This window comes from Dendrobates tinctorius, unplaced genomic scaffold, assembly GCF_039654945.1.
Source record: "Dendrobates tinctorius isolate UK_male_01 unplaced genomic scaffold, ASM3965494v1 ptg000016l, whole genome shotgun sequence".
NCBI lineage: Eukaryota > Metazoa > Chordata > Amphibia > Anura > Dendrobatidae > Dendrobates > Dendrobates tinctorius.
Genome location: NW_027361684.1, coordinates 35,191,964 through 35,264,052, shown reverse-complemented (window position 1 = coordinate 35,264,052; position 72,089 = coordinate 35,191,964). Strand labels below are relative to the sequence as shown.

Below are 72,089 nucleotides of genomic sequence, written 5' to 3'. Positions count from 1 at the left end.
TACATCAGGAGGCAGGCTCAGACGGTGTCAGGCCCAGTATGGATTGCACGTGATTGCACAAAGGTAAGAAAGGGTACCGTATCCCCAGATAACATGTATGGATAGCGTACACATTCAAAATATATGTCTCAGGAGGCAGGCTCAGACGGTGTTAGGCCCAGTATGGATTGCACGTGATTGCACAAAGGTTAGAAAGGGTACCGTATCCCCGGATAACATGTATGGATAGCGTACACATTCAAAATATATGTCTATACATCAGGAGGCAGGCTCAGACGGTGTCAGGCACAGTATGGATTTGACGGCCCAGATTACACAGCGGAGGAGCAGGGAGAGGAAAAGATTGCAAATGCTGGGGCCCTGCCCAAGCAAGGGGGGCCCACTCGTGGGCGTCGGTACTGGCACTGGGCCCCTCATAGTACAGTGGTGTGTCTGACAGCGGGTGTGCACCACCACCGTCAGAGACACTTGATTGCACTATGAGGGACCCTGTGCCAGTGCCCGCACCCAAGAGTCGGCCTACCCACCTGTCCAGGGCAACGGCACTCGCACGGTGTTGTGCGCTAGGTGGTGACCCCGGCCATGGGGGGGAGGCAGCACAGTTAGGGAGTTTTAGAAAGTGGCATATGTTGATGTTGGACATTCAGCTGATGCAAAAGGCGAATGTCACGGGGGCTAAGTTCAACTAAGGCTGCAAGACCCGGGGCCCCTGTGGTGTCCCTTTACTAGGGGAAACCCTGTCTGACCCTCAACCCAGGGTTTTTGCTGAAGGTGCAAATGCCTGAGCCTCCGACCTTTCCTTATCTCCTGCTCAGCCCTGCACTTAACCCTCCACCCTCCACCCAGTGAGAAGTCACCACCAAAGCTCCCACACAAATAATGACAGACAGGGAGAACTTAAACTGCACTGCGCCGCACACACACAGGAATAAACAGTAATGTGAACAGGGCACAACTGAACACAAATATGGGAAGGAGAAAGGATAACGACGGATCATACGACACCAGATATGAATCTCTCTCTCTTGAACACCTCCACTCCAGACCGGAACCACTTGGTATGAAACACAAGCTATAATCGGCGACGCCCATAGGCCAGCATGACTATTTAAAGACCGTGGGCGTGACTAACCATCCAACCTGGTCTCCAGCAGGATTAACCCCCGAGAGCCTGAAGATCAGGCCGGCGCCACTGAGGCTATAGTGGCTGGAGGTGGAACTACCTCTGCCTGCCGGATGCTGTGGTGTGAACAGCGTCCGACATGACAGTACCCCGTCTTCTACGAGGGACCCCAGGGCCCTCAAGACTCATAGGACCCGGCTTGTCCGGATGACGACGGTGAAAAGAACTGACCAGCCGATCCGCATGTATGTCTGAGGCTGGAACCCAAGACCTCTCCTCTGGACCATACCCCCGCCAGTGCACCAAATACTGAAGAGTACGGCGTACTACTCGAGAGTCCACTACCTTGGCGACCTCGAACTCTAACTCGCCATCCACCATGACTGGAGGTGGCATCGGCGTTGTGTCCACAGAGCCTACCACCTTTTTCAATAAAGCCCTGTGAAACACGTTGTGTATCTTGTACACTGCGGGAAGTTCCAACCGATAAGCCACTGGGTTAATGATGGCAGAAATCCTAAAAGGCCCAATAAACCTTGGACCCAGTTTTAAAGAAGGGATTTTGAGTTTTATGTTCTTCGTAGCTAACCACACCCATTCACCCACACACAGGTCCGGACCTGGCACACGTCTACTGTCAGCCACCCGTTTGTACCTGGCACTCATGCTCAACAAACGCTGTTTCACCCGCCTCCAGACTGATGACAATTGGGCTCCTAGCTGATCCTCCTCCGGGACACCCCCGGAGTCACCCTGACGTAAGGTACAAAACTGAGGATGTTGACCGTACACACAAAAGAATGGAGACTCTCCTGATGACTCTTGGCGGTGATTATTTAATGCGAATTCGGCCAGAGGAAGGAAAGTAGACCACTCCTCCTGGTTGTCGGACACAAAGCATCGTAAATACTGTTCAAGATTTTGGTTCATGCGCTCAGTTTGTCCATTAGACTGTGGATGAAACGCCGATGAATGTGACAACTTGATCCCCAACCTTGAGCAAAAAGCTTTCCAAAACCTCGCCACAAATTGCGTACCCCTATCAGATACTATGTCAGACGGTATTCCGTGGAGTCTGACCACCTCCTTCACAAATACCTGAGCCAACGTCTTAGCATTGGGCAAAGAGGACAACGCCACAAAATGCGCCATCTTTGAAAAACGGTCAACCACCACCAGGATGACCGTGTTCCCTGCCGAGGCTGGCAAGTCAGTGATAAAATCCATGGAGATTTCTGTCCATGGCCTATTGGGTACCCCCAGAGGCTGTAGCGTGCCAGCAGGACGGGTTCGGGGTGACTTAGCCCTAGCGCACGTGATGCAAGCTGCCACGTACGAGACCACGTCCTGCCGGATTTTGGGCCACCAGAAACGACGCGATACCAGCTCTAAGGTGCCCTTCACCCCTGGGTGACCAGCCAGTACCGAATCGTGGTGTTCCTTCAACACCTTAGGCCGAAGATGCAGGGGTACAAATGATTTGTTGGCGGGAAGTCCTGGTGGTACCTCCTCTTGGGCCTCGGCAATCTCCGCCTCTACCTCAGTCGTGAGAGCCGAGACCACTACCCCTTTCTGGAGGATGGGTACCGGCTCTTCCCGAGGTTCTCCCCCCGGAAAACACCTAGACAAAGCATCCGCCTTGGTGTTTTTAGCCCCGGGACGGTACGTCACAAGAAAATTGAAACGAGTAAAAAACAATGCCCAGCGAGCCTGCCTAGGAGACAGACGCTTGGCCGACTCCAGGTAGAGCAGATTCTTATGGTCGGTGATAACTGTGACCTGGTGAGCCGCCCCCTCCAAGAAGTGTCGCCATTCCTCAAAAGCCAGTTTGATGGCCAACAACTCCCTGTTGCCGATATCATAATTCCGTTCGGCCGGCGACAACTTCTTGGAGAAGTAGGCGCATGGATGCATCTCGCTCAAGGACGAGCCTTGAGACAGTACTGCCCCCACTCCCACCTCCGACGCATCAACCTCTACCACAAAAGGTTTAGACACGTCTGGTTGCACCAGAATGGGGGCTGAAGCAAAACTATTCTTCAGACGCTCAAATGCACGTATAGCCACCTCAGGCCAGTTCGCCAGATCGGCACCCTTTTTTGTCATGTCCGTGAGCGGTTTGGCGACAGTCGAAAAGTGTTTTATAAATTTCCTATAATAATTCGCAAACCCCAGGAACCGCTGGAGTGCTTTCAGACTCTCCGGCCTCTCCCATTGCAACACCGCTTGCACCTTAGCGGTGTCCATTTTAAAACCAGCTGCGGACACAATATATCCCAAAAAGGGCAACTCCTGGACAAAAAATAAACATTTTTCCAGCTTAGCATAGAGCTGGTTCTCCCGGAGCAACTGTAACACCTGCCTAACATGCTGCAAATGAGTGTCCCGATCGCTAGAATAAATGAGGATATCATCCAGGTATACAATCACAAATCTCCCCAGGACATGAGCAAAGACATCATTAATAAAATGTTGGAAAACGGCAGGAGCGGTGGTCAACCCAAACGGCATAACCAGACTCTCAAAATGACCCTCAGGAGTGTTAAACGCCGTCTTCCACTCATCCCCCTGACGGACCCTTATGAGGTTATACGCCCCCCTGAGGTCCAGCTTGGAAAACCATTTTGCCCCCGCTACCTGGTTGAACAAATCCGGGATCAACGGCATTGGGTAGGGATCACGGATAGTAATCTGGTTTAACTCTCGGAAATCCAGACACGGGCGTAACCCCCCATCTTTCTTCTTAATGAAGAAAAACCCCGCGGCTACAGGCGAGGACGAAGGCCGGATGTGACCTTTGCTCAGACTCTCCGCGATGTAGTCTTTCAGAGCTTGTCTCTCAGGACCAGAAATATTAAACATCCTGGCCTTAGGTAATTTGGCCCCGGGTTTTAGCCTAATAGCACAGTCATAGGCTCTATGTGGAGGCAGTTCTGAGCAACCCTTCTCAGAGAAAACATCCGCGAAATCCTGCAAAGCCTCCGGCAGGCTGGGCGTCACGGCGGACACACATGTGGCCAAGCAATTGTCTTGGCAGAAACCACTCCATTGTACTATGTCCTGAGTTTTCCAATCAATTACCGGGTTGTGCCTGGACAGCCATGGAAAACCCAGGACCATTTGAGCTGGGAGATTACGGAGGACCCTACATGTAACCGACTCAGAATGTAGGACCCCAATGTGGAGTTTCACCTCTGCCACAAACTCAGTAATCTCCCCTTGAGGGAGGGGAACAGCATTAATGGTCACCACCTGTATGGGGTGAGGAAGTTTTTCAATCTTAAACCCGGCGGTGTGTGCAAACTCCTCATCTATGAGATTGGTGGCGGAACCGCTATCCACAAACACTGATATAGGTAGCTCTCTGCCGGCGACAATAACCTTGGCAGGGAGCATACATTGAGATACCATCATGGAGGATATGCATACGCTCAGTTGGGTCTCCTCCATACCCTCTGAGCTTAACAGTTTTCCGCCGGTGTGACCCTCTTAGGTAGTACCGGGCAAACGTTAACATAATGACCACCTTTACCACAGTAGAAACATGCTCCGGACTTCCGGACTCCCGGAGCGCGAGGCCGAACCTGTGCCACGCCAGCAATCTGCATAGGTTCAGGGGACTCATCTACTTCAACCACACCTGCACCTCTGTTTTCCCCCAGAGGTAGCGTCTCCTGTGCCCCCTGACGAAAACGGCGATCAATACGTATCACCAAACTCATGGCAGACTCCAATGATGCCGGAGTCTCATACATCAGGAGGGCTTGTTTCACCCTCCCTGATACCCCATGAATAAACTGGCTCCGCAGTGCTGGGTCATTCCACTGTGTGTCTACAGCCCAGCGGCGAAATTCCGAACAATAGTCTTCTGCCAAGCGCTCCCCCTGGCGGAGGGCGCGGATTTTAGATTCCGCTAGAGCCAGTCGGTCAGGGTCATCGTAAATGAGCCCGAGGGCAGAAAAAACATTATCGACCGAATGAAATGTAGCAGAGTCAGGTGGTAAGGAAAATGCCCATGCTTGGGGGTCACCACTCAGTAATGACAACACCAGCCCTACTCGCTGGGCCTCATTACCTGAGGATATTGGCCGCATGCGGAAGTATAATTTGCAGGCCTCCCGAAATACGACAAATTTGCTGCGATCGCCTGAAAATCGTTCTGGCAGCGGAAACTTCGGCTCTGCACCGATACCTGCAGATGCCGTTTGCACCTTTGCTACTACCAGGCCCTGCTGCTGAACTGCCCCATTCAACTCGGAGACCTGTATGGACAGCGCCGCCAACTGGCGGGTTATGGAATCTAATGGATCCATGGACTCCTGAAAAATGTGGGCCGATTATAATGTCACGGGGGCTAAGTTCAACTAAGGCTGCAAGACCCGGGGCCCCTGTGGTGTCCCTTTACTAGGGGAAACCCTGTCTGACCCTCAACCCAGGGTTTTTGCTGAAGGTGCAAATGCCTGAGCCTCCGACCTTTCCTTATCTCCTGCTCAGCCCTGCACTTAACCCTCCACCCTCCACCCAGTGAGAAGTCACCACCAAAGCTCCCACACAAATAATGACAGACAGGGAGAACTTAAACTGCACTGCGCCGCACACACACAGGAATAAACAGTAATGTGAACAGGGCACAACTGAACACAAATATGGGAAGGAGAAAGGATAACGACGGATCATACGACACCAGATATGAATCTCTCTCTCTTGAACACCTCCACTCCAGACCGGAACCACTTGGTATGAAACACAAGCTATAATCGGCGACGCCCATAGGCCAGCATGACTATTTAAAGACCGTGGGCGTGACTAACCATCCAACCTGGTCTCCAGCAGGATTAACCCCCGAGAGCCTGAAGATCAGGCCGGCGCCACTGAGGCTATAGTGGCTGGAGGTGGAACTACCTCTGCCTGCCGGATGCTGTGGTGTGAACAGCGTCCGACATGACAGCGAAATAGGTGAAGTCCCAGGAAGAGGTGGACCAAAGCAAGCCATTTTTCTGTCACCCTATGTGTCATCAGGGGAAGGTGGGACAAAATCCTTGGAAACCCATGCGTGGTTCATTTTAATGAAGGTTAGATCATCCACATTTTGGGTTGACAGACGGGTCCTTTTTTCTGTCAGGATTGATCCAGCTGCACTGAAGACTCTTTCCGATAGGACACTTGCAGCTGGGCAAGCGAGCTCCTGTAAGGCATATTGGGCCAATTCAGGCCAGGTGTCCAGTTTAGCGGCCCAATAGTCAAAGGGGAATGACCTGTGTGGGAGAACATCGATATGGGAGGAAAAGTAGTTTGTAACCATAGTTGACAACTGCTGTCTCCTGTCACTTTCCATCGATGCAGTATTACCAGTTGTGTGAGCGGTATTTGAAAAATCAGTCCACAACATTGTCATGAAACCCCTGTCTCCAACGCCACTTCTGCTGTGTGCACCACGAACACCTCTGCCAAGCTGCCCCCGGCCCGTACGGCTCGTGTGAGAACCATCACCGCTGCTGTGTGCTGGGAATGCCTCAAGCAACCGATTTACCAGAGTTGCTCGTTTATTAGCCAATATTAGGTCAAGGTTCTCCTGTGGCATGATGTTTTGTAATTTGCCTTTATAGCGTGGATCCAGGATGCTGGCCAACCAGTAGTCGTCATCGTTCATCATTTTGGCAATGCGGGAGTCCCTTTTTAGGATCCGCAAGGCATAATCTGACATGTGGGCCAATGTTCCCGGTGTCAATGATGCACTGCGAGTGCTGGGTGGAGGAGCACTTTCTGGCAAATCCACATCCCTCCAGTCACGCACAAACCCTGTACCAGACCTTGCCACGCCAACATTTTCACTTGCCCCACGAGATGCATCCTCCTCCCCTAAGTAATCATCCCCATCATCATCCTCCTCCTCCTCTTCTTCCTCCACCTCGTCCAGGAGAGGTCCCTGAGCAGACAATGGCTGAATGTCATCAAGGATTCCCTCCTCCTCTTCCTCCTCATCAACATTGGCTGCAGACGCCTGCTCCTTAAGGTGCGTCAAAGTTTGCATGAGCAGACGCATAAGTGGGATGCTCATGCTTAGGATGGCGTCGTCTGCGCTTACCAGCCGTGTGCATTCCTCAAAACACTGAAGGACTTTACAGAGGTCTTTCAGCTTCGACCACTGCACACCTGTCAACTCCATGTCTGCTCTCAAAGTGCCTGGCCGTGTATCCTCCCACAAATGCATTATGGCCTGCCTCTGCTCGCACAGCCGCTCCACCATGTGCAGGGTGGAGTTCCACCTTGTTGCAATGTCGATAATGAGGCGGTGGTTGGGAAGGTGGAGCAATCGCTGCAGCTTCTGCATACGAACGGAGTGTACAGGCGACCGGCGGATGTGCGCGCACAGTCTTCGCACCTTCTGGAGCAGGGCTGTTAACTCCGGATAATTTTTGAGGAAGCACTGCACCACCAGGTTCAAGGTGTGAGCCAAGCAAGGTATGTGGCTGAGTTTTGAAAGGGCTATGGCTGCCACAAAATTACGGCCGTTATCACTAACTACCTTGCCTGCCTCAAGATGTACACTGCCCAGCCATGACTCAGTTTGTCGCTTCAAGTACTCGGCCAGCACCTCGGCGGTGTGTCTGTCGCCCAAACACATCATCTGCAACACAGCCTGCTGACGCTTTCCACTAGCTGCTCGATAGGGGGACACATCGTGTGCAACAGTGGCAGCTGCAGATGGAGTGCTCGTACGACTGCGCTCTGTGGACGAGCTTTCGCTTCTGGAGGAGGAGGAGGAGGAGGGTCAAACGCCTACAGCCAACTGTTTCCTATACCGTGGGCTAGGCAGCACTGTCCCACCACCGCTGTCCCCTGTGGACCCTGCATCCACCACATTAACCCAGTGCGAAGTGATGGACACGTAACGGCCCTGGCCATGCCGACTGGACCATGCATCAGTTGTGAGGTGCACCTTTCCGCTCACTGACTGCTTGAGTGCATGGACAATGCGGTCTTTCACATGATGGTGGAGGGCTGGGATGGCTTTGCGAGAGAAGAAGTGGCGACTGGGTAGGTCATAGCGTGGTACTGCATAGGCCATGAGTTCGCGGAAAGCTGTGCTTTCCACCAACCGAAAGGGCCTCATCTCAAACGAGATTAGTTTGGCAATGTGGGCGTTCAAACCCAGTGTACGCGGATGAGAGACTGACTACTTTCTTGACCTACTCATAGTGTCTGGGAGGGTGAGCTGGACTTGAGAGCTGCATATGGTGGAAGTAGCGGTGGACAGGGCGGACTGAGAGAGGGTTGATGATGGTGATGGAGTTGGTGTTCTTTCTGATGGCCTAGAATCAGTCTTTCGTTGATATAACAGTGGGATTCCCTGACTGCTGTGGCCTTGCAACGACACCTCAACATTTGCTGCTGTGCTAACCGGTGGGCTTACAGTGGGGGAAACAATGTAGTGTTGCTGACTACCTTCGTTGTGATCAGTTGCACATGTGGCACTTGAGGTTTGGTGTTGTGTCCACGCTTGCAAGTGCATGCTGGTTAAATGTCTAAGCATGCAACTGGTATTCAAATTTTTCAGATTTTTCCCTCGGCTGAAGGTCTTTGCGCACTTCTTACAGATAACCTTGGCCTGATCATGAGGATTTTGGTCAAAAAAGTGCCACACTGCACTCCTCCTACTTTGGCAGACATTTTGCGGCCTAGCACGCTGTGATCTTTTGACCCTCTGGACAAGCTGTCCAGCAACTCTTTTGATGTTTGGAACCTGTCTTTGGAGTGCTCCGGGCCTGCCAGATAACAGCTGTTGCGATGTCGATGTCTGCTGTGGATGCTCCTCATCTGAGCTATTGGAAGCAGCACCCTCTTCCCCCAATGGATGCCACTCTGGGTCAACAACTGGGTCATCCATCACCTCCTCTTCTATGTCATGTGCACCTTCCTCTGTGTCACCGTGTATGGTGGTATAGTGTGCGGGAAGGGGCACCTGAGTCTCATCAGGGTCAGAATCTGGCTCTGTACACTGCGAGGACAATGTAGTGCTCTGAGTGAATGTACCAGCAGAATCATCCATCAGCGGCTGTGCATCAGTGCACTCCATGTCAGATTCATCTTGGCCTGGGTAATTCACCATTTCACTTGATAATCCAGGCATGGTATGTGAAAACAGCTCTATGGAGTAATCAGTAGTATGGCCTGCGTCATCCTTCAATCTTGGTTGGGGTGAAGGACACAAGGAAAGGTGTGGTTCATGAACATGAGCCTCCAATGACGACTCAGTGCTTTTACTTTTTACAACTGAAGAAGAGGAGGCGATAGAGCTGGAGGCTGAGTCAGCAATGTAAGACAAAACTTTTTCCAGATGCTCTGGCTTTAAAAGCGGTTTGCCAACTCCTAGAAAACTTAGCGTTCGAGGCCTTATGTAGCCAGACGATGACGCAGGGTCAGCACCTCCTGCATTCGGTCCTATTTTGCTCTTGCCACTACCATCAGATCCACCACCAACACCATCATTACCAGCTGCCAACCCCCGCCCAATTCCACGGCCTCTTCCACCAGCCTTCCTCATTTTTGGTAGAAATGTAGACAAAATCCAACAAACTATATAGTAGTGTAAAACAAGGTACAAGGTGTCTATAGGACAGGGGAGATTTTGAATTTCTGCAGACACTTGTGGACACTGGACACTTTTGGATTGTGTGAGGCCCACTGATATCTGAGCGCTATGTGACAGGCTCGATGGCACAGCTGTGACCAAAGTGACTAGAGGATAAGGGAGATTTTGAATCTCTGCACACACTTTTGGACACTGGACACTTTTGGATTGTGTGAGGCCCAATGAATATCTGAGCGCTATGTGACAGGCTCGATGGCACAGCTGTGACCAAAGTGACTAGAGGATAAGGGAGATTTTGAATCTCTGCACACACTTTTGGACACTGGACACTTTTGGATTGTGTGAGGCCCAATGAATATCTGAGCGCTATGTGACAGGCTCGATGGCACAGCTGTGACCAAAGTGACTAGAGGATAAGGGAGATTTTGAATCTCTGCACACACTTTTGGACACTGGACACTTTTGGTGTGTGAGGCCCACTGATATCTGAGCGCTATGTGACAGGCTCAATGGCACAGCTGTGACCAAAGTGACTAGAGGATAAGGGAGATTTTGAATCTCTGCACACACTTTTGGACACTGGACACTTTTGGATTGTGTGAGGCCCACTGATATCTGAGCGCTATGTGACAGGCTCGATGGCACAGCTGTGACCAAAGTGACTAGAGGATAAGGGAGATTTTGAATCTCTGCACACACTTTTGGACACTGGACACTTTTGGATTGTGTGAGGCTCAATGAATATCTGAGCGCTATGTGACAGGCTCGATGGCACAGCTGTGACCAAAGTGACTAGAGGATAAGGGAGATTTTGAATCTCTGCACACACTAGTGGACACTGGACACTTTTGGATTGTGTGAGGCCCAATGAATATCTGAGCGCTATGTGACAGGCTCGATGGCACAGCTGTGACCAAAGTGACTAGAGGATAAGGGAGATTTTGAATCTCTGCACACACTTTTGGACACTGGACACTTTTGGATTGTGTGAGGCCCAATGAATATCTGAGCGCTATGTGACAGGCTCGATGGCACAGCTGTGACCAAAGTGACTAGAGGATAAGGGAGATTTTGAATCTCTGCACACACTTTTGGACACTGGACACTTTTGGATTGTGTGAGGCCCACTGATATCTGAGCGCTATGTGACAGGCTCAATGGCACAGCTGTGACCAAAGTGACTAGAGGATAAGGGAGATTTTGAATCTCTGCACACACTTTTGGACACTGGACACTTTTGGATTGTGTGAGGCCCAATGAATATCTGAGCGCTATGTGACAGGCTCGATGGCACAGCTGTGACCAAAGTGACTAGAGGATAAGGGAGATTTTGAATCTCTGCACACACTTTTGGACACTGGACACTTTTGGATTGTGTGAGGCCCAATGAATATCTGAGCGCTATGTGACAGGCTCGATGGCACAGCTGTGACCAAAGTGACTAGAGGATAAGGGAGATTTTGAATCTCTGCACACACTTTTGGACACTGGACACTTTTGGATTGTGTGAGGCCCACTGATATCTGAGCGCTATGTGACAGGCTCGATGGCACAGCTGTGACAAAAGGGACTAGAGGATAAGGGAGATTGGATTGCTTTTAAAAAAGCAGTTTGCAGAGCAGTGGGTAAACAGCAATGCCAGCCTGTCAGGAAGCCTTAAAAGGCAGCCCAACAACCAACACCACTGATACACCACAATATAGCCTCCCCTTGCACTGCACACACAGTGACTGGTGTGTTGTGCAGGCCAAATTGCTAGCAGCAGAAGCAGTTTTTTTTTCTTCTCAGCAGGACAAAAAAAAAAAATTGGGATTGCTTTTAAAAAAGCAGTTTGCGGAGCAGTGGGTAAACAGCAATGCAGTTTTTTCGTCTTCTTCCCTGCCTAACGCTCTCCCTACAGAATCAGCAGCAACCTCTCCCTATACTGAGATCGGCAGAAGTAAGATGGCGGTCGGCGTGCACGCCCTTTAATACCCCCTGTGACGCCCACCAAAGCAAGCCAATCACCTGCATGCCCTTCTGAAAGATGGTGGTGACCCGTGCCTATGTCATCACGTTGCCCACAGTGTCCGTGGATCCTGATTGGCTGAAAAAGAGCGCAAAACAAACTTTTGAAACTCGACTTTGGCGCGTAAGTCGCCGACCTCGTGGCCGACCTCATTCTAGGGTCGGGTTTCGTTTCATGAAACCCGACTTTGCCAAAAGTCGGCGACTTTTGAAATTTTTCGACCCGTTTCGCTCAACTCTACTTAGGACCATGGGCACTCATTACGGGTGGAAGAAAGACAATTCCAACAGCTAAATAGGAAAGGGTTCTTTACAATTAGAGCAGTCCTCAGTACACATAACAATGCGGGTTATAGTTAAAATTAGTGACGAACTGTACAATTGGTGGAGAAAGGTTGAACTTGATGGATATAGGTCTTTTTTCAACCTATGTAACTACAATAATAATAATAATCTTTATTTACTAGATTATGGCCCGATGCTATCGCATCGGGAGGATGCGATAACATCACACCTCTTGCCATGTTAACCCTCAACACACACACTCCTCAACACACACTCCTCTCACCTTTCACCATCTCCACTCGCATCCACTCACTCTTTCACTCCACATACAACCCTTTCTCTCTCACTCCATCTCTCATACTCACACCGTCATCGTCGCTGCCCCGACATCTTCCTCCGCCGCCACGATCCTGGATCCAGACGTTCTCCAGGCCGCCGACATGTTCTTGCGGTGATGCCATCTTGGATTTCGTGAAATTCCGCGATATTCAAGATGGCGTCACCGCAAGAACATGTCGCTGGCGTGGACGACATCGGGATCCAAAATGGCGTCGCGTAATCTCGCGAGATTTCGCCGACGCCATCTTTTTGGATCCGAGTCGTCCACGCCAGCGACATGTTCTTGCGGCGACGCCATCTTGAATATCGCGGGATTTCACGAAATCCAAGATGGCGTCGCCGCAAGAACATGTCGGCGGCCTGGAGAACGTCTGGATCCAGGATCGCGGCGGCGGAGGAAGATGTCGGGCAGCGACGATGACGGTGTGAGTATGAGAAATGGAGTGAGAGAAAGGAACGTATGTGGAGTGAAAGAGTGAGTGGACGTGAGTGGAGGTGAAAGGTGAGAGGAGTGTGTGTTGAGGTGGTGTGGTGTGTTGAGGGTTAACATGTGCGTGTGTGTGGTGACGTCACCGGTTACAACTGGATGGAAGTTGTTACAACCGGAAGCTGCTTAGGGCATTTATTATTATAGATATAGCGCCAACATATTCCGCAGCGCTTTACAATTTAACAGTTTCACACATAACTATGTACTTATTCCAGCCCTAGTAATCCCGGAAAGCAACAATTGGCTGTGAAATTGACTAATTAAAGGGTTTCAAGATAGGCTACAACTTCAATTAAATCCTAAATCAAAATGTGGACCAACCTCCACTTTTTTCCCACATACAGGAAACATGCATCACTGAACTAAGAAAATTGATAGTCAAAAAAAAAAAAAAAAAATCACAACACAATGGGACCATACACTCGGATGGAAATTGTTTCGCTTTTCGTGTACGAAAAAAAAATTGAACGTCTGAATGAAGTCAAAGCCTCTTCCCTATTCAGTGAAGCCATAGCCCCTTAAAAACCTTTCTGTCATGTGACGTACTATCCCATCCATGTGCCCTGGGACTTAATTCCCAGGGACGGGATAGTACGTCACAGCGATCAGCAGTGCCCACTTGGTGAGCGCCGCTGATCGCGGCCGGGTTTCAGATGATTATCACAGCTGACACCCGGCACAATGTGTCAGGGGCGGTCACGGACCGCCCCGACACGTTAACCGTTTGCACACCGCGATTAAACACGATTGCGGTGTACCAGGGGTTAAAGGGACGCATCGGCAGGGAGGGGGCTCCCTCCGTGCTTCCCTGAGCCCCCCACGGCAGCACAATGTGCAGCGCTGCTGCGGGAGGCTCCATCCCTGCAGGTCCCTGAATCCAAGATGGTGACGGGGGCCTTCGGGGGCCTGCAGGGAGCTGGCTTCTTCATGCCTAAAAAGCGCAGGCTCGAGGAAGCCTGCTGCACTGCCTGTGACAGATCGCTGATCTGTCAAAGTGATCTGTGATGTGACAAATCAGCGATCTGTCACAGGACAGTGATGTCCCACCTGGGACAATGTAATAAAGTTAAAAAAAAAGTATAAAAATAATTTTTAAAAAAATTGCCAAATAAATTAAAAAAAATATATATATTCCCTAATAAATTCATTTTTTGGAAACAAAAAAACAAACAAAAAAAAAAGATAAAAGTACACATATTTGGTATCGCCGCGTCCATAACGACCCGCCCTATAAAACTGTCCCATTAGTTAACCCCTTTAGCGAACCCCTTAAAAAATAAAACTAAAGAACGAAGCAAAAAATAATGATTTATTATCATACCGCCGAACAAAAAGTGCAATAAAGCGATACAAAAATAATTATTTTTTATATAAAATTGTTTTCATTGCATAAAAGTGCCAAAACATAAAAAAACGACCTAAATGAGGTATCGCTGTAACCGTACAAGAATAAAACGGCTTTATCAATTTTATCGTACGCAGAACGGTGTAAACGCACCCCCCAAAAGAAATTCATGAAACGCTGGTTTTTGTTCATTCTGCGTCCCAAAAATCGGAATAAAAAGTGATCAAAAGATGTCACGTGCTCGAACATGATACCAATAAAAGCGTCAACTTGTACCGCAAAAAATAAGACCTCACATGACTCATTGGGTCAAAATATGGAAAAATTATAGCTCTCAATATGTGGTGATGCAAAAACTATTTTTACAATAAAAAGCGTCTTTTAGCGAGTGACAGCTGCCAAACATAAAAACCGCCATAAATAGTAAATCAAACCCCCCTTTATCACCCCCTTACTTAGGGAAAAATAATAAAATAAAAAAAATGTATTTATTTCCATTTTCCCATTAGGGTTAGGGTTAGGGCAAGGGCTAGGGTTAGGGCTAGGGTTAGGGCTGAGATTAGGGTTAGGGGTGTGTTGGGGTTAGGGTTGGAGTTAGAATTGGGGGGTTTCCACTGTTTGGGCACATCAGGTGCTCTCCAAATGCAACATGGCGTCTGATCTCAATTCCAGTCAATTCTGAGTAGAAAAAGTCAAATGGTGTTTCTTCCCTTCCAAGCTCTTCCATGCGCCCAAACAGTGTTTTACCCCCACATATAGGGTATCAGCGTACTCAGGACAAATGCAAAACAACTTTTGGGGTCCAATTTCTCCTGTTACCCTTAGGAAAATAAAAAATTGGGGGCAAAAATATCATTTTTGTGGAAAAAAATGATTTTTTTATTTTCACGCCCGGGCGTTATAAACTTCTGTGAAGCACTTGGGGGTTCAAAGTGCTCACCACACATCTAGGTAAGTTCCGTGGGGGGTCTAGTTTCCAAAATGGGGTCACTTGTGGGGAGTTTCAATAGTTTAGGTACATCAGAGGCTCTCCAAACGCACGACACCCGCAGAACATTCCATCAAAGTCTGCATTCCAAAACATCACTACTTCCCTTCCGAGCCCCGACGTGTGCCCATACAGTAGTTTTCTCCCACATATGGTCTAGTTTCCAAAATGGTGTAATTTGTGGGGGATTTTCACTGTTTTAGTACATCAGGGGCTTTCCAAATGCGACATGGTGTCCGATCTCAATTCCAGCCAAAAACGTCAAATGGCGCTGCTTCCCTTCCGAGCTCTGCCATGCGCCCAAATAGTGGTTTACCCCCACATGTGGGGTATCAGTGTACTCAGGACAAATTGCAGAATAACTTTTAGGGTCCTGTTACCCTTGAAAAAATAAGAATTGAGGGTGAAAAGATCATTTTTCTGGAAAAAATATTTTTTTTACAGTAGTTTTCTCCCACATTTGGGGTATCAGCGTACTCAGGACAAATTGGACAACAACTTTTGGGGTCCAATTTCTCCTGGTACCCTTGGAAAAATAAAAAAATGGGGACTAAAAGATCATGTTTGTTGAAAAAATACGATTTTTTTATTTTCACGCCCGGTTGTTATAAAATTCTGTGAAGCCCTTGGGGGTTCAAAGTTCTCACCACACATCTAGATAAGTTCCTTGGGGGGTCTAGCTTCCAAAATGGTGTCATTTGTGGGGGGTCCACTGTTTTGGTACATCAGGGGTTTTCCAATCGCGACATGGTGTCCGATCTTAATTCCAGCCAAAAAAGTCAAATGGCACTGCTTCCCTTCTGAGCTCTGCCATGCGCCCAAATAGTCGTTTACACCCACATATGGGGTATCAGCGTACTCAGGACAAATTGCACAATAACTTTTAGGGTCCTGTTACCCTTGGGAAAATAAAAATTGGGGGTGAAAAGATCATTTTTGTGGAAAAATATGATTTTTTAATTGTACCGCTGTACGTTATAAACTTCTGTGAAGCCCTTGTTGGTTCAAAGTTCTCACCACATATCTAGATAAGTTCGTTGGGGAGTCTAGTTTCCAAAATGGAGTCACTTGTGAGGGGGTGTCCACTGTTTAGGTACATCAGGGGCTCTCCAAACATGACATGGCGTCCGATCTGAATTCTAGCCAATTTTCCATTGAAAAAGTCAAACGGCACTCCTTCCCTTCTGAGCTCTGCCATGCGCCGAAACAGTGGTTCCCCCCACATATCAGGTATCAGGGTACTCAGGACAAATTGCACAATAACTTTTCCAGCACAACTTCTCCTGTTACCCTTGGTAAAATAAAAAAAAATTGGACTTGAAGTATTTTTTATTTGAAAAAAAGTTAAATGTTCATTTTTTTTAAATATTCAAAAAATTCATGTGAAGCACCTGAAGGGTTAATAAACTTCTTGAATGTGGTTTTGAGCACCTTAAGGGGTGCAGTTTTTAGAATGGTGTCACTTCTGGGTATTTTCTATCATATAGACCCCTCAAAGTGGCTTCAAATGTGATGTGGTCCGTAAAAATAAAATGGTGTTGCAAAAATGAGAAATCGCTGGTCAACTTTTAACCCTTATAACTTCCTAACAAAAAAAAATTTGAGTTCCAAAATTGTGCTGATGTAAAGTAAACATGTGGGAAATGTTACTTATTAAGTTTTTTATGTGCCATATCTCTGTGATTTAAGGGCATAAAAATTCAAAGTTGGAAAATTGCGAAATTTTCAAAATTTTCGCCAAATTTCCGTTTTTTTCACAAATAAACGCAAGTTATATGAATGAAATTTTACCACTAGCATGAAGTACAATATGTCACGAGAAAACAATGTCAGAATCACTGGGATCCATGGAAGCGTTCCAGAGTTATTACCTCATAAAGGGACAGTGGTCAGAATTGTAAAAATTGGCCCAGTCATGAACGTGCAAACCACCTTTGGGGGATAAGGGGTTAATGAACAAGTTGCAGAAAGTGTCTAAAATAGAAAGAGTGCAAGTTATGAAAAGCAGTTTTTGGTGCAAATATACTCATTTGTCTCAAGCCTGACTCTAAATATCAATTGAATCATTTTGCATTTGACGCTTGTGACCATGGTCATTTTTTGTATGTTATGCTTCCTGAAATCTAATATATAAAGCTCAAAGTGTGTATGTATGTGTGTATGCATGTATGTGTGTATGTATGTATGTGTGTGTGTATGTCCGGGATTGGCATCCGCACCGTCGCAACTACAGCCACAAAATTTGGCACAGTCACACGTCTGGACCCCGAGAGCATCCTAGACTATGTTGTGAGGCGAAATTTTAACCCCGCATGTTCCAATTCACCAAACAATTTTGCCCCTATCTACATAATGGGGAAAAAGCGAAAGGAAAAGTGTTGGAGGCAAATTGACAGCTGGGGAAAAAGTGTGTGTATCAAGCCCCGCCCCTCAATATGATGTCATAATGGTTGCCATGGCGACGCTGATGTCATCATAGGTTGCAAGCCCCGCCGCTCATTATGATGTCATAATGGTTGACTATGGGATGGAGGATGTGTGATGGGTATATGGGCACTGGACTATGGGATGGAGGATATGTATGACGGGTATATGGGCACTGGACTATGGGATGGCGGATATGTATGATGGGTATATGGGCACTGGGCTATGGGATGGAGGATATGTATGACGGGTATATGGGCACGGGACTATGGGATGGAGGATGTGTAATGGGTATATGGGCACTGGACTATGGGATGGAGGATATGTATGATGGGTATATGGGCACGGGACTATGGGATGGAGGATAATTATAATTTGCTATAACTAACCACAGTTAGTTACTATGCCCGGGCAGCGCCGGGCTCTTCAGCTAGTCTAATATATAAAGCTCAATGTGTGTGTGTGTGTGTGTGTGTGTGTGTGTGTGTGTGTGTGTGTGTGTGTGTGTGTGTGTATATATGTATGTATGTATGTGTGTATGTCCGAGATTGGCATCTGCACCGTCGCAGCTACAGCCACAAAATTTTGCACAGTTACACGTCTGGACCCCGAGAGCGTCATAGGCTATGTTGTGAGGCGAAATTTTAACCCCGCGCGTTACAATTCACCAAACAATTTTGCCCCCATCTACATAATGGGGAAAAAGTGAAAAAAAGTGTTGGAGGCAAATTGACAGCTGCCAGATGTGAACAAGGGGGACTTAAAGAATGAGAGCGATGGCGCCAAAGAGTATATACCGTACAGTTGCTAAGGTGGGGCCCTGACATGGGATACTCACCACACATGGGGATATGAACACACACACAAAATGTGCCACACACTACCACGTGCTTCAACACATGCTGTATACCACCCTCAGCACACATTTCACCACACATACACCAACCTCGCCACATAAAAGTCGAAACACAAATGTCACCACTCAAAACTCGCCTCGCTGTTCCAGAGGTGTTTAAAAGATGAAAAATGAGCTGTGATTGGTTGCTATCAGCAACAGTTTTCTTTGTAGACAGTTGTGGTACCTGAGGCCTATTATTCTTATCATTTCTATGGTGTTATCGTCCTTCTGTAAAGCTGGAAATAACACAATTTATTACCGTGCCAACACAGACCACCCTCTGACACAGACTGCAGGGGGAGCCCAGTATCACACAGGATAGGATTAGATATACGGCTCAGCAGTCAGTATCACACAGGATAGGATTAGATACACAGCTCAGCACACAGTATCACACAGAATATGATTAGATACACGGCTCAGCAGTCAGTATCACACAGAATAGTATTAGATACACGGCTCAGCAGACAGTATCACACAGAATATGATTAGATACACGGCTCAGCAGTCAGTATCACACAGGATAGGATTAGATACATGGCTCAGCAGTCAGTATCACACAGGATATGATTAATGAAAATTGAAAGAAAAAGAGCGCAATAGGGTCTTACCCGAGAAAATGAGAAAATAGAACAATAAGTTATACTCACCCTGTGTAGGAGAGTATTAGGCATAAAGGAATAAAGTCAGCTTGCTGCACATCCAAATGACCACGCCATGGCCATAAATCATCAGATTCAAAGAAGGAATTTTTATGGATTAACCGTGCGCTGCCAGACCATCACTCCTCACAAGTTGTGTGCTTTAAAACATTTAATTCCCAACGCGTTTCAAAGTTAAAAACTTCTTCCTCAGGGGATGACATGTACAATTTCAAATTGTTCATGAGCACATCTTTTGCTATCCATTTTGTATTGCTGCTATATATTTAATAAAAAATTGTATTTTTCTACATAAGTTGATAACTAGTATGGTAACCTCATATGGCAGAGGGAGGTTTAGTGCTCCCGGAGAGCTATATTCTGCGTCATGGGGGCTAAGCTGTCTGTCAGGCCGGGGTCAGACTTGCGAGAAACTTGCTCGAGTCTCACACCTGAATACCCGGCACTGCCACCAGCACTCGGGACAGTGACCCTCTTCCCCCTTTATAATTACGCACACACAAAGTTACCACAATATTATATATATATATATATATATACATATATATATATATATATACACACACACACACACAGTATATATAAATGCAACAATGGGGAATCCCAAATCTGCGCACCTCAGAAAGAATAATGTGCAAGAGTGATGATTTTCACAGTAGCCGTTTCTTTACATTATGCTGGTCAGGTACGGACTGGGGCGGAAATTCAGCCATGGCATTTGAAATCACAAATCCCCGTCCCCAAGAACCAACATTTCTAGTGATACCCATGCCCTGCTCGGGTAAGTGATGGAGTCAGCGACTTGGTGCTCCGTCACAACTCTTAACAGTATGGGTGTCTTGAGAACACAACGTAGCAGGCAAGGCATCCCACAACCAGACAGGCCCTTCTAGCATTTGCCAGAATTGCCAGATGGCCAGTCCGGCCCTGATGATGGTGGTGGTAGTTGTGCAGCTAATCCCCAATCATGAAGAAGCAGTGTTAACTTTTTAACTTGAAAAGAACAGTTTCTTTACTAATGAAACAGGGAAAATAACTATATACAAATAGTAAGTAATTGGTGGCGAGATTTACACTCACAGTTGAAGGTTGACCCATAAATGCAGACAGGCAGATCTCTGTGGGATACTTATCAGTTTAATTCACTGTTACTTAGGCTGAGTTGTGCTTCTCCTCCGAGGAGGTTTTTCCCTCCTGGAGTTACAAGAAGAATCCTTCCAATCTGCAGCTTTTCAGCTCCCCTCCTTTTCTATCGGTCCCTTCTAGACCCAGCAGTCAAGGTGAGAACAACATCTACCTGTTGCAATCTGCTGTCCTCTACTGACTTCTCTCTCCAGTGACACTTTTCAGCTGCAGTCATTGGCTGACTGCCAGAGGAGCTTGTTCCAGCTCTATCCAGAAACTTTTGTGTACCAAGCAAAGCTGAGGCATCAAGTCTCACACTATGTTACAACATACAGTTTACACAGAAATCACAGTACTTGCATGGAACACGCTATACATATGGAGATGGCCACTTTGTGGGATACCACTCTAGCATTAGCAGTTGGCAGTGTGTCTCTATAATCTCACATGGAACAATCAGGGCTGACAGGAGTAGACTGAGTAGGGACAGATCCCTTAGATAAGGGAATGGTAACGCCCAGTTGTAACCTCATTCATACAGTTACAGCCAGAATAAAACAGGAAAGGCACAACCAATTTGAGCCAGAATTGTTTTCTAATGGGGAATACAAAAATGTACTAAGATAGGAGAGATGTCAAGTTCACATTTGCATTAGATGATACATTTTTCTGTTCCGTTACAGGAAAACAAAAAATGAATGCAAACAACGGATCAAATGGCACCAGACGGACCTCATTGATTTTCATTCAGTTAGTTGCTATGGGTCGAAGGCTTCATACATACAACACTTATTTTATTACATATGCAAATAATGCCCCTCACTCAGTATGATGGCCCTCACAGTCACTGATGGCCCTCACATGCCCCACTGACACTGTGTGAGTACACACTTGCTGCGATCCAGTCTGCATGAGGAGCCCTCATTTGCATATGTCATAAAGCAGGGGGGCTTTGTTGTTCTTTTTATGCAAAAGTAGTGAAATGCATACAACAAGTATGAGATTTATAAGGCTAAATTACCTACATGAATGTATAGGTGGTATAATTTGTGGGTGACACACTTTTTAACACAGGGGATAGGTTGCAAGAAGTTACATGCAATAAGTGCATTTTTATGATATGCAATAATGTATGTAATTCTGCATGCTTTTTTTAAATCATTTTAGGGATAAATCGTATTGGTAATTAAAAAAAAAAAAAAAAACAATATTGCATGCTTTCAAAATTCGAATTCCATCCTAGTGTTTGTTGAACACATGCGATTTTATGCAACATTATGGTAATTCATTGGGCGTGAGAACTTGCAAAGTTTCTATTTATATTGCACCTTTTTGTGCCAGACCATGTAAGTGAAAAATCTATAGGACAAACTATACAAGATGCCTTATGACAAGTCTGGTTATTTGTGCCCTGGGCTGCAGGTGAGCTGGGTAACAACCCTAGAGCTTCTGCATAGCCTCTTGTCTGTTTAGTTTCTGAAGCACCGCACCCACAATGCCTGGCAGATCCTCACTGCCTCTTGCCACCTAGTCTACAGTATGTGAGAGATTTTCAGCCTAGCTCTGCCTGCAGTGGGGAGTGACCACAATAATAGGTTGTGTGAAGTCTGCTGCTCCCCTCCCTCTGCTTGTACACAGTGTCAGTGAAAGCATTGCCTCCCTGGCTGTGCTCTGAGGATGTTAGCTCAGCTCCTGCACTCCTAGCAGCTGGATAAGTACTGAGGCACCTTGCACCTCACACCTCTTCCAGGTGCAATGCTAGGATGGGCTGCCTCTGTAGGCACTCTCCTGCTCCTGCTCCTCTGGTCCTATAAGAAACTCCTCTGTACTTTCTTAGCAGTTGGGGATGTGAAGGTTGAGGAGGATTATAAACTGATCTGCAAACCTTCAGCTTTGGCCAACTACCTGGTGAAACAGTGCAGGAGCTTTGGGAGTTACTCTCATGTCAGGTGGCTCTGGAGGACCTTCCCCACTCTGCAGACTTTGGTTGGGGTGCTGGGACCTGTGGATATTGGGGTGCACTTTGTTAGGGAGTACCTACAGATGAGTGATGAGGGGCTGGTGGCTCTGGACTGGGCTGTGAAACCTGGACAACATCAAAGGAGGAGGAGGGCATCCAGTAACTCCACTGTGCCCATTCTGCTGGTCATCCCAAACTCTTTTGGCAAGATAACTAGGAACACCAGTAAGGTAACGATAACGGGAGTTATTTGCGGTGTACTTACAGGGAAGAGCTTAAGATTTGTTTCAATCTTTTGCACACTTTTCTTTGTATACAATGTTTCACTGGTTAATAAATAAGCTCCAGGTGGAGCGTCATTGTATTTGGGTGGAGGAATAAGGCTACGTGCACACACTGCGGATTGCAGTGCGGATTTGGCCTCGTGGATTTTGTAAAATCCGCAGGTAAATCTGCAGGTCAAAAGACCTGCGGATTGCTCTGCGGTTTTGCCCTGCGGTTTTTCATCTCAATGGAGGAGATGGCAAACCGCAGCGGAATCCGCTGAAAGAATTGACATGCGCGGAAAAATCTGCACCGCGGTTTTTTATTTCCCTTAGGAAAATAAAAGTACTGTACACCGCAGCAAAAACCGCTGCGGAACCACAGCAGAATCCGCAGAGTGTGCACACACCCTAAGAATGCACGGCAACTTTGACCGTAACACAGAACGCACTGGCGAAAATCTCTTAATGTCGTTACTACATCGCAGCATAGTGGAAGTGAACAGGGTCTCGTTGCAACCCACAATATACTGCAACGAGGAAGATGATAAAAAATCCAACCGGTTCTAACTTCTTGAGAATTGTTTGCTATGGTTGCGTTACCTTTCGGGTCACAATATGACCCTATTCACCAGGACTTTGCTGCGATGTAGTTGAGGCATACCATGATTTTTGCCAAAGTCTCTATATATACACAACCTTAAGGTATGTTCACACAATGTAGTCAAATGCTATGGTTTTGGCACAATTTTGCAAAAGTTGCAGCACTTTGCATCTTTTGGAAAACCGCAAAGATTTTGCCTTTTTTTTTTTTCTTCAGAAAAAAAAAAAACATGCAGCCACATGTTTTCTATAAGTCAGTAGGAACATAAATACGTTATAGGCGGTTGACTCACCCCCCCCCAGAAGTTTTTGTAAGGGCTCATATAGATGTCTGCACGGACTGGCTGCAGGTGTCCTGATCCGAGCGGGACATCTTTATATATATTTTCGGGAGGCTGTGACGCTCTGGTCGGGAGAGACGCAGCCAGTCCGTGCATTGTGTTCTTTGCTCAGACCGATTTGCATGAACGTATGCATAAGCCCTAACTTTTTATTTTTGCTTTAAGGTTCAAGAGTTTTTTCACTTGATCTTGCAGAGCAGTTTTATGTTACAAATCATGTGATCCGAAGAGGAATCTATAAATCGCATGATTTGCAAGTGAAAAATGCACCAAAAAATTGCAGATGCTAAAGATCTTGGGGCAGGGATTTTAGCTACCCATTTAGACGTTGCTGTGTTTCACGTTTGCATAAAAGGATGTTAAATGTGTCAGCAGTGTTTCATCGGTGATATTTACATATGAATAATAAATAACGTAAATTCCAAAGTTTTTATCCTTTGCAATGTTAAACACAGATTTCATCTTTGTGCTGTATGTCTTTTTCACAGAGACTTGTATTGACACTTTACATTTGTGCTGCTACAAAAGATCGGTCGTGGGAGCAGCCTCATAGCTTACAATGGGTACATGTTCTATCCGTGAAACACAAGGATAGATCCCGTACGTGCAGCACAGACGTCTGAATGAGACCTTGGACAGTGTAAACTGTCTTTAAATGTATCACAAAAGCTTAGGCTGGATGACAATTTTGACCAACACTACACCACCTATTGCTGGGCTTTCTGCGCACTCAGATTACTTACAGTATTCTGAAACAATGCCACCCGAACAGATATTCTAGTCAAAAAGTATGGGACATAGGTCCCTATGCCGTGTGTTCACAGGGCCTAAAATATTTAATGAAGGACACTCCTAGACTGGAATATCTATAAACGAGAAATGGACTTAGATGGTCCATTAAAAGTATCAAATTTTACAAAATCAGTATATAAGAATAGGCAATCAAATAGGTATACAATATTACAGTCAACATCAGTAGCTGGATACAGGTGTTAAAGCCATCCTGTCCACTAATAGGTAGGGGGGACATCAATGGTATGCTGAAAGATACATATAAAATGCTAGTGCTCAAATGCTCAGAAGCAACCTCACTTAATGTATCACACCTAACATATTTACTATCAATGCAAGTGGATACCCACATTAATAGGTATTAGCGATCAGGATGTAAGAACATTCAGTAAAGATAGAAGCGTTACAACTAGACTCTTACCTGTGAACCCCATGTGGAACCAAACAGCCCTCCGAGGAAGCCCACACATGTTTTACATAGGGTAAACTACCTCAGCTATTTAAAAACAAAAGACAAAGAAACAGGAAAAATGCATTTACGTTAAAAAAAAAATTGTAAAAGCACTTTATTGTAACATTTTGCACTGCCGCCATCATTGTGTGGAAAATAGTAAGGCTATGTTTCCACTGTCAGTATTGGCAGCGCTTTGGGCGCAGCTCCATCCAAAGCGCTGCCGGCTTTTGTATGCGCGGTGAGTCCGCATGTGTTCATTGAACCATGCGGAATCACCGCATCCTATACATAGACTCTGATATTTATCTTGTAGAGACTGTGCATCTCCGCAAGATAAATACACATGCTGCAGTCTAGAAAGACGCGCCACATGTCCGGTTACACTTACACAGGGTAGCTGCGGGTGTACCTGCACGTATAGTGGAGATGGGATTTCATAAAATCCCATCCACTATGCTGTTACATCTGACCGCTGTCGATGTACGCAGCATCCAATCCGCAGCGTTTACTGACCGTGGAAACATACCCTAAGGAGGTGCCAAAGCTTGTAGAAAGGAAGCGGTGCTAGCTGAATTGGACTTGACCCAAAATTCAGGTGAAGGTTAAACAGCTGCACTCTCAATTATTTGCAGAGTTTTTAATAAATGAAAATACTGACACCATAAAAGAAACAAAAAAAATGATTTTTGTGTGATAGGCAAAAAAATCAAGAAGCGTGTGACGTTTCGACCACGTTTGGGTCTTTTTCAAACGGCACACCTCCGCGGCAGTGCTGAAACACCCGCCTCCAGACACCGCATCTCTATGCATATCCCCAGCACCTAAACTGTGCAGCAGTCTTTGGGACATTTGAAATCAACTTTAGCGTCGTTTGAAAAAGACCCAAACATGGTCCAAACATCACATGCTTCTTGATTTGTTTTTCTGTTTTTTTTTGCCTATCACACAAAAATCAATTTTTTGTTTCTTTTGTGGTGTCAATATTTTCATGTATTAAAAACTGTTTGCAAATAATTGAGAGTGCAGATGTTTAACCTTAGCAATAGCCATCATTGTGTGGGCAGCGCGTGTGCAGTGTGAGCCAGCGTCCTGTGTGCAGGACTTCAATAAAATTGCGCTGGATGTGGCGCATGCATAGATTGAATTTTTGTGCATGCGCCGTCTCCGGTGCCATTTTATTGAAGTCCTGCAAACAGGACGCTGGCTTGCACTCCTTTTTAAAATTCTGCGCCACCAATACCAACATTCTGTGGGCGGCGCAGAATTTTTAAAACTAGGCAGGTCACTGAATTCATCCAGCTGCTTCTGTCACATCATCAATAAACACCAGTGACCCAGCGCCACTGGAAGCCATGCATGTCCATGCCATCATACTGCCTCCATCATGTTTTACAAAGAATGTGGTGTGCTTTGGATCATGAAGCGTTCTAAGCTTTTTTTCATACTTTCGTCATCCTTTCATTTTGGTACAGGTTGATTTTGGTTTCATCTGTCTAAAGAATGCTGCTCCTGAACTAGACTGCCTTTTTTAGATCTTTATTGCCAAAGCCTAATCTGTCCGTTCTATTTTAAGGCTGATTCATGGTTTGCACCTTGTGGTGAACCCCCTGTATTTGCTCGCCAGTCTTCTCTTCATGTTAGACTTAAATACTGAAACACCGACTTCCTGGAGAGTGTTCTTCACTTGGGTAGATGAAAGGTTTGTTTGTTTTTTTTGTCACCATGGAAAGGATTCTTTGATTATCCACGACTATTGTCTTCCATAGACAACCAAGCCTATTTGAGTTTTTGATCCTTTTTATTTGTGAAATATACAAAACTGTTGATTTGCCAATTGCTAATATTTCTATTTCTCTGGTAGATTTCTTCTTTTTTTTTTCAGCCTAATGATGGTCTGCTTCTCTTCTATTGAGAGTTCCTTTGACTGCATGTTGTAGGTTCACAGCAGCAGTTTCCAAATTCAAATACCACACTTGAAATTAGCTCCAGATCTTTTACCTGCTTAATTGATGATGGATTAATGAGGGAATAGCCCATGCAGCCTATTAAAGAGCTTTTGAGATAGTTTAAAAGATGCAGCTACATATTAGACAGCTGTAATTCCTAAATTCTTCCAATTAGAATGTGAAAGCTCTCAAATTAAAGTGGAGAGCCTGCACTTTAAGCACCTATTGATTATATAACTGTATCTTGTAATATGTTTTGGTAAACTGTTAAAATGCCACAACTTGTCACTCTCCAAATATTACTGGACCTAACTGTATATTAATGTAAAAAAGCATGTGATTTTAGGCGTTTCATACAATATTATTGCTAATCATGTGATCCTGTTGTACAGCCTGAATCCTGGGCCTTAAAGAGGTTGTCATATAAACTCAATCCCTCCATGAAACATAGTGGAGAGCTGTTCACGTAATCCAAGCTTGTTCTTGGATTACAAGGACAAACCATTTATTTTTTTCTAATGGCCTCCATATAATGTTGCACTTCTGCAGCTTTGTTATTCAGGTCAAGTTGCAGTCATCCATAATGGGCTGATAATGAATCTATAACTATGGCTGGGCATGGATGTGCACTAGAGGCAGTCATATCTTACCCAGTGCTGTCTGTTATCAGGGTCTAGTTTATGGAACGTTCTCCTATGTTCTTGTCCAACAAATTAATGCACCAACGATTTCCCCTGAATACAATTTTTGGATGCTGGTCCTTGTTCCCTTCTTTGTGTTGTAGAACTTTATAAATTGCAGCTTGCTGTGTGGGTTTCTTGGGAGTTGGTTAAGGAAGTGCTAATACTTTGCAATATACCGTACTGTATACTGAGACATTTGGCCTCAACACTTGTCTTGCAACCAAGGTTGGCTGGCTCGCTGCACAATGCAAGTGAATGTCATCAAATTGCGACCCTAAGACTATTGTAACAGCAAGTTGCAAGAAGGCCAACCTCCGAGTTTTTTACCACTTGTTGTAGTACCATCAGGGTTGCAGTTTGATGCCACTCACTTGTATTGTACTGCAATGTACCAGCGGCACCGAGCGAAAATTAGATGCACAACAGGTGTGGCAAAATTCGCTTTTCATGCAAAGTATGGCAATGAGTATAGATGCCTTATTTTCCCCCCTCTCCCGGCCAAAATTTAAGTAGATAAAAATTGAACACCTACAATATTTTTGTAGGTGTTGGGAATGTCTTGGCTTTTAGGCAACCATCCAGCTGACCTACTACAGTTATGTCTCATGTCCCAGGGTTACACATCTCAGTCCCATTTCCATTAATGTTGCATCGAATGCATAAAGACAATGTTTTGGAGAGGGAAAACAAAAGCTTTTTTTTTTTCTGTGATCCCTGTAAGAGCTAATAGTGACAAGAGACTTGTCTGAGATAGAATTTACTATCGGGAGGAGTTCACTGCCTTTTATCAAATCGATGACAAGCTAAATTTATTTGCAAAGCATTAAACATATCATTAGTGGTAGTTTATGTTGTTAGGTAATACTTTCCTATATTTGGTTTTATAGCCATAATGAGACGGATGAGAGCAGCATGGATGGGGTTCTAACATGAGGAAATATCTCAGGTTATGTGTCCACCATTGGATTCACATCAGATTTCTGACCGAGAACCTGACGCATGACCTATTGACAGATTTCTCTCATACTTCATATTAACTGAAGTCTTTCGCTTTTAACTTTATTTGCTGTAGCACATTTATTTTAAAGTTTTGAGGCTTTTTCCTATCCCTAAACTACATCTGTCAGCAACATACCACAGTCAAAGTAGACCTGTCACCACCATATAAACCACATACACGTCAAACATGTGATCTGCCAGGTAGTTACCTAAATTAAATTTACCATGAAGCCATCAAGTTTGGATAAAGTACTTTTCATTCTCAGTGAACGGCTACATTACCTACTCGTTCTTATTTTTTCTTTCCCTTTTCAAACATTGACATTTGGCCAAATTTCTAGAAACTGCCTACAGGGCTGTCTGAATGGGCCTGCTGAATGACAAGGTGTCTGAATGGCAGCTATTAAACTAAAAACTGCAATTAAGTGACTACGTAGATTCTCACATTTACTTTGTATGAAACATCAGTTTCAACAATTAGTGGGGTTAAATAAGATTAATAATAATTTGCATCGGTGGCTGGATGAGGTATTATTCTGATTCCTTAACATTCATTGAAGCTTCATTAATACAACAGATGTGAACATTGAGTTTCTCAAGTTCAGCTGAAGAGCAACTATTATTTAGGCATTGGTTGGGGAGTCCAGAGCTTTATTGGCTCCCTCCCAAATTGTTCTGCATCAGCACCAAGATTTCCGCCATCAAAGCTACCATGACAGAAGAATAATGCATAGCTAATCCATTTAATCCGAACCCTTTTATAAAGTCCCACAGTGACCAATCTATCCAAAAAGGGTAGATTGGTATTGTGCCCTATTCGTTACTCATATAGCCAGTGCTCCTACATAGCTCATTTTAAGTCTTCCCCTCTCCGTTATTGTATGTCTAAGCCCCTCCGTGGCTCTATTTAATTGGAGTACACAATTGACTACATTCATGCTTCTTTATCAGCAGTGGCGTAGCTAGAGTCCGCTGGGCCCTGGTGCAAAATTTGGACCATGACCCACAACTGCATGCTGGACAAATGTATGGGACTTTGTAGCATTCTAAATACTATAAAGAGTCAACATACTTGTTTGCCACCATGTAATACTGTCCCCTGTAATAATGCCCCTTCTTGGTATATTGTCCCCCTTATGGACCCCTTCCTGTGATAATGTCCCTTATCCAGGGCCCCTTGCTTTCATTATGTTCCATATTTTTCTCCAACTCAAAAATACTTAAATGATTCCTGCCCCCCCCCCCCCCCCGCTTCCATGATGTGTGATATCATCTCTAGCCATCGCAGAAGCCAAAAGCTGACTTTACCGTGGCAGCCATAGGCAGTGCATGTTGTCATTGTCATGCGCTGCCTGTGACGGTCACGCAGACATCAGCTGCAAGCCTCAGATTGTTCGGTGGCATGCATTACAGTGCAGGCAGCTGACATAGGCTCTGGCATTGGCGATTACCCTACAGCACAAGCCCTGTCACACCCTCTGTGACCATGATCGTTACTCCCCTGTGTTATCAGGTATCTAGTAAGAAAGCATATACTGCATGGCATACATTTTCACAATGGGAGCCTATAGAAATTGGATGCCACTGTATACTTATACATTGTCATTATTTGGAGTTACATGTACATTGTCAGCGGTTGGAGTTATATGTTGGTCTTGAACGCAAGACCTTTGTAATCTGACACTCGCAGCTTTGTTTTTACTACTTTTGCCTCTTACTGCATCCTACAGAATAAAACTCTGAACTCTTTGAAATTAGAGGCGTATGGAGATAAATTAGGGCTCCGTAAACTTCTGTAATGACACAGCTGTATAAATCAGACTGAGATTGGAACACAGTGTATGGACTGGCAGGCAGCTCTCCTGACCCGAGCATGACCGCTTCATGTATTTCTAAGCAGCTGTCGTGCTTGGGTCGGGAAAGCCGCCGGCCAGTCTGCGCATTGCATTCCAATCTTGGTCCAATTTATACAGCTGTCTGACTATGCCCTTAGCTCCACAATATGGGTGGCTGACTGGTGGATCAGGGAAATGCGGTAGATATACTATATCTTGACTTCAGCAAAGCATTAGATAAAGTATCTCATACTATACTTATTTTGCCAAGGCTACGATTCGGTGGATTCATAACTGGCTCAGTGATAATACTCAGTCGTAAAAAATGGTTGCACATCCAATTGGAAGAGTGATTCAATTGGGGTACCACAAGGCTCTGTCCTGGCCCCAGTGTTGTTCAACATTTTTATAAATGATCTAGATAAGGGAACTGAAGGCAAACTAATAAAATTTGCTGGCGATGCAAAGCGAGGAGGGATAGCTAACAGAGAAGAGAGATAAAGGATTCAAAAGGATCTAGATAAGCTTGAACAATGGGCCTCAAGTAATAGAATGATGTTTAACAGGGAGAAATGCAAGATTCTACATCTGAATAAGAAAAATGAAAATTACAGCTATAGAATGGGAGGAATAGAACTAAGCAACAGCACGTGTGAAAAAGACCTAGGTATACTATAGATCACAGACTGCATGAGTCAACAGTGCGATGCAGCAGCAAAAAAGGCAAACGCAGTTCTGGGATGCTTTAAGAGAAACATAGAGTCTAGGTCACATGAAGTAATTATCCCCCTCTACTCCTCCTTGGTCAGTCCTTATCTGGAATACTGTGTCCAGTTCTGGGCACCACATTATAAAAAAAAAAAAGACATTGAAACACTAGAGCAATTTCAGAGAAGAGCTACCAAGATCATGAGCGGACTGCAAAGTATGTTCTATGAGGAACACCTTATAGAATCTATGAATGTCTAACTTGCAATAAAGAAGGCTAAGAGGAGACTTGGTAGCTGTCTACAAATATCTGAAGAAATGTCAGTGTAGAGGGATCATCCTTATTCTTCTTTGCACATAGAAACACGAGAAGCAATGGAATGAAACTGGGAGGAGACACAGATTAGATATTAGAAAAAAGTTTTTGATAGTGAGGGTGATCAATGAATGGAACAGGCTACCATGAGAGGTTATGAGTTCTCCTTCAATGGAAGTCTTCAAGCAGAAGCTGGACAGACATCTATTTGAGATGGTTAAGTGAATCCTTCATTGGGCAGGGGGTTGGACATGATGACCCTGGAGGTCCCTTCTAACTCTAACATCCTATAATTCTGTGACCTGGTTCTGTACAACTCAAAGACTGTAGGGAGCATTGTTACTGCTATGTGCTTGAGTCATAATTGTATCTGTTAGGTTCACCTTATAACTGATGTTCTCGACATGGAAGTCTGTAAAGAGAACATATGGATATTCTCCAGTTTTTCTCATATTTTGCAATTACAAGTTCATGCACTTGTCTCCATTGCTGTTTTTGTAACCCTCTTTGCAAAATAGCTAATAAATCATTGAAGAGGCGAGAGGAAGATGTTGTTCTTTTCATTTTGAGAAATAATCCAGCCACTGCCTTGTGTGGTTTAGACTTGTGGCTTTTTGATGTTCATTGTAAATTGTCACTTCCTTTCTACACTTAGAATACAATTGTTCTGAAAATGGAAGACCGTTAATATTGTTTTATTTTTAAATTTAGATAGCAGGGATATGCAGCAAAGTACTAAATGTGAACGATACATTGACATGAACATGAGTATCAACAGGATATTTCATAAAAACACTACCACTAAAAAGCAGTGGGTCAATCAATGTCTTTAAACACCACAATAATGAAGAGTTGCTATGAATACATAAAGGGATTGTCAGCACACCATTCATTCTTTAATTGACAGTTCTGGCTTCATAGAGCCAGAGAAGGAAAGAGATGGAAAACAAGCAGGTGGGAAGGTGTATGTCCATGTTTGGCTCTGCCATGATGCACCGAGTGCCTGTACTTGGTTTGATCAGTCAATCTGTTATAATCCCTTGAAGACCATAAGAGAATGAGCTGATTAATAGAAGCCAATTCCAATCATAGTGCAAGTGCAAAAAACAGCCCTGAGAATCCGCTCTTCTACTGCCCCAACAGATACTGGACTTCCATGGGTATTGCAAATAATGTGCAGAGAGGGCTTCAAATAATGGTCTTCCTGCATCAAGTTCTTTTATTAGAGATCCATGCAGAGTGTTAATGCATGTGTTGTTTATTTGTTTTCTTTTTGCATCTCTTCTTGTAACATTTTAGCGTAACCTCTGAAAAGGTCACAAAACATTTAAAGGAGTTGTCTGGCCTTGGGCTACAAATCTGTAGACACTCTGTGATTACAGACCCTCATATTGCTCTCTGGGAGCCAACGGCGCGTGGCTGCAAATATGTGATTTGCATACGTGCGGTCACATGCCAACTAGACATGCGCGGCCTCCCTCAAAGAAAGTGCATTTAGCGAGGTGGGAAACATCTAGCTAGAATGTGGTCAGAAATATGCAATTCACAGAGAATCCTTACAGTTCGCAGAGTGCGCGATGTCGGCATTCACAAGTCTGCAGTCATAGTTACTACAGCCTTGTAGCCTAAGGCCGGACAACCCATTTAAAGATTAAAATGGATAGCATTTTGATAGTGTGCAAAGTAAGTAAAAAAATGCAAAAAAAAAAAAAAAACAATTTCAAGTGAGGTCAAATTTGTGCATTACCAGTTGCAGTGCTGACTTTGCCCTATTGTGTGTTTTTATGTTGGCTCCAAATTTTTGGAGCTGCCTGTTCTGGGATTAGATCCATAAAGCAGGATGGCCAGACTCAGCCGGTCTACGACAGTGCTTTTTTTTGTGACGGTACGGCGTACCGGAAATCTGAAGGTGCTTCAGCGGGGGAGGGGGAGCGGCGGCAGGAGCCGGTGGCTGGGAAGTCATACTCACCCCTCCCGTGCCTCCCTGAACGTCCCCTGCATCCTCCTTGTCCCAGCGCTGACAGCTTCTTCCTGCCTTCAGCGGTCACATGGTACCGCTCATGAATATGGGCGTGGAAGCGGTATTGAGCGGTACCATGTGACTGCTGAAGGCAGGAAGAAGCTGTCAGCGCTGGACAACGGAGGATTCAGGGACATTCAGCGACGGCACAGCAGGGTGAGTATGAAGGAGTAGGTCGGGGGCTGCACAGAGGAGGTCGGGGGCAAATATTGCGTACCGGCAAATATTTTTTTACAAAAAAGCCCTGGTCTACGGTACATGTCACATTCGGTATTACAGTAGGCACGACGTGGAAATAGTAATGTTAAATTGGAAGATGAGTAAATGTTTTTACTCTGAGCCAACTGCAGTCTAATTAGCAAATTTACTAAGACTGCCATTTCTTATGCCTGCCTTAAATCCAAGAACACTGGTGCAAATGTCTTATTAAATTTGGTATATTTTATCCATATTTTCAAAAACTTGTATAAATTTTTTAATTTCCCTCTTAAAAGGGTTTCATTTTCTTTTTCTGATTGGGGAATCTATCACCAGCTTTTTCCAATACCATCTGAGAGCAGCATGATATAGGAGCAAAAACTCTGATTCCAGCTATGTATGGGCTGCTTGTTACAGCTTTGATAAAATCACTATTTATCTGCGGCAGATTTTACCAGTTGTCTGAATGCTGACCTCTCTATAACCCCGCCTCCATCACTGATTGGCAGCTTTCTGCCTATGCAGTGTGTACAGAGCAGGTTTACTAGTCCCATAGTGATAATCTCCTGCTGATAAAACAATAGTTTAGTACTGCAAAATGTAACCGTGCTATCCTTTTTTTTGACAGATGTGTCACTTGGCCCTCACTCATGGGTACCAGGCTGTGATCTTCAATCGTCGATGCCAAAATGGCTGCCCTCTCAGCACAACAAAGTTACAACCCTATGGTGACCCTAATGACCTGCGAGAAGCCATTCGATATATCCGACATTGTCAGCCATCATCTCGACTGTTTGCAGCAGGAGAAGGCACTGGTGCTGGACTTCTCCTGTCCTATCTTGGGGAATGTGGCTCCTCCAGCTACATCACGGCAGCGGGCTGCATCTCTCCTCTGTTTCGCCTTCAAGACTGGTATGAAGCTGGGTGTCCATGGATGTGGCAGGCAGCTTTACTCTTTTACCAAAAGATGTATTTGAGCAGGTAAGTGTGTGTTTTAGGGTAGTTGATACATTTTCTATTCTCCTCTCATAGTATGTGCTCTTTTTTGGTCATTTCAAAATGTCATCTAATCGCTTATACCTACGTATATAAAAAAAATCAAGGCCTATTTCATTATTGCATTTGCTCCTTTTTTTTTTTTTACTCTAGTTTTTGGTGATTTCACCTGTTTTTCATTTGCACTTAATTTTTTTATTTTATTTTTTCTAATTTTCACCCTTTTTTTTTTTTAAAGTCTATTTTATGTATCCGCCTGTTTTTGTTTTTGTTTATATATATATATATATATATATATATATATATATATATATATATATAAATATTTTTTTTTGTATGTCATTGACAAGGATTTGAGCTTCCAGATGTTTTTTTTTTTTTTTTTTTTCAGCTAATGCATAAAATGTGTTGTTGTGTGTGTGTGTTGTTGTGTTTTTTTTTTTTTTTTTTTTTTTTTTTTTTTAAATATAAAAGCCACAATCTTTTGCACAAATATACTCTGGTCTGCTGTCCACCACAGTGATTTTTTTTTTTTTTTTAATATATATACAGTGAATTTTCATTTTTCCAATATTTAAGTGGAACGTCCTAGAAAAAATAACAAAAAAAAGTTAGGAAAAAGTAGATGCATTTTTTATTTTGTACAAAATTATTGAACCATGTGTGCTATTTCGAAGACTTTGGCTCAAAAATTCAGTGTCAATGAATACCACAACACAACAAAATAACTTTAAAAAAAAAAGTGGAAATGATGAAACTTTTCACATAGTTATTTTTTTTTTTTTTACTCTCTGCATTGTTTTAATTGATTTACCGTACATACCTTACTGAGAACAGATTCCTTGTGTACAATGTGCAGCACATCAGAATGCAGACTCCAGCTGCTTCAGATCTTCTTTATGAAAAGGGGTAAGGATGCTTCATCTGAGTCAATTAATAACGAACATAGGTTTTTTGTTTTTTTTTCACTCCTCATGATATAATGGCAAGTTGCTAAGATAAGTCATAACTTTATTATCGGGGATGGTCGACCACTAGGATCTTAAAGAGAATCTGTCACCTGGTTTTGGCGGGCGATTGAAAACGAGGTTGGTCCGGTCCGATGGGCGGTGTTCCCGATGTGTGCCGCCTCCCCATCCTTGGCCGCCGTCCGCAGTTTTTTGAGGAATGGGAGTAGGTCTCATCCATTTGTTGCGCGTGCGCTAAGCATTCTTGGCTAGCGCACGCGCAGTAAGCTTTGCCCAACTGCGGGCAAAGCCGAAAAGCCTGACTACGCATGCGCCGGTTAACTAAGCCCCGGAAGTATTTTGCTTTGTTCCGGGGCTTAGTTAACCTGAACTACACAGTTTCCTGAACTACACAGTAACTAAATATCTCAAACACCACTTTGCTTTGGTCATTTTATTCTACCCTGTGTATATATAAACTTGAGTTGAAACAGTGGTGGGATTCAAATTTTTAACAGGTTCTGTGTTTGTGTGTAGGAAAACCACACCCATTTTAAGGCACACCCATTTAAGCCACACCCATTATTAAGCCACACCCATCTACATGCACCTTTTCCTCAAACATATACAAGTAGGGGCGCAGTCAAACAGTTGAAAAAAAAAAAATACATTGGAATGAGATCAGAACAGTGCACATTCTGGCCAGTGGCTCTCCTGACCCGAGTGTGACAGCTGCATATATTTCTATGCAGCTGTCTCACTTGACTGTCCGGCTGGCCAGGCTGTGCACTACATATCTGCGTCCTAATGGAAATTAAAAGTAAAAATCACCATACCTTTCCAGCAAACTGGTGTTACTCAAGTCCCATCTATGTCAAACAATGATGATTTTAATTGCAGGGTTAAATTGGCATATTTCCACAACTAGAACACCACAAAAAGAATGGTTCATGAAAATATCACAACCACAAGTATAATTGACAGAGTAATAATAATTTATTAATGTATAGTACTTATAAAATCACATCAGAACTACAAAGTGCCAAATCCCCAATAGGCAGCATTGTTCCCTAATAGGCAGCACAGGTCCCCAATAGACAGCATTGTTCTCTAATAGGCAGGCACAGGTCCCCAATAGGCAGGCACAGGTCCCCAATAGGCAGCATTGTTCCCTAATAGGCAGGCACAGGTCCCCAATAGCCAGTATTGTTCTCTATAGGCAGCACAGGTCCCCAATAGGCAGCACAGGTCCCCAATAGGCAGCACAGGTCCCCAAAAGGCAGGCACAGGTCCCCAAAAGGCAGCATTGTTCCCAATAGGCAGCACAGGTCCCCAATAGGCAGCACAGTGCTGCACAGGCCCCCAATAGGCAGGCACAGGTCCCTAATAGGCAGTACAGGTCCCCATTAGGCAGGCACAGGTCCCTAGTAGGCAGCACAGCACAGGCCCCCAATAGGCAGGCATACAGGTCCCTAATAGACAGCACAGGTCCCCAATTAGCAGCAGCACTGCACATATACAACTGACCTGGTGTTGGCCTGTGTGTACCACAGGCTGAAGTTGAACTGAAGACTGAAGTAAATAATCCCGCGGTGAGGCAGGCAGCGGCGGGCCACGGTCACCACACACAGACTAGTGTCCTCCTATCCAGGCTCAGGCGCTCAGCTCACTGGGCAGCCGCATCGGCGAGTAACTCCTGAGTCCAGTCCAGCGAGCTCCAGAGTCTAGTTACCCGCCAATTATAGCCGCACTGCGCCGCTGGAATCAGTGCACGGGCAGCGGGGGCCGCCGGGGTGTGCTGTGCTGCTCTGTCCAGTAGTCAGCAGACAGAGAGCAGCACGTCAAGTATCTGCACGCGCGGTATCCGGCAGGAAGCAGAGCAAGAGTCCTCCTCTGCTCCTTGCCTGCAGGCAGCGCCGCCAGCAACATCAGAGGACCGGATTGCGGCTCTGGATCTCCCCGGTTCGGGGAACCGGCTGCTTTTTTAACAACCGGTTCCACCGAACCGGGGAGAAACCGCTGAATCCCACCCCTGAGTTGAAATTGCTAGAACTGTGGTTACCAATCTGCTCCCCTCCGTCCTTCCACAGAGCTATATTATTATTATTATTATTATTATTATTTATTTATATAGCACCATTGATTCCATGGTGCTGTACATGAGAAGGGGTTCCATACAAATTACAGATATCACTTACAGTAAACAAACTAACAGTGACAGACTGACACAGAGTGGAGAGTGGACCCTGCCCTATCGGGCTTACATGCTACAGGATGGTGGGGAAGGAGACCGTAGGTTGGTGAGTTGCAGCAGTTCCGGTGTTGGTTGAGGTGATATCACCGTTAGTGGTGAGAGAGAAGAAGGTAGCGGGGTCATTGCAGGCTGTAGGCTTTCTTGAAGAGGTGGGTTTTCAGGTTCCGTCTGAAGGATGCAAATGTGGTTGATAGTTGGACTTGTTGGGGCAAAGAATTCCAGAGAATAGGGGCTATTCGGGAGAAGTCTTGGAGGCGGTTGGGTGAGGAGCGAATAAGTGTGGAGGAGAGAAGGAGGTCTTGGGAGGACCGGAGATTACGTGAGGGAAGATATCGGGAGATTAGTTCAGAGACATATGGGGGAGACAGGTTATAGATGGCCTTGTAGGTCAGTATTAGTAATTTCAACTGGATACGCTGAGGGAATGGGAGCCAGTGAAGAGATTTGCATAGGGGAGAAGTGGAGGAGTAGCGAGGAGAGAGATGAATTAGTCGGGCGGCAGAGTTAAGGATGGACTGGAGAGGTGCGAGGGTGTTAGCAGGGAGACCACAGAAAAGGATGTTGCAGTAGTCGAGGCAGGAGATGATGAGGGCATGCACAAGCATTTTAGTAGATTGAGGGTTGAGGAAAGGACGGATTCTGGAAATATTTTTGAGCTGGAGGCGACAGGAGGTAGAAAGAGCTTGGATGTGCGGTTTGAAGGACAGGGCAGAGTCAAAGGTTACTCCAAGGCAGCGGACTTCTGGTACTGGGGAAAGTGTGATGTCATTAATTGTTACAGCTATGTCGGGTAAAGAAGATCTGTGAGATGGAGGAAAGATGATGAGTTCAGATTTGTCTACATTGAGTTTGAGGAAGCGAGAGGAGAAGGAGGATATGGCTGATAGACACTCTGGGATTCTGGACAAGAGAGAGGTGACGTCTGGGCCAGAGAGGTAGATCTGAGTGTCATCAGCATAAAGGTGGTAGTGGAATCCGTGGGACTTTATGAGTTGCCCCAGACCAAGTATGTAGATTGAGAAGAGTAGGGGTCCTAAAACAGAGTCTTGGGGGACTCCAACAGAGAGAGGGTGGGATGAGGAGGTGGTGTGGGAGTGGGAAACGCTGAATGTGCGGTTGGAAAGGTATGAAGAGATCCAGGATAGGGCAAGGCCTTTGATGCCAAAGCAGGAGAGGATCTGTAGTAGGAGGCAGTGGTCAACTGTGTCAAATGCAGAGGACAGGTCTAGAAGCAGGAGTATAGAGTATTGTCCATTTGATTTGGCTGTAAGTAGGTCGTTAGTAATTTTGGTCAGGGCTGTCTCAGTGGAGTGATGGGGGCGGAAACCAGATTGTACATTGGCAAAGAGCAAGTTAGATGATAGGTGAGAGGAAAGTTCAGCGTGGACATGCTGTTCCAGGAGTATGGAAGCAATGATATTGGGCGATAGCTGGACATAGAAGTTGGGTCGAGGGTTGGCTTTTTAAGGATAGGCGTGATTGCGTGATTGTGCTATATATGATCTGTTGTAATTCAACAGAGGTGACAGGGTATATAAAAGTTTTTATTGAAATGACATGTTTCAGACAGTGTAAGTTAGTCATCACGTCCTAGTTTTCAGCTGTTGCACAGACCACAGTCCCTCATCCAGTTTACAGTCCTCTACCGCAGATCGGGCCACAATGCGTCGGGTTGAATGTATGATGATACAGATATAACACAGCTGCTGTAATGTATACACGGCTCTATAAAGGATGTATTCTCCACTTTAGATAAACTTGCTCTGTGTTTAAGTTTGGTTGCCTTCCAAGATTTTTAAATACATTTTGACCTTGCAAACAAGATAATAAAACTTGCATAACACAATGTCTGTTTGTCCCGAAGGAAGTGTCATTGCCAAACTAGTGATGCATAGGAAAAGTTAGTCATTGTGTGTGTATGTTGTAAGACAATGGAAGTATTTGGTCGGATTACTACTCTGGGCAGCGGTAACAAACTCTCTGCTTTCCATTTGCTGTATTATAAGAATTCCCAGCATGATGGGAGTTGTAGTTTGGCCACAGCTGGAAAGACACAGGTAGGGAATCGCCGACCTAGAATCTTTTGATTTAAAAAAAAAAAAAAAAAAAAAAAAAAAAAAAAAGTGTTCAGCATTGAGGGCTTCACATGGTTGACTACACAAACTATGGATTCTAATTGGGACTCTAATGCAAAGTTTGCAGACTCAAGGCCTTTACTCAGGAGTTATTATATATGTACGTACTTTTAAAAACTGGTGGTAGACCAGGAGATATCTCTTTTCCATAAATCATAGATGTCTCTTGACATTGATTTAAACCTGGGATTAAGTTGAACTAAAAGCAGCACTAAACCACATGCCAAAAGCCCCATCTCTGCTGAAGAGCCTATTAGTCACTGTCAGTCCTAGGATTTTTCACGGGAAGCAGATGCCCCTCTGAACAATACACCCAAGAAATTATTTATCTGTAGGAGAATGAGGTTCTAATAACCCCACTATTCTGACTCCATACCTAGGCTGTGAGTGTGGTCCTCTTGAGTTACTGTTTCTTCGCTGTCTCTGTGTTCCAATACACACACACAGAAATTTCATCAGACAGCTTAACTCAACTGAAGGAGGCGCGTATGAAGATTTCAGAAGGTGGTTTATTTTCAAGCTGAATTCATGTAGTTGTGCACAATTACAGGAGGTGAAAAGATTATTTTAAACCAGAGCTGTATAGATATGAACTTCTCAACATGGCTGATGTACACTGACTAGGGAAGAAGAGGAGTTGCTGACATCAGAGCTGAGGAGACAGAGAAGGAGGACAAACTTCGAAAAGCCAAACCTGATTACATAGCTGTGAAACAGAAGCAATACAATGATAATGCCATGTACACACTTCTCAGCATGTGACGTGGGTGCATATGTAAGGGTTATCTCCTTTCACTCAATCCAGCACTCAACCTCTGTTACAGGCTATAAAGTGAGCATAAATCACAAACCATGCACAGACTACACAACACGCTGCCACCGCTCATCAAACACATGGGGTGATGAGTTCCCGAAATATGTTAGTCAATCAAAAAGGGTTATGCACTCTCTGAAAGGCTATGGGTTCTTTAGAGAATACAAGGACCTGACTTAAAGTTTTAATATAAAAAAATACAATACTTAAAAGAAAAGATATAAAAATAAAACGACACAAATATGCAAAAACAGTAGTAACATAAAAAGGGAGAAAAATAGAAGATACCTAGTGGTTCTTCTATTTCTTTGGTGGGAGGATAAAATGAATCCTGGATCACAATTCGCATAGGCAGAACCCTATATGGGAACAACTTTCTTTTGTGTAACAAGCGTTTATGTGCCTGACACTGGGTTCATGTTTCCAGGATGGCCTAGATTGAAATATTAAATTTGCTGTGTTTGTAATTGGACTGTGAGCTAATTAGGCACAGGTATCTTGCATATTAAAACTTGTGCCTCCCCCGCCCCCTCTCCATACAGTAAATGGGACATATTCTGTTTGTTTACATCTGCTAACTCTTTATTGCTCAGTCATAGAGCTGAGGTGTCATGGATAGCACCTCTGTATTCCAAAGAAAGCCCCCTTTATTCTGAGTTCCTGTAATCAAAATACTTCTTGATGTAGACCCAATCCTATGGTTGGCAGATTTAAATCAGTGTAACTTTACTGCTGTTATAGATTTCCTTTACTATTTATATATTTCTTTTTACAGATAATAAAATACAATTCTGTATGATTCCCAAGTCATTATTATTATTATTAATAATAATTTATTTTATATAGCGCCAACATATTCCGCACCACTTTACAATTAAGCAAGGACATATACAGACAATGACACTGTAATGTCACTTATCACCTGTTAGTACATTTCCCTTTGTAAGGCCGGTTTCACATTAGCGCTTTTTAAGCGCACGCACGGCCGGGGGTAGCTCCGCCCCCGAGCCGGCTCTCTGCCCGGCGTGCCCGCCCCTTGCTTGTAGCGCCGCCTACTAGCGGACAGCGGCGCCTGCGATCGGCGCACCCTATCTTTAGCATAGGGTGCGCAGATCGTGCGCAGGCCGTGCGCTAGTTGCGCTTTGACCTGCGCTGCGCACTTTTGACGGTGCGCCGTGCGCGCCAAAATCCGAAAAGTTTGATTTTGGCGCACACGGCGCACCGTCAAAAGTGCGCAGCGCAGGTCAAAGCGCAACTAGCGCACGGCCTGCGCACGATCTGCGCACCCTATGCTAAAGATAGGGTGCGCCGATCGCAGGCGCCGCTGTCCGCTAGTAGGCGGCGCTACAAGCAAGGGGCGGGCACGCCGGGCAGAGAGCCGGCTCGGGGGCGGAGCTACCCCCGGCCGTGCGTGCGCTTAAAAAGCGCTAATGTGAAACCGGCCTTAGTCTCCAGCAACATGTGCTGTTTCTCTTCTCTTTACTGCAGCCTCAGTCGTGCAAGTGGGTCCTTTATGTCCCTATCCTTGAAGTGTATAAAATTGCAATACTGTAATAAGCAGTGAAATATCTGAACAGCCCGTACAGGATGTGCCATTAATGAGGAGAGACAGCCATCTGCAGGCCAGGCAAAATCAAGTGGGACTAAATTGTGTTGGAAGATTTGCAGGGGGAGTGACTTCGTGTGCCGAACCAGATCAGGCCTCAGCGGAGAGTCTACGACATCGAGGTGTTGGCCATCACCTGACAAGGCCCGGATTGAACACAGGAGTATTCTGAGTTCCGTCTGCGCTAGTCGGGACCAGGAGCCATGCCCCACACCAGTAGAGCTCAAGAGGCTAGATGCTGCCCATCAAGAACCGAGGCCTTGTCTACTCCGTTCCAATCCAAAGAGACTTCCGTCGACTATCAAGCCAAGTATATCTGTGAGGAGACTGAAACAGGCGGGACACGCCTGCGACTGCGGAAGAACAGTGCATATGAGCAGGGCTGTCCCTCCCAGCTATCCTCTACAGTACTGAGGTCAGCTGGGATTCGGGTTGGGAGGTGGCCGGTTGGTGCATGGGAGGCTCAACAAGCTTTGATAGACTATGCCAGAGAGCGATTTGCGGCCTAGCGGAAAAACCAGGTGACCCCCGCTAGTGCCTGTTTTGTAGCAAAAGAACTTACATGGTGGCTCCCACAACTGGGTGCACAACTGTTGTGAACAGAATAGTAACATTAGATAGATTTCCTTTGCTCTTCCAACTTTATCTTTGAATGTGAATTTGCCTAGTTACTAACACTAATTGGTCAGTCATTTGAATTCTCTGTATATAAATAGAGCTAGAATCATGCCTGAATGTTTCTGCCTCGTGCCTCTGGGTGCTGCATTCAGACACCTGTATTACATTGGGGGTAGTTGGCAGGGTGCAGCATTCAGACACCGACATGGCGGATGAGTCCGTGAATGAGTCTAGCAGGGGACATATACACTTGGAGGCTTTGCTCAGAAAAACTTCCCAAGTTCAAGGGGAGAAACATGTCTCTGTGGGGCTGGGTAGAGAGGCTGAAAAGCATGCTTCGAGTGTATCCTCTGACCCCTTCCGCTGAGGCAGAGTTGGCCCTCCTGACCTTTGATGAGGAGGCCTGGAAGACTGTTGTGTATCTCCCACCTAGGGCCCGGGATACTGTGGATAAGTTGGCAAAAATTCTAGAGGACATGCATAGCGACACCATATACCTAGGGTGCCTTCGTATGCGGTTGTTGCAACGGGTCCAAGGGGAAAGTGAGATCATTAGCTCAGTATGTTAATGCATTGCAGGAAGTGATGGCCCAAGAAGACTCAAGATGGGCACCGAGGACTGGGTCCATTGGATGAAGTGCTGCGGGATCAACTAGTTGCTGGACTGAGAGATCCCTCCCTGAGGCAGGTCTTAAAAGAGCGATTATGCTTGAATCCTGATCTGGGCTTCCTTGAGATTGGGGCCGAAGCTAGAGTCTTGGAAAGAGAGGCCACTGTCCTGATGAGCACGGTCCGGAGTCATGAAGTGGTCAACCTCGAGTCAACCCGTACTGAGCCCGACTGGGTACAGGAGATACTTTAAGAGATCCGGCACATTTGAGCTGAACTGTGCAGTATCAAGGGGACTCCTGCCGCCATCCTTCCAGCTGATCAGACAGCCCCACGTGAAAGGTCAGAACAGGAAAGTAGTTTCTTCCAAGCCACGTCACGTCGTGCTCCTAGCCCATCAGGAGAATGTGATCCAGTGTGTTGGACCTGCAGTGAAAGGGGACATATCGCAAGAGACTGTTCAAGTTGAGAAAGGACGAGACTGGGGTGCCCGTTAAACTCGCACGCCCCACGGTAATGGAGAACACCGTGGGGTTTCCAGCATCAGAGGGCGGAGGAGAGAACTTTGAGGATATCGTCTCTGAATTCAGTGGGCAGTGGATCAGCGGTTAACGTACACAGGGTCCCAGGTGACCACTATGCCAGAAGCGTATTTCCAGAGACACTTCCCCAAGGTTGCTCCATCTAGAAAAAGAACACACCATCCAACTGTTGGCGGCAAATCAACTACCTATCCCAGTAGTGGGAGTAGTGTGGATGTTTGTCTTTGTGTGTGGAAGAGACCAAGGTTGAAAGCGAATAATGTTGACCAAGGGGTCCAGAGGAGGAGGACCCATTGTCACCTTGGGCATGAACGTGCTAAAAGAAGTGAGACAATTTTTGGCTAAGGGCCCAGATAAAAACAACTGGACCCACGCCACTCATGATTTAGCCAGTAAGAAGGTGTTTCAGCAACACGTGCGAGTCAGCTAAAATCAGAAGTTACTCACTGTTTCTCAGAATTTTGGCAAGGTGTTGATTCCGCTCTAAGCTGGTGGGACGGACTGTACTAACTATGCCTGTTCTGGCCCATGTGTGCTTGAGGGTGTGGACGTTCAGGTTGAGCCGATACATGGAAAGGAAACTATCTCCAGATTATTGGATTCCCACACCCTGGCCACCTTGCGTTGTATAAATTTGAATGGAGAACGTTTACAGTTGACACCTCAACAAGAAGTGGCTCAAGTTTGCATAATGCCGGAAGACTTCACCAGAGTTGACGCAATAGGACTGACACCTGTGGGAGGAGATCCGTGGACCTTGGTGGTGTTGCTCGATAGCCATAAAGGCAGGAATGAAACCCCGCCTGGGCATCACCTCTTGGAACAAAGGCGGTCCACCTCATGGAATTCTCCTCAAGGCACATTGGATAGATCGAACATTTATTGCAGCGATATTGTGATTGCACCACATAAAGACGACTTTAGGTGCACCCAGGCTATTAAATGCAAGATCCCTACAGGAACTATTGCCCCCATTCGAGAGAGGTATCTGTAGATTCTGACTAAGATGTATCAGGAGGTGAAAGAATTGCTGGCCCACCACCTGGATCAAGTATTGTAGCACTTTCAAAGGCACGGATTAAAAGTTAAGCCTCGTAAGTTTCACCTATTCAAGCGGGAAATTGAGTACCTGATACACACTGTGTCTAGTGCAGAGAAGGTGCAATGCAGAGAAGGTGGCTGCAGTGCAGAAGTGTCCCATGCTGACCAACCTGAGGGAATTGAGAGCATTCCTAGGGCTAGGCAGATACTACCGCAGGTTCATAATAGACTTCGCCAAACGTCAACCAATCCAATGGGGCACATGACAAGAGGAAGGGTTTCAGGCACTGAAGATGGCACTGATCGCTACCCCAGTGCAGTGACTTTTTGGCAGTCCTTCGTACTGAATGGCAACAGGAGCCTGTACGGACTGGGGGGCAGTATTGGCTCAGGTACAAGAAGGAAGAGGGAGAATGATCTTGTATGCCAGTAGGTCACTGAAAGATACAGAAAAGAACCCAGACAATTACAATTCATTCAAACTGGACTTGTTGGCACTTGTATGGGCTATGACGGAGAAATTTGCAGAGTACCAGTCAGGGTCAGAAATGTGGGTCGCTCTCCCAGGGCCGTGGGGTACTCGGTACCGGGCCGGTATCAGTGGGATGTGTCACAGCGGCGGTGATCCGGACAGTGGCCCTGGGCGCCCAAGTAACAGGAAGATGTGAATGGTGGAATGTAGTTAGATGAATAGTTTGTGACGCCACCTGAGGTGTTCGACAAGGGAGGTGTTAAGCCGACGCTGCAGACAGATACTCCGGGACAGATGGTGTGGTGCAGCAATGATGGTATAGCCCTCCACAGGCAGGGCTGTTGTCCCAGGGCAGTGTAGATATGGAGACACTTAGATGGTGTCCGGCGCAGGGGATGTAGCAGTGCTAGGCGGACGGACGCAGGAAGGAATGGAGGACACCAGGGCATATAGTTCCAAAGCTTTACTCACAGTCTGTAGTGTCCGCTTCCGTGCCGTGTCCTCTGGGTCTGGGACTCGGCAAACCTCCAGGCAAGATGGAAAGCTCCCTTCCACATTCCGCCAACTTATGTACCTTTTCTGAACGTCTCCTCTATAGCGCCTTTAAGTGTGAAGATCTCCTAGTACTGTATTACACTGGAGTTCCTCCTGACAGATGTTCCCAAGAACTCTACTTGCACGGCAAACAGCTGTAGCCTGCTTCGGGGACTCTCTACTCCTGAGTCCCAGCCCTCTATCCGTGTTGCTGTTGTGCCCTCAAGTCTTAGATGGGAGTAGTGCATTTACAGCCCACTACTCCACCGGTGTCTGCTGCAGAACCATTAGTGTTCATACAACCTCTGGGACCGGGCCCCGGCCTTGCGCTTAGAACTTCTAGGCAGGGTTCTTCCTCTAACCCACGTCCTCTATGTTCCCTTTTACTCCTACGTTCTGTATTTGTCTTTTCCCTTCTATGGAAGCTCAGGCTTCGGTTCAATGTCCTTCTCCTTCTTTCCTTTCCCGTGCCAGCTGGCTCAGGTCGCTGAGGCAGCTGCAGCACTCCTTCCTCCATCCCTCTTCCAGGGATCCCCACTCCTCTCCGAGTGGCTTCCTTTCCTACTGACCTCCTGTCAGGCTGAACCCCGACTGAACCTGAACCTCAATCCTGGAACCGTCCCGCTCTTTTATGTCTTCTCAACTCCACCCACCTCCCAGCACGTCTTGTGTTCCAAGCAGGGAACCACCAAAGGTGCTCTGCTTCTCTCTAAGCAAGGAGCCGCAATGTGGCTTTGCTGAACTACTCTGTTGTGTGGGGTGCGAGAGTTAGAGCATGGTCAGGAGCCTCCAACTTACCTGGATGGTGGGGCACCACACCTTAGGAGAAGGTGCAGTACCTCTGTGGTGACTGAGCCTCAGGGGCGCCACAAATGCATGTGTGGATGGACAGCAACCCCCTGGCCCACCTGGAGAATGCGAAGCTCCACATGCTATAACAGCAGTGGGTTGTAAGCATGTCCAAATATCAGTATAGACCAATAGGAGATCCTAAAGCCCAAACACTCATGCAGATGCTCTGTCCCAAGTCACCCAGGCTGAACCGAAGAAAGACCTAGATGAAGAGCTTGAAGGTGACGAGATACCAGACTTTAGGCAGTTTGCCGCTGCTGTAGTAACCGCCTAGGAGTCCAAAGAAGCGTCCAGACCCACCCAGATCTTGGTTCATTCCAGGGACAAATGGATCTACCTGCAACAGGCTGATCCAGAGATAGCGAAGCTGAGGAAATGGGTCACTCTAGGGCAAAGGCTTGATCAGGAGGCTAAGACCACTTCGCCCCCAAGTACCCTACAGATCTTGGGTCAGTTGGAAAGACTCTTCCTGAAAGACTGCTGTGTCGAATGATTCAACTTGGCAGATAGTGGCCCCAAAAGCGCTGGTTAAAGAAGCCCACTTGGGTGTAGAGAAGAACTTTGGGTGGTTGCAACAACTGGTATACTGATCTCAACTGCGATAAGAAGTTGAAGGGGTTTGCCGAAGGTGTCGACGGTGTGAGCTAAAGAAACCCCAGTAACAGAGAGCTCCCTTCCAGGCTATCCAAACCTCAGCACCCTTCACACAACGGCTATTGGTACTACTTGTTGATGACTGATCACTTCACCAAGTTTGCGGTGGTGACCCTCCACTCGATATCAGACAGCTGAAGCCAGAGCTGTCTGTTGGGACTTAATCCGCATGTATGGGTGCTCGAAGAAAATTCACTCCAACCAAGGGGCCTGCTTACAGGGACGAGTAATGGGTGAGCTGTATCATATCTAGGGAATCAATAAGTCTCGAACTGCGCAGTATCATTCACAAGGGAATGGGGTCAGTGAATGCTTCAATTGGACCATGTTACAAATGTTGTGGACCCTGGAGGAGGACAAAAAGGTGAGCTGGCCAAGATTTGTGTCCAAGCTGGTGTGGGTTTACAACAACAGAGTCCATGAAACTACCAGCTGTACTCATTACATGCTACTTTTTCGGCATAGTGGGAAAGAAATCACTGAACTGGAATTAGATTCAGAGGACCTCTGTCTGGGCAGTAGTCCAAGTGCCTGTGTCTGAGAACACCGGCACCAACTTCAGACCTTGTGGATGTTGATTGAGCAGAAGTTTCGGAAAGTGGAACATTCAAAATATTCAAGTTGATCCCCCGATGTCAGGTGGACAACTTCAGCCAGGATGAGCGTGTGTTAGTGCGGGTGATCTAGGAACAAGCTGGATCATTGTTGGGAGGTGGTGCCTTACCGAGTAGTGAGGAAGATCCACCCAAATAACTCAGTCTGAAGTTAGGTCTGAGGGAGAAGACGCAGCTGTACCTTGGGTATTAAACCAGAATATGCTGCAACCTTGCTCTTATGAAGCAGAAGACCATGCTGAAGACAGGCCCCCTATCGAGGTTATCAAGGTCCCACAAACGAGGAGTCGACTTACAACCTCCGGTGGCTGAGTCTCCAAGTACCCCAGAAGTGCCTCTACAGGAACAACTCTGCAGGACAGAGCGGGCCAACGCCGGAATTCCCCCTAGCCAGTATGCTCAGGATGAATTCGTCTGGTCCTAGATACAGCAGAAAACCAAGGAGTGTGCTCGACTCTTGGCTGAACTTGGGCTACCTGTCGGAAACTTGGAGCTCGAAAGGATTCCACTCGCCCAAGGACTGGCAAGCAAAAAGGGGTAAGGAATGTAATAAAAAGCAGTGAGATGCCTAAAGAGCCCTTGCAGGATGTGCCATTAATGAGGAGAGACTGCCATCTACTGGCTAGAATATCCATGAGGAGACCGCAACAGGTGGGAAACAAAAATAGAGAGTAAGCCAACTCACCAGCCATCTGCACAGATCCTCGGAACCCCGTGCAGACAAACATGGAGACAAACAAAGGCAAAGGAAGAATTGGTTCCAGCTGTGTATAAAATCCTTTCTTCTTTATTGAAAAAACATGTTAAAATACACAAATGACGTGTGCTCTCCAAAAGTGCCATCACAGAGGCTACGTGTTTCGACCTTGTCGGTCTTAAACCAAGCCATCAACATTCAGCAGGGTCTTCATTGATTCAGCCGATTATTTGCCACCAAAATGTTGATAGCAGGGGACATTCGTTTTTGGTTTTTTTTCTCGTCTTTCTAGGTAAATAAAGATTAACATTTATTGTAGTAGACAACCAATTCAATATGTAATTAAAATGTCAGGTTATATACAGTACTGTGCAAAAGTTTTAAGCAGGTGTGAAAAAATGCTGCAAAGTGACATTCTTTCATAACTAGAAGTGATAATCATTGAATTAACAAAATGCAAGGTAAATGAACAAAAGAAAAATCGAAATAAAATCTATATTTCGTTTGATCACCTTTTTGACTTCAAACAATATCAATTGTATTTTTCAGCATTGATGACTCAATTATACACTTAACAACCGCTGATGCGCATTTAAACGTTGGGTCTCATTCCTTCACTATAATTTTAAAACGACAATTGGGAATAAGAGTATGGTGCCCCCCCGAGTCCGTAAATCTCAGCAGTTTCAGCTACCAGAGGTAGCTACTGGGATTTCTTTTCATCTAACCCATTCACGATAGATCATGTCTATGTAGGTTCTTCCATTCATGTCCCACTCTGTTCTTTTCTATACACTAATTACCATCTATTGGGAAACCTCTTGATGCTTACATCCCTATACATCCATGCACATTGGGGACATACAATATAGAACCAATTTGTACATATACATATGTTGTTTTTACCAATTCTGGGGACGCTCAACCTTGGCTGCTTGTATATAGCTATATCTACTTTGCGCATATTTGCACAATTACCATTTCATTGCAGGACAGAGACACTCGTTTGGCTTTTGTTGTGATCATTTATATTTAACTTTGTAAAGATTTTCTCTTAAGGTACTGTCACACTAAGCGATATTGCTAGCGACATCGCTGTGTCTGATACCTACGACCGGCTCCCCCGCTGGTTATCGCTGATCGCGCGAGAACGTCCAGGACTGTTTCTCGTCGTCAGCTTCCTGCGGCGCTTCCTGTGGAGAGACGAGCGTGGCGCCGGGCGGGAGGACGTCGGGATCGCCTAGTGTGACAGGTAAGTAGCGACCCCCGACCCCTGCGATGTCGCTGGTGAGATCTGCCTGTGTGGCAGCTCACTAGCGACCACTTAGCGATGTACCAGCGATCCTGACCGCGTCATATCGCTGGTCGGGATCGCTGGTACATCGCTAAGTGTGACAGTACCTTTATTGTATGAATACCTATATTTCACCACTTGGACTTTTTCTGCAGATAGGGGCATTGTATTGTTGCTATTTTTATTTTTTAATGTTTTTACTTGTGTGCTTTTAGTGTTAATAAAATGTATTAGTTTTCATACTTCAGGTATGCTCATTCCATATGCTATGGTCTTTCACCTCCTTTCCAACCAGAGGCAGCTGAAACCCTAGAGAATACGATGAGGGATGGATTTTTCGGTCCCCAATCACGTGATCGCCGTTATTCAATGAATAGCGGCAATCAAGTAAAAAAAAAAAAGAGAGAAATTGTCATCACACACCCCCACAGGACCTTCACCCTCTTGGTCCGTCCGCAGCTCTCCACCTCTTCTTGCTGGAAAAAAATGGCTTGCACAGTGCGCTCATCCGGCAACAGCATGGATGTTTCCTATTGAGGTTTTTTGATCACTGTGATGGGACCTATCACAGTGATCAAAAGCCAGTAACTAGTAAATCATCTTAGTCAGATTATGTTTTTTAGTTTCCTTTATTTTTTTTCATTCTTTGACGTTAAGGTTGGACTTGAGGTTAAGATTAGGGTTGGGGCTAGAGTTGTTAATTTTTTACTTTTGAAAAAAAAAAAAAATGACAACTAATGTTGAGTGCAAGTGTGTACTACTCAAGTTTGCATCGGGTAGTCCATCCACATGTTTTTTTGGGGTGACAAACAGCTGCAAAACATGCGGGGCGGGGACTCTAGCATGTCACTCGAGCACTCGCGTCTCTCGGTGCATACCCGAGCTCCTGATGTAAACTCGAGTAATGAGCACTTGCCCTCAAAACTAATGATGACATATTCAATATGACAACCTAATGTTATCAAATTCTATGTAGTAACTTTGGGTTCAAAATGCTCACTTTACCCCTGGTACAATTTTTGAGGGGTGTATTTTCCAAAATGGGGATCAGTTGTGGGGGGTTTCTGCTGTTTGGGCGCCTTAGAGGCACTGCAAATGGGATATGGTGCCCGTGGTCTTTCAGCCAAATTTGTGTTCCAAAATTCAAATATTGCTCCTTCCGCTCCGAGCCCTTCCGTTTTGTCCAAATAGAACTTATTGATTAGATGTAGGGTATCTACGCGTTCGTAAGACGTGGGTAACAAACCTTCGAGTCCACTTGTGGTGGTGCCTCTTGGAAAAGTGAGACATTTGGAAGGAAGGTGTGTCTTGCATCTGCTACACTAAGATGCATTGGTCGATCGCTGTGTCCTGCGGTTCACAACGTTGCCTTTTTTTTTGTTTTTTTTGGCTCTTCAAAAGAACTTGAACAGTCATCTTGAAAATCCAGTTTCCTTTTAAATCTTTACCTGGAAGAGACCTTGCTGATGCAGCGTAACTACCTTGTGTTGCCCAGTCTTGCAATGGTGTATGATCTGTGACATTAAACTGTCTTTCACAACTTCACATTTGTAGCAGTTTGACTGTTCCTCACCCAACTAAGCCTCCTACATAGATGTTTTCAGTTAATGACTGTGTTTCAACCTGCATATGAAAATTATGATCATTATCACCTGCTTGATATATTTGAGTACTCATATTCATGACTATAATCCTACAAAATCTTGACACTGTTCAAATGTACCTAGAAGAATTGATGCTGTTTTGAAGGCAAAGGGCCGTCACACCAAATATTGGTTGATTTAGATTGCACTTTTGTTTATTTTCTTTGCATTTTGTTGTTGATAAAAAAAACGAAACCCTTAACACTTCAATTTTTGAAAGAATTCTTACTATGCAGCATTTTTTCCATACCCATCTAAAATTTTTGCACAGTACTGGTAATCTACAATGGATTCTATTGCATGCATGTAATTCAATGATAATACAATCTTGTCACTGGATAGAGTTTAGAGTGATTTGAACCTCTGAGTTCATATATAACTGATATGTATATGTGAGAAGTTACAGATTATTGAAACCTACATTTGCTCGTTGTTTGTTTTTTTTTTTTTTTTTTGCTTTCATTGATTAGAATATTTAGGGCACATGCAAAGTTGTATTATTCTCAATTTCTATGGAGCCATACTAGTGCTTCAATAGAGATGTTTCTACTATACCTCCTGTATTTCAATTTTTCTGTTTAATTATGTAAAGATTCTGGCACTGCTTAATCATTGCCTTTGCACCTGCTTTTTTTTTTTTTTTTTTTAGTTTTGTACCTTTTTTTGTCTGCACCCAATTTATTATAATATTTGTGCCTCCCTGTTTTTGTTTTTTCTTTGCTTTGTGGTTGGAGTTTAGCAATTCTTGTTGTTTTTTTGGATGATTCATCAATTCTAACTTTTTTTTAAAAAGTCATAATTCTACTTTTGTGCCAAACTCATGAACCATACGCACCATTTTGATGAATTTGGCACAATAAATATCAGCGATTTACCACAAAACAAAAATAGTAGTGATTTAACATGCCGCAAATGATGAATCGCAGCCTTATGTCGTAGGGGGGTCTCAGATTGCAGTCCTGTCTCATGATCAAGAAAGATGGCATAATTGTCTCATCTGTGCATTACTAGGCTAAAAACTTACCAGACTCTATGCAGGGCTGCCACTAGGAATTTCGGGGCCCCATACTGGCAAAATGTATGGGTTCCCTTTGAGACTCCGCCGAGGCTCCACCCCCAGTTCCGCCTCCACCGTAGCTCCTCCTCCACCACGCGAACCTTCCAAAATCCCTCCGCCCTTTCCCTTTTAAGCTACTGGATTATCCTGAGCACTGCTGCCTTATGTTATCATTGGCCATTTGGTTTTCCAGCAGGTCAGGATCATCCAGTAGCTTATATATACATTGCTATTGGGGAGTCGAAGGGGGAGGGGGAAGGAATCATAATACAATCATTCCTCCCCTCTCCCCCTTCGTCTCCCCAATAGCGATGTGTATATATACGGTAATTACAATCACATACTAAAATGGTGGGCAAACAAATACAAGGACTTGTTACTCACACAGCCGGTGTTGCCACCGCGCCCACCACCCAGTCAAGAAGAATCTAATGGTCGTCTCAGCCTGCCCACCGCTGCCGCCTCAGCCTGCCCACCAAATAAATGGAAAGTGTATATTATTGCATATACTGTATAATCACTGATTATACACTACAAAAAAATCTTTATTGGCAATTATTAAAAATCGATAAATTATAGAACGTAAATACACCTCAAAACATAACTGTAAGTGATTATGTAAAAAAAACAAAAATAAATAAAATGTGAGTCAAGAGTAAAGGGTTGATCACCCCATTTGTTTACTAACTTTTATACAGTCAGAATTCAAAAACTCTTCAGGGTATGTTCCCATGGTCAGTAAACGTTACGGTAAAGTAGACCCCTTAAGGAACTTATCTAGATGTGTGGTGAGCACTTTGAACCCCTAAGTGCTTGACAGTTTATAATGTAGAGCCATAAAAATAAAAAAATCTAATTAATATTTTTTTTTTTCACAAAAATGATCTTTCCCCCCCAATGTTTTATTTTCCCAAGTGTAACATGAGAAATTGGACCCTAACAGTTGTTCTGCAATTTGTCCTGAGTATGCTGATACCCCATATAAGACTATGGGCTGAGCTACAGGTGGAGACAGTCAAACATGCTGGTACTGGTCACAGCACAGTCTGTGCTGACTAAAGGGATAGAACTACGGGCTGAGCTGCAGGTGGAGACAGTCAACATGCTGATACTGGTCACAGCACAGTCTGTGCTGACTAAAAGGATAGGACTACGGGCTGAGCTGTAGGTGGAGACAGTCAACAATGTGCCTGTTAATCATGGACGCTGGAGATTTGTCCCCCTGGGCCCTGGCTCACCCCATCAGCCCCCTGGCTCCCCCCCATCATCAGCCGGGCCCCCCGGCTCCCCCGTGATCAGCCGCCGGGCCCCCGGCTCCCCTGTGATCAGCCGCCGGGCCCCCGGCTCCCCCATGAACAAAAGCCGGGCCCCCGGCTCCCCCATGAACAAAAGCCGGGCCCCCGGCTCCCCCATGAACAAAAGCCGGGCCCCCGGCTCCCCCACGATCAGCCGCCGGGCCCCCGGCTCCCCCATGAACAAAAGCTGGGCCCCCGGCTCCCCCATGATCAGCCGCCGGGCCCCCGGCTCCACCATGAACAAAAGCTGGGCCCCCGGCTCCCCCATGATCAGCCGCCGGGCCCCCGGCTCCACCATGAACAAAAGCCGGGCCCCTGGCTGCCCCGTCCCCCATGATCAGACCAGACGGACGACAACCGTGTCCCCAGACTCCCCATGATCAGCCGCCGGGCCCCAACAGACAGAGACATAAAAAGAATACAGTATTCACCTTACCTGCTTGCAGCTCGCTCGCTGGGCGTCGCCTCGCTGTCCACCACACCGGAGACCGATGTCTTCTTCTGCTCTGCTACCCGGTGCAGCCGCTCCCAGGCTGACGCCACGTTCACACCGCTCTTCTTCCTGCTCAGGAATGAGGAAGTGAAGAGCAGCGTGTGACGTCACGTGAGCCGGGGGCGGTGCTGGAGTCGGACCATGATGCACTGGGGGGGAGGGAGAAAGGAGGAGGAGCCAGGCGCTGCGCCAATATCCTTCCCTCCTGGCTGACAGTGAAACACAGGGAGGGAGAAGAAGCCAGGGCAGACTGATGGGGGGGCCGCGTGGGCCCGGAATGCTAAAAAATTTGTAGGGGGGGGGCCCGGCAGGGACCCGAGCGGCGAGCGCGGACAGGGTTGCCAGCGGTGCCCAGCGTGCTTGGGCGCTGCCGGGCCTGGGCGGGCCGCCCTGATTCATGGGGCCCCATACAGCTGTAATGCCTGTCATGCCCTGATGCCCTGTCTCTATGAAATCTTACCAAATTTGACCCCCCCCTAAGGCAGGGTTTCTCAACTCCAGTCCTCAAGACCCACCAACAGGTTAAGTTTTCAGGATATCATTAGTATTGCACAGGTGATAATTTCATCACCTGCTCAAGTATTAATTCCATCACTTTTGCAACACTAGGAAATCCTGAAAACATGACCTATTGGCAGGTCTTGAGGACTGGAGTTGAGAAACAGTGCCCTAAGGGGTCTTTTAGTTCTATAACCTATCTCTCTCTCTTTCTCTCACACCATCCTCACTCTGTCAGTAGCCAAGTTCATGCTTTTAGGCAGTCATGTAAATTAGACATAGACCAGAGATTTTCATGATGTGACTGGATATTTTTCTCTAGTCAGAACATGCAAACTAGTGTAAATCTGCACTGTTTGTCTGTTTGTGAAACCTATTCAATGGTCTGCACAATGCAAGCAAGTGCTCTAAAGATGAAAGTGACTTCAGGCGGCATTACAGCAGTTGTGGGGTTTTATTTGTAATTTAGTGATAAAGGCATATTGACATTACATGAAATCTACACATTATTTTTCCCTTTACTAGATATTATTCTATATGTAAAAACGTATGCTGGTTTGTAATGTGCTGCTAAGGATTGATTGTGGTTTATGAAGTTGTGCATCCATATAATATATGTCCATTGTCTGCATACGCACTAACCTTTCAATCCCAAAAAGCAGCAAATTGTAAGCCTCATCCCCATTCCAATAGGAACGTTGCCAAACCTGCAGAAACTCCCATAATCCCAGACATATTTAAACAAAAAATATTTTAGAAAAAAAATTGTAATTGATTAAAATAATTATTTGGTCTTACTGTAAAATATTCTTCCATTTTCTCTCTGTTACAACCAATAAATGTTTTTTTTATTTTTTCTGTTTCTGGAAGTCTGCCTCCTGGAGGAGAGGAGGAAGTTGCATAATAATGCATTTCTAATGTAAAAGTTCACACAATTGTTTCAAGCCATGTGGGGAAACCTGTGTAACAAGGTGGCACGTGGTGGTATTCGCTGGCGAGTCCACAACAGGAGAGTCAGTCCTCACCCCGGCCCTGGCACATAAAATGTCAGTTTTAATTCAAGACCTGAGTTACAGTGTGTTAACTAAGTCCTGTAGCTGTTCTCCACAATGGGACGGCGTCCTCCAGATGAACCACGATTCACACTGTATAGGGCCAAACAGTGGCAACTTGTATTTTAATAATAAAGATGTAAAAATAAACAAGAGACGGATGATTCCTATTCTGTTCCTAGGCACAGCAACAGCTGCAGCAGCAAAGTCCATGACTCTCGGTAAGCTCTCCAGAGCCAAGTCTATGGTGGGGCACACATCCAGTCCTTGTGCCCAACAGACCTGGCAGCCTATGTCCTCCCCAGGAGGACATGGGGTCAACTCTGTCCCAGACAGGGGGACACACATCCCCGAGGTGGGGGTCCCTTCTGTCCCAGAGGGGGCGCACGGCCTGCCTCAGGCAGTCATGCCTGGGCTCTGAGCAGGAAGCAGCCACCTCCTGCTACTTGGGCTGCTAGCTCAGCCCAGCAAGTTAACCCCTGATATCGCTAACTCTACAACAGTACATACAATGGGGGGAATACAGGAACATTACACAGGACATTGACAACAAAGCATTACAACAGCAGACATAACACATTATTGAACAGTGCAAACACAGCACACTAATACATAGCACAATGCAATACAACAGTAAAATACTTCACAGTACATGCATTATGTTCATGGGTACACCATCCGGGTACTGCATAAAGTGCACGGAGGCACCACAAAGGAGAGATGGGAAGCAATGAGGTTCTCCGCCACCTCCCTTACACCTGTCAGAGCGATGGATATTGCAGTTCCCTACTACATTGCAAGACTCCTGTCATTACTGACAGCTGGGTTACAGGAGCAAAATAGAATATTCTGTTGCTCTCGCCTTGTCTTGAAAGACTTACAGCAAAGCTGTACCTGAAATAAAGTCTATAGTAATAGTGCCTTGCTCTATGTAATTTAGTAAACATGATTCATCAAATTTTTTTAAAAAATGTTTAATAAAATTCTCTAAATTTTATCTTGTCTGTTACTTCCCCTTTTTTTCGGGCTTCTATATTTCCTTTTGGAAGTTTGACAAATAATTTTGGTCTCCCTTTTGGGTTTCTGGGGTTTAAATAGTCAGCCTCCTGAGGCATTCAGTATCCAATTTGTCTCGAGTGGCTAAAGGCTCGTCTCACATAGCGAGATCGCTGAAGCGTCACCGATTTTGTGACGCAACAGCGATCTCGCTACATATGACACATAGTGGCGACCGCCCCTCCCCCCCGCTGGATATTGCTTATCGTGCTCGAAAGTCCTGGGCCATTTTTTTTCATCGTCTGCATCCCGCTGTCCAGCGTGAATCGCTGTGTTTAACGCCGACGAGCGACCTCGTTGGCGACGCAGAACTCAGGGACGCAGGCGTGAGTCGTCAGAAAAGCTGCTGTGTGACAAGGTTCCAACGACCGCCGAGGTCGTTATACGAATCGCCATTGGATTGCTGTGTCGTTGAAGAGATCTGCCTGTTTGGCCGCTTACTAGCAACCATGTAGTGATGCACCAGCGATCCTTACCAGGTCGTATCGTTGTTGGGAATCGCTGGTACGTCGCTATGTGAAACGGGACCCTAACTCCAGAGAAGTGTTTGTGCTAACCTCAACCATGTGTTTTGCTAACCCTGGGCGAGCAGATCGCAGATGCCCGCTAAGAGGACCTGTGCCTTGTGTTACCACTTTGTTTTTTTTTGTTTTTTTTTCTTTTTTATCCTATATGATTAAAGGCTTAGTTAACTACTTTTCTATTGGTGCTGGAGAACAGTCTCTTTTGGACTTTTTGGACTATTACTGTAATGTGCCCATGGAAGAGATGTAAAATCTACACAACAGAACCAAGCCTGTAAGGGTATGTGCACACAGTCCGTAATTGGCAGCACTTTGGACACAGCACATGTCCACTGCGTCCAAAGCGCTGCCGGCTTTTGAACGCAGGTGAATCTGCATGTGTTCATTGAATCGTGCAGAATCGCTGCATCCAATACATTGCACTAGTGAAATTTATCTTGTGGAGACTGGTGTCGCCACTTTTTTTTTCAACCTCTCATTGAATAGTAATATTGGACAGTTGCCTGTGAGCATGTGTAGGAAGATGCGCTCCCAGTGGATATTCTGATCTATTACTGGAGATACCAGTGATGCTGAGGTAAGAAGAGGCTGCTCACACTGCTGTCCACTCAGTGTCTGATCTATTACTGGAGATACCAGTGATGCTGAGGTAAGAAAAGGAAGGCTGTTCACACTTCTATTCAGTCTTCCGGAAAGTGAAGGGGCTCCTGTGACCTGAATATAACTTGTGTAAAGTGGCCAAGGGCAGTAGTCATGACTGAGCTGCTGTCCCATTACGCTCTAGCACTTTACAGGAAAACCGTATCCCAGTCCCAGTGTGTCAGGTGTGGGCTACATCATGCATTATCTCCATGCTTCCGTCTTCAGGAGCCGCCGCACACAACTCCGTGGACACCAAGTTAATTTCAACAAACAGAACTTTACTGGACAGTTCAAGTTCATCAGGTTGTAGCATGTAGGATAGAGCACACCACATCTTCATCCCTACATCCATTCCTCTTGGGCTATCCCTAAGCCCACTAGCCCCATCAGCCACAGGGATTTCCTGTTAAGTCTCTCATTGCACCCGGGATCCGTTCTTCCCTTAACACAATTGCAAGTCCATCTTTACCTGCACGCCAGAAGACACAATGTGTCCTTTAGCCCCTATGTCGGGCCTTGAGCTCCTGATGTTGCCAGAATTTCCTCACCAGCTTCTGGTACAGCCTCCCACTGCCTTGAACAATACATACATGCTGGCCCTATCAGCCCACTTTACTTGAACTTGTCCTTGCTACAGTACTTCCCTATCTAAGTCACAACGAGGAAGTGCCTGCTTTTCACTGGTACTACCCCCTCCCTCTGTGGGCTATCCCCAAAACTTTAGCTTTTCTTTTAACTTCAGCTAACTACAGCTACTATACTATAAAAGTCTGTACTAAACCTATTGTCCTTATACTTTATACACTCTGCATATCATATTTTACATTGCTATATTAACCATACTCATACTACCCCATATTATATGACTCTCTAGATACAAAAACGCATGACACTATTCACATTATACAATATTGACGCAATTGGTGTCAACAGAGGTAGGAACACAGAAGCACAGTCCACCACTCTTAAACTTGTACCATGTACAGTGAATCTAACTACAGGTCATAGCAACCACTCAACATTTGGAATGATGGTGGGCAGCAGTGTGAGCAACCTCTTCTTACCTCAGCATATCTGGTATCCACTGGGAACACCACTTCCTACACATGAAAGAAGGGACTGAATTTCTACTGCACATGTTTACAGGCATCTGTCCTATTAACACTCTAGGACAGGTTTCTGTCACTATAACAAGTGATAGCATAACTATTTTTATTTTTTTTTTGTAAGTCTTGGTGTTGCCTTAGCACAAATTTCCAATGATGACTCTTTTTCGGCTTTGTCTGGATTTTTGCAATATTTAACATATTTGACCAACTGAGTCACTGTCCTGTTATAAATCTAGCATACAAAAAATGTCTGGTATTTATATAGTGTGTAGGTAAAAGTCATGTTTCACAAGTAACTGATTATATAATTATATAGTTTACAGATGTTCATAATAATTTTTACATCTAGAAAGTTTGCTTATAATAATAAAGGTACATCAAGTGGTGGATTCAACATTAGGTAATTTTTCAATATCATGGAAAATATTAGGAATTCTTCCATTTCCATGTTGATTCTTTCCATTACTCTTTTCCTTACAGATATGCCACAGCTCTGGGACAACTTATTAATACTGAGAGACTTTTGGGGAGTCGGACTTTGAAGGAACTTGAAGAAGCTTTGTTTTGCCAGACCAAGGTTTCCAACGGTTTGACCTGGGATGCTTATTGGGAAAGGAACGACCCTTTAAGAGATATTGATGAAGTGGCTATTCCAGTCTTGTGCATTTGTAGTAAGGATGATCCCATCCGTGGGGAAGCCAATAACACTGTACCCTTTGAGCTTTTTGAGACAAATCCTCACTTCTTCTTGTTGATGAGCCGTTATGGTGGTCACTGTGGGTTCATCAAAGACAATATTTCCAGTACAATGTGGAGTCACAGCGCACTGCTGGACTTTTTCAAGTCAACTGTAGACTTTTTTGCAATGGAAGAAAGGTTGAAAGGTGTTTCTAGGAGGAAAGGAACCATCTCAGGCTCCACAATCAGGTTACTACAGGACAGAGCCTCCTGCAGAAAAGAACAAACCTGTCCACACAATATCCATGAAATATATAACTGGCAGCGGTCCTACACACGATGACATAAACCACAATCAGAACTGTAAAATGTGTTTTGTTTTTTTTTATTGTGGGACTACTTGTGGCTATCAATTATGGAAATGTTATATACTTATTAGACATCTGGGTGCATAACATTTGGCCTTCATCTCATTCTGCAAATTTTAAAGGAATTAGTAATGTGACCTTTTTTAAAAATACTAAATCATATTAAAGGCCTTGCCACAGTAAACATATTCAGTTTCCAATGTATTAAGAGGATAAAACTTTTAATGGGAGGAGTGCTTCTTGTATTGAGGTTTTTCATTCAGTTCCGATACCACAGGTGTGTAGGCTAGCTTTAATAATATTTGTGAAAGAATGGCTCATTCTAAAGATCTCACAGATACCAGCATGGTCCTGGAATTGGAAGGGTATAAGCTGTTTTCGCTGGAAAGTAGCAACCAACTCCATATTAATGCCGATGGATTTAGAGTTTTTGCAGGTGTAATGTCCCAATACCTTTTGCCCATCAAATCAGCGGTCATGTGCTGATAAAGATGTGGGCTCAGCGCTGAAGCCCACATCAAAGGGGGGTAGACTACCTTGGATGTACCTATACAACCAAGGTCATAGAGGTTAGAGGTCATCATACATTGTGGGGGCTACTAAGGTGGCCATCATATATAGTGAAAGCTACTAAGGGGGCCCTCACACATACAGTAGTGATAGTTACTAAGGGGGCAAGCCATAATGCATAGATGCAAGAAAGGGGCCGTGACACTAAGGGGACCACCATACAGTGTTGGAGTAATTATGTGGGCCCTCATACAGTATGGGACTTACTAAAGTGGCTAGTGTTGGGGCCACTAAATTGACCCTCCTAAGGAGTTGGGACCATCATACAGCGTGTTGGCTATACTGTGTGGACTACAATGGAGGCCATCATACAGTTTAGGGACTACTGTGGGGACCATCATACAGTGTGGGGGCTACAGTGGTGCCATCATAAAATGTGTGGGGGCTACTGAGGAGCCATTTCACAGAGTGAGGACTACTGTGGGGGCATCATAGTTTTGGGGGCATTATACTGTGCATAGTGGAGCTTTAACCCCTTCCTGACATCCGACGTACTATCCCGTCCACGGTACCCGGGCCCGTATGACCGTGGACGGGATAGTACGTCTACCGCGATCAGCGGCGCCCACGTGGTGAGCGCCGCTGATCGCGGCCGGGTGTCAGCTGATTATCACAGCTGACACCCGGCGCAATGTGTCAGGGGCGGTCACGGACCGCCCCCGACACATTAACCCCTTGCACACCGCGATCAAACATGATCGCGGTGTATCGGGAGTTAAAGGGAAGCATCGGCAGGGAGGGGGCTCCCTCCGTGCTTCCCTGAGCCCCCCACTGCAGCGCAATGTGCAGCGCTGCTGCGGGGGGCTCCTATCCTCCAGGCCCCCGAATCCAAGATGGCGACGGGGACCTGAGGAAGCTGGCTTCCTCAGTGCCTGCAAAGCGCAGGCAAGAGGAAGTCTAATTCAATGCCTGTGACAGATTGCTGATCTGTCACAGTGATCTGTGATGTGACAGATCAGCGATCTGTCACAGGACAGTGATGTCCCACCTGGGACTATGTAATAAAGTAAAAAAAAATGTAAAAATAAATTTAAAAAAATCGCCACATAAATTAGAAAAAAAAAAAAAATATTCCCTCAATAAATCCATTTTTTGGAAATAATAAAAAAAAAAAACAATAAAAGTACACATATTAGGTATCACCGCGTCCGTAATGACCCACCCTATAAAACTGTCCCATTAGTTAACCCTTTTAGCGAACCCCTTAAAAAATAAAAATAAAAAACGAAGCAAAAAATAATGATTTATTATCATACCGCCAAACAAAAAGTGTAATAACGCGCGATCAAAAAGACGCATATAAATATCCATGGTACCGCTGAAAACGTCATCTTGTCCCGCAAAAAACGAGCCACCACACAGCATCATCAGCGAAAAAATAAAAAAGTTATAGCTCACAGAATAAAGCGATGCAAAAATAATTATTTTTTATATAAAATAGTTTTCATTGCGTAAAACCGACAAAAACATAAAAAAACGACCTAAATGAGGTATCGCTGTAACCGTACTGACCCGAAGAATAAAACCGCTTTATCAATTTTACCGCACGCGGAACGGTGTAAACGCACCCCCCCCCCAAAAGAAATTCATGAAACGCTGGTTTTTGTTCATTCTGCGTCCCAAAAATAGGAATAAAAAGCGATCAAAAAAAGTCACGTGCCCGAAAATGGTACCAATAAAAACGTCAACTCGTCCCGCAAAAAATAAGACATCACATGACTCAGTGGGTCAAAATACGGAAAAATTATAGCTCTCAAAATGTGGTGATGCAAAAACTATTTTACAATAAAAAGCGTCTTTTAGCGTGCGACAGCTGCCAAATATAAAAACCGCCATAAATAGTAAATCAAACCCCCCGTTATCACCCCCTTAGTTAGGGAAAAATAATAAAACTAAAAAAAAAGTATTTATCTCCATTTTCCCATTAGGGTAAGGCTGTGTGCACACGCTGCGGATTAGGTGCGGATTCATCCTCGCAGATTTTGTAAAATCCGCAGGTGAAACCGCAGGTCAAAAGACCTGCGGTTTTACCTGCGGATTGCTCTGCGGTTTTGTCCTGCGGTTTTTCATCTGAGGAGATGGCAAACCGCAGGAGAATCCGCAGAAAGAATTGACATGTCAATTCTTTCTGCGGATTGAAAACCGCAGATAATCCGCGCGGAAAATTCCGCACCGTCTGCACTGCGGTTTTTGATTCCCATAGGGAATCATGGTACTGTACACCGCAGCAGAAACTGCTACGGGTCCGCAGCAGCCAAAACCGCTGCGGAACCGCAGCAAAATCCGCAGCGTGTGCACACAGCCTTAGGGTTAGGGCTAGGGTTAGGGCTCAGATTAGGGTTAGGGGTGTGTTGGGGTTAGGGTTGGAGTTATAATTGGGGGTTTCCACTGTTTGGGCACATCAGGGGCTCTCCAAATGCAACATGGCGTCTGATCTCAATTCCAGCCAATTCTGAGTTGAAAAAGTCAAATGGTGCTCCTTCCCTTCCAAGCTCTGCCATGCGCCCAAACAGTGTTTTACCCCCACATGTAGGGTATCAGCCTGCCCAGGACAAATTGCAAAACAATTTTTGGGGTCCAATTTCTCCTGTTACCCTTAGGAAAATAAAAAATTGGGGGCAAAAATATCATTTTTGTGGAAAAAAATGATTTTTTTATTTTCACTTCCGAGTGTTATAAACTTCTGTGAAAAACTTGGGGGTTCAAAGTGCTCACCACACATCTAGATAAGTTCCGTGGGGGGTCTAGTGTCCAAAATGGGGTCACTTGTGGGGAGTTTCAATAGTTTAGGTACATCAGGGGCTCTCCAAACGCACATGACACCCGCAGACCATTCCATCAAAGTCTGCATTCCAAAACGTCACTGCTTCCCTTCCGAGCCCCGACGTGTGTCCATACAGTAGTTTTCTCCCACATATGGGGTGTCAGCGTACTCAGGCCAAATTGGACAACAACTTTTGGGGGTCCAATTTCTCCTGTTACCCTTGGGAAAATGAAAAAATTGGGGACTACTTGATCATGTTTCTGGAAAAAATACGATTTTTTTATTTTCATGCCCTGGCATTATAAACTTCAGTGAAGCCCTTGGGGGTTCAAAGTGCTCACCTCACATCTAGATAAGTTCCTTAGGGGGTCTAGTTTCCAAAATGGTGTCATTTGTGGGGGGTTTCCACTGTTTTGGTACATCAGGAGTTTTCCAAACGCGACATGGTGTCCGATCTCAATTCCAGCCAAAAACGTCAAATGGCGCTGCTTCCCTTCCGAGCTCTGCCATGCGCCCAAATAGTGGTTTACCCCCACTTGTGGGGTATCAGCGTACTCAGAACAAATTGCACAATAACTTTTACGGTCCTGATACCCTTGGAAAAATAAGAATTGAGGGTGAAAAGATCATTTTTGTGGAAAAAATATGATTTTTTTAATTGTATGGCTTTATGTTATAAACTTCTGTGAAGCCCATGGGGGTTCAAAGTTCTCACCACACATCTAGATAAGTTCCTTAGGGGGTCTAGTTTCCAAAATGGTGTCATTTGTGGGGGATTTCCACTGTTTTGGTACATCAGGGGTTTTCCAAACGCGACATGGTGTCCGATCTCAATTCCAGCCAAAAACGTCAAATGGCACTGCTTCCCTTCCGAGCTCTGCCATGCGCCCAAATAGTGGTTTACCCCCACATGTGGGGTATCAGCGTACTCAGGACAAATTGCACAATAACTTTTAGGGTCCCGTTACCCTTGGGAAAATAAAAATTGGGGTGAAAAGATCATTTTTGTGGAAAAAATATGATTTTTTAATTGTACCGCTGTACGTTATAAACTTCTGTAAAGTCCTTGTGGGTTCAAAGTTCTCACCACATATCTAGATAAGTTCCTTGGGGGGTCTAGTTTCCAAAATGGGGTCACTTGTAGGGGGTTTCCACTGTTTTGGTACATCAGGGACTCTCCAAACGTGACATGGCGTCCGATCTGAATTCCAGCCAATTTTGCATTGAAAAAGTCAAACGGCGCTCCTTCCATTCTGAGCTCTGCCATGCGCCGAAACAGTCGTTCCCCCCCCACAAATCAGGTATCAGCGTACTCCGGACAAATTGCACAATAACTTTTGCAGTCCAATTTCTCCTGTTACCCTTGGTAAAATAAAAAAAATTGAACCTGAAGTATTTTTTTGTGAAAAAAAGTTAGATGCTCATTTCTTTTTAAATATTAAAAAAAATTCCTGTGACGCACCTAATGGGTTAATAAACTTCTTGAATGTGGTTTTGAGCACCTTAAGGGGTTCAGTTTTTAGAATGGTGTCACTTTTGGGTATTTTCTATCATATAGACCCCTCAAAGTGGCTTCAAATGTGATGTGGTCCTAAAAATAAAATGGTGTTGTAAAAATGAGAAATCGCTGGTCAACTTTTAACCTTTATAACTTCCTAACAAAAAAAAATTTTGGTTCCAAAATTGTGCTGATGTAAAGTAAACATGTGGGAAATGTTACTTATCAAGTTTTTTGTGTGCCGTATCTGTGATTTAAGGGCATAAAAATTCAAAGTTGGAAAATTGCAAAATTTTCAAAATTTTTGCCAAATTTCCATTTTTTTCACAAATAAACGCAAGTTATTTGAATGAAATTTTACCACTAACATGAAGTACAATATGTCACGAGAAAACAATGTCAGAATCACCGGGATCAATGGAAGCGTTCCAGAGTTATGACCTCATAAAGGTACAGTGGTCAGAATTGTAAAAATTGGCCCGGTCATGAACGTGCAAACCACCCTTGGGGGTGAAGGGGTTAAGGACATCATAGGGGGAGCTGTGTGGGCATCATACTGTGTCTTGACTATGGGGGTATCATACTATGTATACGGGAATTGTGGGGACATCTTATAGTGTATAGGGGAGCTGTACAGTGGTAGCCTTGGGACATTATTAATGTTAAGTGGACAGTTATTGTTATAGGGGCACTTTGTGACTGTCAAAGGGGCACACAGAGGGCATTATTACTTTCTATTGGGCAAAATGTGGATACTGTTTTGTAGGGCACTTACATAGGGCATTTATATATTCTAGAGTTCTGTTTTAACATGTAGAGAGCATAAAGGAGGCATTTTACTTTTTAAGAGGCACAGTGGCGGGCATTATTATGTGGGGCAATAAGAGGAACCCTAATTTTCTGCCAAGCAGCACGTGCAATTGTAGGGACACTGAGGAATCGGCAGGATGAGGAGTTTGTGCAGGTTGGGGATAGATGTGAATGGTGCTGGTAATGGGAGAAGTCAAATATGTCTTTGTTGTAATCTCTGCAGCCGACTTCTGACTGGAAGATGTTGTCATGTCGGTATGGCCAAGACAGGAAAAGTAAACGATGACATCAGAAAGAACGTCACCTGGAAGTCACTATCTATAATTGTACTGTAATCTCTTACATATTCTGCAGGACTGGTATCTACCATTATATGGTCGCCATATGGCGGTCATTTCAGTGTTAGTCATTGTATAGTGATTGACTTTCGGTAGCAGGGTGAATCTTTAGAGACATGTGTACCCCAAGCTTGTGGTAGCACATCGGCATCTCATCGACCAGCTCTTTGTAATTGGACGCACGCTTGTTTCTCAGAAATCCTGAACAAACACTCTGAACCCCTGCACGACCTTGGATGTATAGTTACATCGTAGGTCGTGTTGCTGCCTTTGATGTGGGCTCCAACGCTGAGCCCACCTCTTTCCATGTACATGACAGCTGATCTGATCAGCTGACATGTGCTACTAACAGTTACGGGTTGAGCCGATTTCCACCTGCGTCTGTTCACCAGTCACGTCCCGCTGTTCATCACTGACATTTAACACTCGCCGGCCAGAAGAGTGTCACAAGTTGAGCCCATTGGCATCCCTGTCACGTGAATGCGGGGTGCCAATGGGTTGTCATGACAGCCGGGGGTCTGCTTGTGGCCGACTTTCATAGGAGATCATGATTTACGCTACTGTACACATAGCAGTGCTGAGGCCCTGCACAAGTATCATAAGAGGACTATTGAAGCCAGTAAAAAAAAGTTTTTATATCCCTTTCCCCCTTTTGTTACTTTGAAAATAAGACCATTAAAAAAAATACACATTTAGTATCGCTGCGTTCAGACATATCCGATCGGTAAACTGCAAAATGAAAACATCAGCTCAGGGCGCAAAAAATAAGCCATCACTAGCACAATGGTGACGTAAACAATTATTTTTATTATTTATTTATTTTTAAACTTCACCTTTTTTTCACCACTTAAATAAGAACCTATATGTGTTTAGTATCTCCGGACTCGTAATGACATGTTGAATCATATTACCTGGTCAGATTTAGTATTTAGTGAACATGGTAAATAAAAAGCCTAAAAAACAATTGTGGGGTTGCACTTTTTTTTTTTTTTTTTGCAAGTTCACCACAGTAGGAATTTCTTTCCCGTTTTTCAGTACACAATATGGTAAAATCAGTGGTGACATTCAAATGTACAACTCGTCCCACAAAAAACACTCCCTCAAATGACCATATTGACAGAAAAGTAAAAAAAAAGTTATGGCTCTGACAAGAAAGGTAGGAAAAGACAAAAGCGTAAGAAATGGAAAATCGAATGATGAAGGGGTTAAAACTATTCCACGCTGCCTTCTCAATAGCCTGAAGTACGTCATCAAACTGAATGTCCTTCTAAGCTCCCCAATCTGTGGACCAATATATTCTCTTTCAACTTTGAATGACTTAATCGAGGAAATTACTTGAAACTTTCAATTTCTTGTTACAAGCTCTAAAGTTTTTCATTAGTCCTAGTCTGATGTGTAGTGGAGGGAGTAAAATATTCTTACAAAATAAACCATTGGTTGATTGTACTTTTTTTTTGCACCGGACTGAAGTGTTTCTCTTCCCCAGATACTGCCAAACTAATACAACCTAATATTAAAAAATGTCTTCGCTTCCATACATTTACTGCATTACAATTCTCCATGATCTACACTTGTAAAATAAAAACTAGAACTAATTCTCAATTTTTTTTTTATTCAAAACTTTATTGTTTTATAATACCCAACAAAAACAAACATATCAACAGGTTCAAAAGAACACACCATATGGAATACTCACTACTGAAATAGACAATTGTGTAGTAACATAACAAACAACTCTATACCGTATCAACAGACAATTGACAACCTGTTAAACTAAATAACAAGAAGGAGAAGAGAAAAGAGAAGAAATGTTTATAGGGTCCAAGAGGACAAATCACTAAGGCAGAGTATGAACCATGATACCGGCATATTAAATATCATAAAAGGAGAAGATAGCAATTATCTTAGCATATTTTGGTACATCGATGAGGATAAAAGGATTCCCAAAGAAACCATTTTGCAGCCACTTTGATAGCCCATACACAAGAGGCAGCTATCAGGGATTCCATCCAGTGAATTCTAGCCACCTCCCCAAACCATTCCTCTAGTGAATGCGGGTCTAAGGACTTCCAGTGTCGTGTGGAATTACCACCTTAGCAGCCTGAAGAAAGTGCCTCAATAATGATTTCTTAAAAGCATTCTTAGGCATGGGAAACGTAAATAGTAGAATTGCTTCCGGGCCTAATTCTCAATTTTATCTGCTGTATCTTTATATCTTTGTAGCTTTATCTTTAGCAGCAACATATCTATACGAATTGACTAATTTTTGTTCTACTTGCAAATTTCTTGTTAAGCAGTGTTATTAGGGGGCGCCACTGTAGTTGTAATTGAGGTTACCTGGTTAGGGGCCCACTTAGACATTTCCCTCCGCCTGAGCTGAACCCCGAGCACGAATCTGATAAGTATGGGGCTGAGCTAATAAATGTCATAACGAAAACCTGTTGAGTTATTTGAGAATTATAAGAGGGTACTTAATGTATAAAGTGTTTGTGTGAGCAATAGTGATGAGCAAACGTGGTCGGATAAGGTGTTATCTGAGCATGCTCATGTGCTGATCGAGAGTCTTTGGGCGTGCTAGAAAAATATGTTCGAGTGCCTGCGGCTGCATGTCTCAGGGCTGTTAGACAGCAGCAACACATGCACAGATTGCCTAACAGCCACAAGACATGCAGCCGCGGGAACTTGAACATATTTATCAAGCACGTAGGAGACACTCTGTTAGCACCTGAGCATTCTCGGATAACACGTTATCCGAGCACATTCGCTCATCACTAGAGTTGAGCGAAACGGGTCGGTCAAATTAAAAAATAGCCGACTTTAGCTAAAGTCGGGTTTCGCCGATCGAAACCTGACCATAGCGTGAGGTCGGCCATGAGGTCGCCGATCAGAGTGCCAAAGTCGCATTACAAATAATGCTTCCAGCTCCTTTTCTCAGCCAATGATGGAGGACGCACACTGTGGGCAACGCGATGACATGGGCAGCGGCCACCACCATCTTAGAGAAGGGCATTGAAGTGATTGGCTGGCTTTGTGTGGCGTCACAGTGGGTATAAAAGGCCGTGACCGCCGACCACCATCTTACTTCTGCCGATCTTAGAATAGGGAGAGGTTGCTGCTGATTCTGAATAGGGAGAGCGTTAGGCAGGGAAGAAGAAAAACAAAATTGCTTCTGCTGATAGCGCTTTTCACTGTACAGTTAGTGTGCAGTGAAAGGGGAGGATTTTTGTTGTGTGCAGCAGCGCTGGTGGTGATTAGGCTGCCTTTTAAGGCTACCTGATAGCTGCATTGCTGTGTGCACACTGCTGTTCAAACTGCTTTTTTCAAAGCACTCCAACTTTTATTATTTTGTTCTGATGGGTTACTGAGTGTTCATTTTTTCACACACCGTATAGCAGTATACACTCCTCACAGACTACCGTGTACTGGCTGGTATCACAGAGAAATAGACGCTATCTGTGTGTGACTCTGGAAAAACAAGCCAAGGAGATTTTCCATTTTTCCAGACCTACACCTTAGAGAGCTGTCCGCTTTTCAAACAGTTTCGTATATCTGCTGTTTGATTACGGTCAAAACTAGACAGAGACAGCATGTCAGTCCGTATAAAAATAGACAGAGATTGACAATTTTCCATACACACACCGTATAGAGCTGTCCGATTCTCAAACAGTATTGTATATCTGCCATTCGCATTAGTCACATCTATACAGAGTCAGTGTGTGTGTGACACTTCGTAAATACATATACAGAGATTGTTAGTTACACAAAAAACGTATACCGCTGTACACTTCTGATACAGTACCATATATCTGCTTGTTGGATTACGGGCAAATACATACTGTGAGAGCATCTGTGACTAACAAAATATATACGTAGATTTAATTTTTTTAATACACCTTACACAGGTGGACGCTCCTCATACAGTACCATCTCTCTGCTGGCAGTTTTGGTACATTTTCTCAAGCATGAAGTATGGTAGAAGAGGCCACGGACGTGGGCAGGGGGGCGCAGTTGGTACTGATGGTGCATTGGCTGGTTCTGGCAAAAGTACAAAGCAGCTAAGGCAGGAGGTGTTGAGCCGGCGTAATTGTCTGGCCCAAGAAGGCCTGTAAGGTTACCTTTTCTTGGAGTAGGAAAACCGCTTTTAAAGCCGGAGCATCAGGAACAGGTTTTGGCGTACATTACCGAAACAGCCACCAGCTCTATTGCCTCCTCTTCTGAACGTTCGAAACCTGCAAGCACGGAGTCGTCAGTGCAGGATTCTGGTCAGGATAAACACCTTTCCTTGTGTCCTTCACCCCCACCAAAAGTTAAGGATGCGGCAGCCCACACTTCAGATTACTCTATGGAGCTCTTTTCACATACCATGCCTGGTTTATCCAGTCAAATCCTGAATTCCCCAGTCCAAGGTGAATCTGACATGGAGTGCACTGATGCACAGCCACTGCTAGATGATTCTGCTGGTACATTGACCCAAAGCACTACATTGCCCTCGCAGTCTATTGAGGCAGAATCTGACCCTGATGAAACTCAGGTGCCCCTTCCCGCATACTATACCACCTTACACGGTGACAGAGGAAGGTAAAGAGGAAGGTGCAGATGACTTTGAAGAGGTGATGGATGACTCGGTTCTTGACCCGGATTAGCATCCATTGGGGGAGGAGGGTGGCATTGGCAATAGTTCAGATAAGGAGAAGGATCCGCAGCAGGCATTGACATCGCAGCAGCGGTTATCTGGCAGGCCCGTAGCTGTCCAAAAACGTGGATCAAAAACTAAAAGAGTTGCAGGACAGCTTGGCCAGACAGTCAACTTAGCACAGCGTGCAAGGCCAGAAAATGTATACCATAGTAGGAAGAGTGCAGTGTGGCACTTCTTTGTCCAAAATCCTACTGATGAGGCAAAGGTTACCTGTAAGAAGTGCGGAAGAACCTTTAGCCAAGGTAAACAACTCAGAAATTTGAATACCAGTTGCATGCTTAGACATTTAATCAACATGCACTTGCAAGAGTGGACGGACTACAAAACCTCAGGTAGCACATGTGCACCTGCTCCGACTGAAGGTAGCCAGCAACGCTCCATCACTGTAAGACCACCGCCACCGTTAAGCACACCACCAGCACTAAATGTGGAGGTGTCATCGCAAGGCCAAAGCACTCAGGGAATCACAATGGTTTTGCAACACAACAATACCATCACCAACCCCCTCTCACTCCGTCCGGTCCACCGCTACTTCCCCCATATGCAGCTCTCCAGTCCAGCTCACCCTACCAGACACTGTGAGTAGGACAAGAAAGTACTCATCCTCTCATCCGCGTACACTGTGTTTGAACGCCTACATTGCCAAACTAATCTCATTAGAGATGATGCCCTACCGTTTGGTTGAAACGTTTGGCGAAGCTTTCCGCGAGCTCATGGCCTATGCTGTCCCACGCTATGACCTACCCAGTCGGCACTTTTCTCAAAAAGCCATCCCTGCCCTCCACCGGCATGTGAAAGACCTTATTGTCCATGCACTAAAACAGTCAGTGAGTGGAAAGGTGCACCTCACAACAGATGCATGGACCAGTAGGCATGGCCAGGGCCATTACGTGTCCATCACTGCGCACTGGGTTAATGTGGT

General features: G+C 45.1%; 1 protein-coding gene across 1 annotated transcript; it reads left to right on the top strand.

The window, feature by feature from the left end:
- Positions 1-21,782: 21,782 nt before the first annotated feature.
- Positions 21,783-60,679, top strand: LOC141080447 (protein ABHD15-like). Its single transcript, XM_073565674.1, has 3 exons — positions 21,783-22,469; positions 34,026-34,378; positions 59,926-60,679. The coding sequence occupies exons 1-3, from the start codon at positions 22,035-22,037 to the stop codon at positions 60,464-60,466; spliced, it is 1,329 nt and encodes a 442-aa protein (XP_073421775.1). The 5' UTR covers positions 21,783-22,034; the 3' UTR covers positions 60,467-60,679.
- The last annotated feature ends 11,410 nt before the right edge of the window (positions 60,680-72,089 follow it).

Coding starts and splice junctions, on each gene's coding strand:
- LOC141080447 (XM_073565674.1), top strand. CDS start 22,035: ATGCTAGGATGGGCTGCCTCTGTAGGCACTCTCCTGCTCCTGCTCCTC. Junction 22,470..34,025: donor TAACTAGGAACACCAGTAAG/GTAACGATAACG, acceptor TTTTTTTGACAG/ATGTGTCACTTGGCCCTCAC. Junction 34,379..59,925: donor CAAAAGATGTATTTGAGCAG/GTAAGTGTGTGT, acceptor TTTTCCTTACAG/ATATGCCACAGCTCTGGGAC.